The following is a 65584-nucleotide window of genomic DNA, read 5'->3' on the forward strand; positions in this document are numbered from 1 at the left end:
CTTCACCGGCATACTGGTGAACTCCATATGTGTGAAAAATTCTCGAAAGGTACGTTAAACAACATACAATCAATCATTCAGTCACACTCGAAATTTGTTTAAAAGTTTAAAACAAAGTACCTTTAGAAAACTATTAATATCAGAATGCCATTTTTGTATAAATTGATCTTGTAATCTTTGTTTAAGGTATTCAATGTATAATTACCATATTTTGTACCTAATAAATGAATTATCCACTATGTTTAATCAAGGTAGTATTTTGAATATGTTAGTAAATCAAATAAATTATTTAACGCAGAAATTTTGAGAAATCAAAAATTTTCTTCTTTATATCAAGGGCAGATATTTCTGGAAAGTTTGGGTCGATTTAAAGTCGATAAAAATTCATAAAGTGATCCTCATTCATCATCAAAATTAATGTCTCCATCAATAGAATTAGAGCAAACTATACCATTACCCACAACTCATGATACAAACAATACCATGTCGTTTACAATTGAAACGTTTGCATTCACAATTTAATTTGCAGTTAGGAGGGGGGATGTTTTCGTTGGAACCAGAATCCCACTTTCCAACTTCCATCCTCAGTCTTTTGGCTCCAGGTTATTACCTATCTATTGTTGTACTTAATGGTATTCTCGGCAAATGTGATATATTGTAGCTGCATATGTCGATGGGAGACCGCATACTTCTATCTGTTTTTCAACACGGGGTGCTTTGGTGACAAATTTCCGAAATCTCAGTAGGTCTAGTCCTTCGCAAGGCTGAGCGCCAAACAAACCAGCTATATTTTTATAGCCTCTTCCCCTTGAGATGCACGCATTTCTTAAGATTACATCGGCGAATTTGTTAGAAAGTAAGAAGAAACCTCCTTCCAATAAGCTGAATTAGCTTTTACTTTCTTTAACATTTGTCCCTTACTCAAATCATATATTCTAGAGGTAGTGTCACAACCTGTCAATGCCGGTAAAAAAAATACACTCGCAAACTTCGTCTGTCAAATGTATCTTTGTCTTTTTAATGTCCCATAATTTTCCAGTTTTGTTATCTCTATCAGAGAGAAAATAAACTTCTTTGCTTTCCGCAAGATCCAAAAGATGCAATAAAAGCACCCAAAGGTCTGTGTCTTCTCCAATAAGAGCGAAATTATTTTCTTTTCCTTGCGATAACATCGTTTGAACAATCAGAAGGTCTGCATCACAGTCTGCATTTATTGTGCAACATCCTTACTTTCGTAGGTCAATTTGTAAGAGCTTAATAAATTTCTGTTTGTTTGATTGATTAGACAGAAACACTTATTTTTTTTTAACGAAACGGTGTATTTTCGTTGAAGAAAACATCACGTCCTGTCAGCCCCTTGGAGCGTCTGATGTGAGCAACATCTTTGGTTGTGGGGCCGTTTGAGTGACCATCAAAAGCAACTGTGCAGTTTGAAAATTTGGAAGCAACGTATCTTGAATAAAATTTGGGCATATCACCAAATGTTGATTTGGAAGTCCATGGTAATTTTGCAATAAAGACCCACCATCCAGTACATATTTAGTATCTACTGGTAAGGCATCAATCCTGCATTCACGCGACGTCCAAATTGCATCATTCTACAAGGGTGTTTTTTTGCGTCTCTCGTAATCAAACAGAGAAGAAGGATGACTTGACAGTTCAAATTTAAAACGTTCACTCATTTCGGGAAATGCGTCTCGGGCTACAGTTGTTATCCTCTGAAATAAAAGTTGGGAATCTACTTTGGGCAGTTTCATTATCAATTGATAAGGCTTGTTTAGCGTGCATGGTTATGGCTTTGTTCTTTTTCTTGAAAGAGAAGGTCGTTGCATCATTTCCATTCCATGGAAAGTATTCAGACCATCAATAGTACAGGCATTGTGATCAACATTGTCTGCGACAAACTGCGAACAAAACTCCTCTCCAACATCAACCTGGAGTGAATTGCCTTGTACCACAGCAGCGGATGATTGGAACTTTTTTTAAATTTCAAAGTAGGATGTGCAGAAGCCAAGATTATGCAAGGTTTTAGTAAGTAAACGAGAGGCAAAGTGTTGATGCAGAAGAACACCCAGACTGATTTGTAATGGTGAAATAATGACCATTGGCCTTGCCGCCTGAATCATCTCTTAACCAATTGCTGCTTTCTTCAGATTAGGATTTTTCAATGAAAATGCTATCTAAAAATTTTTTAAGTGACAGTGGTAAGAAATTTAAATGAAAATTCTTCGATCCTACTTCTGTTGGGGATGGATAAGATTGCTTTGAAATGGACATGCATTTAATGTTACTGCGTATGATCTTGGATGCAGCGGTTATCAGAGCAAACTTGTCTGACTCAGAATTTTTTTCCGTTGCATGTAGAAGTCAAAGAATTGATTTAGCTGTGTAGCAAAAATGACAACATCCAATTTGCCATTGACATCGGTGAAGACAATGTCTTTGTCATATTTTTGTCGAAGCTTGTTTCATGTACACATCACTGTAAGGAATTTCACAAAATTCTTCCATTTTTTTAAAAACAAGATCCACTATGGTAATTTGCTCATCGTTATTTGCTTCAAAATAATCAGTTATTTTCATGAATGCTTTCTGTTGTATGAGCTCTACTGGTCTACCTGAGGTACATTCCTTTTTTTGTTTCGCTGGTGTTGGAGAAAATGTACCAGGAATGTTTTTTTTCTGGTACGGAAATTGACACTACAGGTTTTGCGATATACAGCATCAGCTGCGTGTTAGTCATTTATATCTCCCGGAGCAAGTCTAGCACAATACCTGATAAAGGTATATAGCTTGATAAAGCTATATAGCTTTGTCAAGGTATTACAAATACCTTGATCAAGGTTTTTATGTAATGAAAATTCAAAAACATTCTTTTAAAATTAAATATTGAAAGTCGAATTCTGAGTTGTTGTCAGTTTGTCCACTCGTGCATGAAAAGCACTCTGGTATAAAAAATATAGCATAAAAGAACGTTTCCTCACACGACATGCGGTTATACTGATTTCTTTGTGTTTGAGTACTTTACATGCATGGGTGAATTTACTAACGATAGCACCAAAGTGTAAATGTGTTTGTTTACCTGTGAATAGAATGAAGATGATTTGTGCTTTCGCTGCATTAAAATTAGCCTTTTATTACTTATAAATCTGTTTAAAGCTTATTTATATTTATCTTTATGAAATATAATGACAAAATCAGTTTCTTATTTTACCACTTTATCACTAAAATCACGTAGGGAGGTTCGTGTCGTGAAACAGCCAAGATTGGCTTTAGAAACCTACATTTTATAGCTTCTTTCTGCAATATATAGTGTTTAAATTGCACTAGACGAACCACCAATGTGGTCTAAATAAGTATTTCATTCTTAAATCAAATGTACATTTCAACTGCACAGGTTTGATACGTGTTTCTGATCTGATCATGTTTTGATGACGTGAGAATAATGTCCGGGGCTTTTCTTTGATCTCGGCAATAATCGAAGTAGAATGAAATATAAATCCGTTGCTTTAAATTAACCCTCAAAGCAAATTTACAATAAGATGCTCTTGACAAAAACAGCCGAGATATGAATAGAGAAAATGCAAGTAGACGGACGGTTTTATATGCCATTTTCATAAATATTAGTGGTTTTATCCAAATTCTTATTCGAGGAGGCAGTTCAATTTCTGGAGGAGTCTACAAAGCAAAAGTTTGCAAAAAAAAAAAAAAAAAAAATCGACATGTTTAAGAAAAGACCAAACCAGAATCAGGAATCCACTACATTAAATTTCATAATGGCAGCGTCCCAACCCATACTTCCTGAAGAGTAAATGTGTTTTGGGGATAAACAGAAAGATAATGTTTTGTAATAGCAACAATATTTGCCGTATATGTCACCCTTTGACTTGATTTTTTTTCAAACGTGAAAAAACACCTTTCAGAAAGAATAAACAAGTCCAGGAAATCGTAGGATCTGCCATATTCCAGTATATGAAGGGCCATACTCAAAAAAGAGTTTAAAAAACAATCAGAAATTGGATTAAATGTTACGAACATTTGTTTCAATCAAAAGAGAATATTTAAGTTAAATCATCAAGACAAAATCATTTAAAAGCGTCTTTTGCTTCTTTCAGAGCACCGAGGACATTATTTATTTAACAGCACCTAGCCAAGATCTGACCCCATAAAATAATTTTCAAAAAAGGGAAAAAATATATATTCCGTGTTTCTAAGAAGAATAAGTAGATCCGCAATATAATATAAAATACGTTTAGATATGGTAAACCATGTATATTTATTTTTTCATCATTGAGAGAATAAGGTATTTGTATGTTCTTAATAACAAACAGAGCATGTTTCAATATAATCGATGTCTCAGATAAGATGACTATTTATGCCGGTAATTCATTAAACTAATATATCATTCAATGGAACAGGTTTTTTTTTTTTTTACTAATTATTAATTGTATATCTTTTGAATTCTAGATTCTCTATGGATCCAAACAACAGTGCCCAAGATGTCATTCGTTGTGACCTTTGCGAGGTCGCTATAGTGCAGATGCACTGTGATTTCTGTCATGTCAACCTGTGCATCTCTTGTATAGGAAAACATATTTCTAATGGCTATGACAAACATAAAGTTGTTCCATTCGAGCTGAGAAGATTAACGTTGATTTATCCTAGATGCAAAACACATGAAAAAAAGAGCTGTGAATTTCATTGCCAAGAATGCAACATCTCTGTATGCTCTTTGTGCACAACTATGTCTGATACACATAAGGGGCATACTATTTCAACTCTTGAGGATATCTATCGTTCAAGGAAAGAAGGAATTAGTAAAGATACAGAAGAACTTGAAAATATTATTTCCCCTTGCTATGAGGAAATAGCAACTGACTTAGAAACCCGGATAGATGACTTGGATAAAGATTATGAAAAACTTGTAACAGCATTGTCAGATCATGAAGAAGACTGGCACAGAAAAATTACCAGTATTGCCAATAAAGTGAAAGACGGAATTAAGGAGATCAAAGTCAAGCACATTAGTATCCTGAAAGAACATTTGGATGAAATCAAACAAATACTAATTCAAATTAAACAAACACGACTTAACCTCCTTACAATTGATGATTCAAACAAAGTAATATTGACCATGGAGTACAGATCTAAAAACGAAGAATTCAGAAAACTCCCTCAAAAATTTCATGTATCACCACCAAACTTCAATCCAAAAACAATTGATACAGAACAACTTTCTGAGTTGTTTGGATCTTTGACACCGCTATCCATAATAAGGGAAGCGATACGCTATAAAGCAAGGAAACCACATACATCAACTGAACATTTTCTTAGAGATCCAAAGGTAATTACCTCTATAAATACTGGGAATGAAAATCTTTGCTCTGTTACATGTCTCAGTGATGAAAACATTTGGATAAATGCATTCGACACCAGATCTACCGATATGAAATGCTTCAACATTCAAGGCACAGTTATGAATACAATCAAAACGAAGACAGGAAACTGGTCAAATGATATCGCAGTTACTGGAGATGGGGATCTTTTGTACTCCTCTGGGACATCAAGGACTGTAAATAGAGTTAAAAGTGGACAGACAGAGGAACTGTTCAGACTACTGGGCTGGATACCTAACAATCTCTGCGTGACATCCTCTGGTGATCTTCTGGTTACCATGTACAGCAACGACAAAACACAATCCAGAGTTGCCCGTTACTCTGGCTCACGTGAGAAACAAACAATCCGGTTTGACGATGATGGTAAAGCCCTATACTCAGGAACAGACTCCATAAAGTGTATCACTGAAAACAGAAATCTAGATATCTGTGTGGCTGACTTTAATGCGTGTGCCGTAGTTGTGGTCAACCACACTGGAAATCTCCGCTTTAGATACACTGGTTTTTGTTTTTCATCCAAACCCCAACTTTTTAAACCTTTTGGGATAACGACAGATAGTCAGAGTCAGATCCTTACGTCAAATTATCATAACGACTCTATCTACATCTTGGACAGTGATGGAGAATTCCTCACTTTAATAGATTGCTGTGATCTGAAGACCCCGACTGGATTATGTGTAGATAGTAACGACTTTCTCTTTGTTGCCGAGTATGATAGTGGGCTTGTTAAGAAGATTCAATATCTGAAGCAAAAATAACAAAGCCAAATAACAGTACTTGACTGTACTTCATAAAGTATATCTATAGCATGCAATATTCAAACAAACATTTACATTTCAAAAATACTGTTATGAATTAATCAAGAGAAATGTATTATATTATAAAGACAGAAATGTTTGGTATATTACCAATACAAACAACATTTATGTCAATTCAACGAAGCAAATAGAATATAAAATCATTGCGCCCCAAATAATCTTTCTTTTTCTCCATCAAGTATTTCGCGCCAGAAGATCACGATCACTTGCTTTTGAAGTTTTGCAGTATCCATGGATTTAGTTTATTCTGCAACAAATCCAATTCAAGCTATTTCAACCCGTAATCCATGTTGATTAAGGTTGACGTAAACCATGCTGATAAAGGTAGATGTAAGCCATGTTGATAAAGGTTGATACAAACATGTTGATCAAAATCTATGTAAACCACTCTGATGAAGGTCGATGTATTGTCATGTTAAATTATAAAGGATAATGTAGACCATGTTGAAAAAGGTTTATAAAGCCTTGATTATAAAGATTGATGTAGACGTTGTTGATAACAATTTATATATGTCACGCTGAAAACGATTTATGTATTGTCATGTTGATAAAAATTGTTGAAAGGCATATTAAGAAGTTGTAGTAATGAATGTTGATAAGGGTTGGAGTAAGCGATGTTGATTTGGAAATTGGTTGATATCATTGACGCATGCACTGTTAGAGAGGGTGCAAACAATTTTTAAAATAAAAGTAGAAAAAAGCGAACATTTATCAAAATCATTAAGATAGGTATACTATATACAGGTACTTTAGAATTTCACACTGCTACTTTGATCTTGACCCTGGTATCAGACTAAGCGGTTGGATTTTTTTTCATTTGATGTTAATAAAGTATGAGCTTGACGAAGATTATTGATCAAGTATAAAAATATTTACCTGCTTTAGGCATTAAAAAAATTATTCCTTTTTTAGCTCACCAACTGTAAACTTTTCACATTTTCAAAACCTTCTCAAGAACCACTCGGCCAATTATAACCAAGTTTGGTACAAAGCATCCTTGGGTAAATTAGAGTGTAATTTATTAAAAAAAAAAGGGCCAAGTCTGCTCAGAAAGGAAGAAAATCAAGAAAAGACAAGACAAAAATAGAGTGATTGGGTCAATAAAAAATCTTCTCAAGAACCACAGGACCAGAAAAGCTGAAACTTATTTGGAAGCCTCCTGGGGTAGTGTAAATTCTAAAATGTTCAAATTTTGCCCCCAGTAGTTGAGCGGGGTCGCACAATAGGGAATCAAACTATTACATAGCAATATATAGGGAAAAAACTTTAAAAATCTTCTTCTCAAGAACTACGGGGCCAGAAAAGTTGAAACTTATGTGGAAGCCTCCTGGGGTCGTGTAGTTTCTAAATTGTTTACATCAGTATCCCCGGGGATTGGACGGGGCAACAGTATGGAATCAAGGTTTTACATAGAATTACAAATCGAAACAAAAACTTTAAAAAATTCAAACGTATAGGAAAAATATAGGCGCTTCATAGTTGCTTATCCTGTGAAAGCAGAATTAAGTAATAAATGAAATTAAAACCCAAACAAAAAAAAATTATTTAACGACAGCATGAAATTCTTAAAAATAGTATTTGTAAGGGATTCTTGACGCTATGTTTTGTTTATTGCCGCTGAGTGTGCTCCGCGGGAACAGAACATGTTGATTATAAAATGAAGTAAATTGATTTCTATTAAGTCGAATGAAATGAAACTTCAAACATTCACAAAACAAAACATTTTTACACATTGATATTGTGCTTATTTTAACTTTTTAATGAGTCCATGAACAACTCGAACATTTCGAAGAACCCTCGGGGGTTCTTTAAAAATCTTTAAAAATCTTCTGCTCAAGAAACACCGGGCTTTAAAAATTGAAACATATGTAGAAGCATCCTAGGAGAGTGTAGATCCTAATTGTTCACATCATGACCCCCGGGAGTTGGGCGGGACCACACTAAGGAATCAAAGTTTTACATAGAAATTAAATAGAAGTTTTACATAGGCCAAAATAAAGAATCAAATATTGGCATATATATATATATATTAAAAAAAGCTTCAAAAATCTTCTCAAGAAACAGTCGTCTATTAAAACTGAAACTTATGTGGAAACATTCAAGTGTAATGTAGATTCTAAGTTGTTCATATCATGACCACCGGGTGTTGGGCGGGGTCACAGTAGGGAATCAATTTTTTACATAGAAATATATAGGAAAAATACTTCAAACGTATGTGAAAGCACCCTGGGATAGTGTCGATTAGTGACCCACTGGCTTCCTGTTTGAAACTGTATAACTTTCCAAAGCAAATTTAAATAAAAATCAAACCACTAAATTCTCAAACAGATCAGACTTAGCACCGAGGGCAACACAGCGCTAGTGTCTAGACGTTGTCCGAAATTCTTTTAAACGTCTTTACCAAGGCTGAAACTCTAGCTATATGATATGTTTACAAAGAACAAGAGCCATCTTATGCATAAAATGGCTCTGTACTTATATCAATTAATTAACCTCTTTCCCATTTCATATATCAAATAAAGTAGACATTTGGTGCTTTCATATTCTATAATAAAATTTCGTGTTGAGAGTCCCTATATTACAAAACCGGTTTGGGAAATTGCAATGTTCTTGAAATTTTCAGAAAAAATACGCATTTAAATACCTTCAGCAAAAAGATAAGATATGAGCACAGCCCACGATCTTCAGAAACAGAGCTTTCATTATGTATTTGCATATTTTGGATCAGGGGTTGTGCTCTATATGAAATATTGAAAAAAAGCTTCAACTTTAAGTCATTTTCAAAAGAATTTAGATGATATGAAGAAAATGACGCATTTTATGACATCATAATGCACTGACTAGAGGGAAAATTACGTCATGATAAATAAATAAGTGGTCAGCAACACTCCAAGTGATAAATACTGCATTTGCAACCTAAACTGATCTGTTTTGATTTTTCAAAAAAAAAAAAAAAAAAAAAAAAAAAAAAAAAAAAAAAAAAAAAAAAAAAAAATATCAGGGCCAAATAAGGCCCAAAGCGGCTCTTGCTCTTATAATGTCATATTCTTGGCAACGAAGGCGTACTGTTCCAGTCTATATGCATGTATAAAATGACATTAAATCGGGCGCAAAAATAAAAAAAAAAACACTTTAAAATAACAAATCAAGAGAATACATGTATGTATAAATTTATTATTATTATTAAATTATGATGAAAAACACTATTTAATGTACGATTAACAATTATTCGTAAATACTTAAGTGTAAACATCCACAAAGTAATTAAAAACAGTCTCAAATAAGATATCGAGTGAATTCAAATTTGTTTCTTTATTATAAGAAAATCAAATCTGCCTCTGGACATGAATTAACAAAGTAATCAATTCAGAATCAATTTTTACATGTGTGTGATGTACACCAATTAAAACAATAAACTTAGCAAACAAAGAATTACAGTAAAACTTGTTTAGTACGAACATGTATATAATGAATTCACGGATACAGCGAATTTAATCGGTCCCCGGCAAAATTTTTAACAAATCTTTGTAAAATTTTACGGTTATAACGAACTCTGAATAATCGAAATTACGGATATAGCGAACTGATTTTGAGTCCCGTTGAGGTTAAAATAATGAAAATATACAGCTTTTATAACGAGCTTTCAAAGACCTGAAAATATGATAAATTGAACTGACTGTATGTTTTAGCATTTGAAAATAAAAATTCAATTCATAATAAAACCTTAGTTTTCGAAGGTATATTTTGTAATATTTATAAGCTTCCTTAACATATTTGGTAGAAACACTTGAAGAAAAACATGCATATTGCGAATTCGCCATAATGGTTATACGAATTCGTTATACAGATATAACGAATTACGGATATAGCGAATTAAATTCACCGGTCCCGAGGACTTCGCTATAAGCGAGTTTTACTGTAATACACACAGAAAGAAAAATGAACACAGTCAATGGATACAACACGATGTCCCTTGTTTGCACATTCCAAAATTATGCACACGTGTATGCTAATGATATTTGCCAAATAAACATATTTTAACTTATTGCGATATGATGAATATTGAAAAATATTACATCCATTACAGCTTAAAAAACTAAAGAAATATTACATGAAAAGTACTATACATTGTAGACATTTGTAGACATTGCGCCATGTACTGTCTTTACTGCAAAAAAGGACAATTACTGGCCTTTTGACTGTTAGTACTTGCTGATAAGGTGCCGATAAACGTAAAAAATTACTGTTCCGTTTTACCAACCCAACAAAAAAGTAGACAAGGACGCAAATGTACACAAAAATTTCCTACAGATTGTGCAATGGTGTGATAATGCATGTGCGTTTAGAAAATTAGCATTTTATATTTTAGAAAAAAATATCTGTTATATATTTCCTGACCTGCAATTAATATATATGTGATAACGCGTTTATTAAGTTTTGATAAACATGATAAATGGGTATAATGTTTTGACAAAACTTGAAGTAGAAATTTTCGGCATGGCAAAACCCTAGTGAAAATACTTTTGTACTTGTGTGCAATTTTTTTAAATTACAGAGAAAAGTTTTTTGTTTGTTTGTTGTAATAGTAATAGTGTATGGAACATAAGAGAAATAACTCTAAATGACGTAACAGCAGGAAGTGTACTTGTTTATTGACCTCGCAACCGAGTCCACCATTATCAGAATTATTCTTGCAGAGATACAGAAATGAAACTGATTTTTTATATAGAGAACTGAATGAAGAAAATTTAATCACAGACGTAAGTACATGTGTAACTATTTTAACAGGACAAAGAAAAGAATTATGAACTATTTGAGATAAATTCATAGATAATAGAAAGGTGATCTGTCCCTTTAAGCATAGGTTGAAATTAAAGTTTATTTTGAAGTATAAAGGTTGTTTTTCCGCAATAATACAAGTATGTAAAAACACAGCAGTTAATAATAGAAGGGAAAAATGTCGTGCTAAATGAATTTTGATTTACCAATTTACTTTCGTTTTCACATTAAACCAATAAGTTTCTTAGTACATATCAAAGTTGTAGGATTATGCACGCTTTTACATAAAGTAAGTAAATAGAGACTGAAAATATGTTTCAATATTTTTTCCTTTGCATATACCTAGTGGTAGAGCGTTCGCTTCGTGATCGGGAGGCCCGGGTTCGATTCTCGATCGCGGCGCCGCGTCATACCTAAGACGTAAACAAAGGTAGTGACTGTTCCTTCGCCAAGCGCTCGGCACTAGAAGTGAAAGTCACGGGTCTTTCGGATATGACCTTAAAAACGTAGGTCCCGTGTCACGGTAGGCGTTGGCACGATAAAGAACCCTCACTGCTCAATGGCCCTGAGTGCCGAGTATAGGTCTAAATTTGAAGCCCTTCACCGGCATCGGTGACGTCTCCATATGAGTGAAAAATTCTCAAGAGGGACGTTAAACAATATACAATCAATCAATCAATCCTTTGCATATATAATGAATTATGTACTGATCGAGGACTTAATTTATTTTTTATCTATATATCTATAGACATAATTTAGATTTAAAAAATAAAACTTACTTTTTATTACTATAATGATGATAGATCATATTTTAGATTCAACATGGATTCCGTTAACAGTGCGCAAGATGCCCGATGTGATATTTGCAAGGACGCTATGGTACAAATGCACTGCGACTTCTGTCATGTTAATTTGTGCATTACTTGTATAGGAAAACACGTTTCAGATGACTATGATAAACATAGAGTCGTTGCATATGAACAGAGAAACACGATGTCGATTTATCCTACATGTACAACACATGAAACAAAATGCTGTGAATTTCATTGCAAAAAATGTAACATATCTCTTTGCTCTTTTTGTACAACAATGACTGCTGAACACAAGGAGCATCCAATTTCAACTCTTTCTGATATTTATAACTTAAAAAGAGAAGTTATTGAAAAAGATATTGAAGAACTAAAAAACATAATCTCGCCAACTTATGAAGAGATATCAACTGCCTTAGAATCCGAAATAGATAATCTGGATGGAAAATATCAACAACTTTCAGCGGTTTTGTCTAAACATGGAGAGGAATGGCACAGAGAAATTAATAACCTTGTAGATAAAATGAAAGCGAAAATTGAAGAAAATAAAGTAAAACACACAAATATTTTAAAAACACACTTGGATGAAATCAAACAGAAGCAAAGTCTTATTCGAGAATCTTTGCTAAACCTAAATAGAATCGAAGAATCAAATTATGTGTCCATGTTCATCGAATACAGCTCTGAAAATAAAGAATTAAGTAAATTCCCTCCGAAAGTTCGAGTGACACTGCCAACATTCAGTCCTCAAACAATTAATGCAAAACAACTGAATGAGTTGTTTGGATCTCTGACGCCATTATCGACAACAAAGGTAGAAAATGGCTACACACTCAAGGAATTAAGTTCAAAAGAACTGCTGAAGGAGCCAAAATTCATTACTTCTATAGATACTGGATTTGAAAATCTCCAAAGCGTTACCTGTCATAATGAAGGAGAAATCTGGACAAATGCACGCAACAACAGTGATATGAAATGCTTTAACTCTGAAGGCTCACTTATGAAAACTGTGAAAACGAAGTCAGGTGCCTCACCAAATGATATAGCCTTAACAAGAGATGGTGACCTGTTGTACTCCGATGGGGAAGCTAGGACATTGAATAAAACGAGAAATGAACAAATTGAAGAAGTGATAAAGCTACAAGGTTGGGTCCCCAATCAACTCGAAGTCACTTCCTCTGGTGATCTCCTGGTTGTCATGTACAGTGATGACTTCACACAGTCAAAAGTTGTCCGTTTTTCAGGATGCACAATGAAACAAACAATCCAGTTTGATAACGAAGGTAAACCTTTATATTCAGGAAATAACAAAATGAAGTACATTACTGAGAACAGAAACCTAAATATCTGTTTGGCTGACTGTGGTGCTAGTGCTGTTGTAGTGGTTAACAAAGCTGGAAAACTCCGATTTCGATATACTGGACATCCATGTACCAACAAAAATAAACCATTTCAACCCATTGGGATAACAACAGACAGTCAAGGTCAGATCCTAACAGCAGATGGTGAGAACAACTGTATTCACATCATAGACAAAGATGGACAATTCCTCGGTTTTATAGACAATGGTAACCTGAAGAACCCCTATGGAATATGTGTGAACAAAAATGATGACCTATATATTGCTGAGCATACTAGTGGAAAAGTAAAGAAAATTCAATACTTGAAGTAATATTACCCCTCAGACACATAAATTAAGCTTGTGCCTTGACTAAATGATAGACCATTTCAGGTTTTCGGAAAGCTGTCGTATACTCTTTCTTTAATACATGTACTTCAATGGTTCAGTATCTTATATTTGAACAAAAAATCGTTTCCTGTACAATTTATATGGAAGTACATATAAATTTGAAATGTCTATGCAAAAGGAGAACAAAATGGGGTTGCAGACACCTATGGTTGATTGTTGTGCTAGTGCTGTAAAATAATTTTAACTATACATGCAGTATATGCAAAGTTACAGAGTTGAAAGTGGCTATGTGTACTAGTAAGGCAAGGCTCCTACTAGCACTATCTAGTGGTTTAACCCTTTAGCTCAGTAGGTAGAGCGTTGTATTTTAAATCTGAGGGTTGTAGGTTCGAGCCATAGTGTGGACACCCCCTATTTAATCGGTCATATTGGCGCCCAACTACAAAACCTACATGGTGTGTGGAGTTAATAGAGTCTCGTGTGTGAGATTTCTCAAGGGTAAGAAATCATAAGAAAAAAAAGGGGGAAGTGTAACAGAGTTTAAAGTGGCCCTGTATTGTAAATAGTGAGGCCACGCTCCTACTAGCACTTTAGCTCGGTCAATAGACATTGGATCTTAAATCTGAGGGTTGTAGTTCGAGCCAAAGTGTGGACACCCCTAGCTAATCGGTCATACAATAAACACAGATTTTGAGTTTGTTTAAGGAATGTTTTTAAGTTTTGTGTTAGATATTGGTGTGTAAGTCACACAGACTTGTCTCATAGAGATATGTTATGAAGCGCTCTAGTTTTCGAATTAAAAAGAGTGCTTAAAAATGACCCATGATTAAAATTTGTTCAAGTTCATTTAAATTTTCGAATAGAGTACGGTCAATCATAAAAGGACTCTAGCGTAAAAATTTTAATGACGAGTAAAAATGGGATAAACACCTCATGGACGAGAGGCAACTTTGTAAGCATAAAAACAATCACAGACAGTTCAAGCGTGACTTGGGAATGTAAGATTTCGGGTAATTTCGGATTGAAACTAATTACCGACCTCGTCCCAATTGTGCCCTCGGTAATCATACTATTGTTAATGAAATTAAACAACAATTGATAAAACATAAGTTGTTGTTTTATAGTCCATTATCTTGGAAGGTATATCATGTAACTTTTACTCTATATTTCCACAGAAAGAGTTAGTCATATGGTATTTTACCTAAAGGTCTACTCCCTATATAAACAGAAAAAAATATCACACTTAATTAAGGGGCCCCTTTAAGGGGCACAGGTAGCGTTTACCTGTGTAACCTGTGTTTTAAATGTAAATATTTCACAAAAAATCCTATTGAAAATGGCACAAATAATCCAGAGAATTGAATGTCTCAGATTCATTATTGTAGACGCATCCGTGGCTCCGATCATAAAGTACCTAAATTCTCCGTTCATTGCTATATAATAGCTTTATTTCACAATGATTGATCCATGGAACATACGAGGGTTGTCCCGTAAAATCGTAGACAAGCTGTCTTGTGTGAAAAATAAACATCACTGCGTTCTGAAATTTTCACTTTTGTTTAGGACATATTTTAGTAATATACACAGCAAATTTCAGATAAATGTATGCATAAATGAACAAATTATGAAATTTTATGCCATGTATTGTATCACCTTACGGCGCATGGATTATAACGTCAAAGTGTCTAAAACAGCGTCACGTTTTATCTTCGCTGAAAATGAAGTTGGATGAGTCCGACTTAAAGTTTAGGAAATTCATTGATACACATTTTTTAGACTCCATAAACAGTCGAAGAACCAATTGGCACCCTCATGCGATCTTCTGAAAATTTATAAGTAAGTTACGGACAATATTCTCACCATCATTCAACTAATAGAAAAACTCATATCGGCGGTCTACTGTGACAGCGTCTTTTGCTATTACATTAGGAGTTTGTCCGTATGTTTTGTACTCCCCAGGGACTCGATCAAAAAGACTTCGCTAAGAAAAAATCTTATTTCATTTGTTTACTTAAAAGATATGGTGATATTTTCATAATCTTTTTTCTTCTATGGTCATTTCATGTCTCTAAAGATGTCATTACAACATCGAAATAAAACTGAACTGCTCTCCGGTACGCCGTAACGTCATAAAACGTAGCCATTTTTTGTGTGTTGTGTTAAACACTTTCCCATTTCGAATGCTCGAGAAACTGCCAAAAATTAACCAAATGCCTTAAAATTTTTACAAAGACTACAAAATTGACTGTGGAATTGAATTACGATAATTTTAATCCAAATCTTATGTATTTAAAACTTTTATTTTGAATTCAAACTTGTGTTTTCTTTAATAAAACCTTGGTTTTTTTACCGTGCGCCGTAGGACAATACGCCGGGCGCATTCAAGCATAATAAAATCTTTATTTTTGCCTATATTTTATCAAAAAAAATTATCATGCACTTAAATATGATAAATAAACATTTACTGAAATTTTCAGCTTAGTGTGCCCATTACTTTTCTAGAAAAACGCTTTTTCCAGGATTTTACGGGACAACCCTCGTATACAGAATCAAACAGACACAAAAGATGAATGAGAAGCATGTACTTTCTTATACAAAACCTTCGGCTTTTTGTTTATTGTAATATCCATTTTCCCGCATTTAGCATAAACTTAAGCTCACAACATTCCAACGGAATCTGTAATTTCGTCCGGTGATTTATGACAATTTGTCAACCTAGTCCTGCATCGTTTGAGCGAGTATCTGTCCTTCTGAGTTCGAAACCTGCACACAACAGAGAAAGTGTTGCATTTTTTAAAAAATACATCAGAAATAATCATAATCATTTTCATAGAAAATGCTTAAACAGTTGTTTGAGTAAAATCCTTCAAATCCTATTGCTTTACAAAAATTACCTGTTAACGGGAAACTGTTTCTTGCAAATTCCAACACATAAGAATGTATATCCGGATTTCACAATAAATACTTGAATTCACTGAGGCATCTTAGTGTTATCGATAAATGGCATCGTCAAATCACCCGCTTCTTAAGGTCTTTTTTTTTCAAAATTAAAATGTATGACGTCATACGTGGATGTTGCGTTGTAAAATGAATGAATTTTAAAGAATTTAGTAGAACTGACTTTTACGCATGCGTAGTATATATAAAAAATGTCGCAATGCGGATAAATAAGACTAAACAAAGTTAATGTTTATATTTATCGATATAAAACACCTCTTGATGATTCCTACTATTAATAAAGATAGAAGAAAAACCAAAACTGGTTTTCTTTGGCCTTACTTGATGAACAGTGCCAGGTAGTCATCCAAGCAGAACGAGACCTTAACTGTGGCTGTTCAATAAGTTAACAATGGAAGTGTTCGACAGTGGTGAAACGTTTTAAGTAAGTTATAAGCCTCAAACTGACCAATATGTCAAATATTAGACTCTCCTCGGCGCTAACGCGCCTCGGGTCGTCTAATATCTGACATAATGGACAGTTTTCGGCTTATACCCATTACTGAATTTTGAATATAATTTCAACCAACAACATAAATTATGAATAATTGGTAATAAGGTTGGATAAAACAAGTTCACTTTGAACGTAAGATGAGAGAAAATTACTGTCAAGGATGCTTTGAATTCGTCCAAGCCACGGTCCAAGTTGTGAATTAAAAAACACAAGCTACAAAACGGTATATATACTGGAATGAAATTCACCAAAGCTGTGCATTTACCATTGTTCTTTGTGTAGATGAAGATCTACACAAAGAGCAATGGCAAATGCACAGCTGAACGTTACGTACATCACAAACAGAAAAGGTGGTCACGACTTAGCTTTGCATGGATACATCTATACTGATTTCATTGCAAAATAGAGACAAAGCTCTTCTGGAAATGCATCGTCCCAGTTTATCAACTGAGAACAACATCCCCGTAGGATTCGCAAGACCTGGGCAAAGTTCTCGCCAAACAAATAATGAATTCTATCACAAAGCGATGCGCAGAAGAAGTTAGACATATCCCTTCTATCTTCACAGAAGAGCTCAGCTCCCTGCAAGATGCCCAGTGGGACGACATCAGCAAAGAAGTCATCGAGAACTTGCTAACCTACAACACTGCAAAATCATCGCTGTAAAGAGCTCACCGGAAACAGACACCCAACTCCCAAAGACACTTACAGACATCAGACTGGATGGAAAATGGACAGAGACAGAGACTGGTCAACAATTCCTACTTCTAGTCGCTACATTCCACAACACCAGAATCATTACCTATGCAACTACTGAAAACCTTAGAGATCTTACAGTATCCGAGACCCTTTTCTATGATGGTACATTTTACACCTGTCCCAGCCTCTTCTAACAAATCTTAAGTATCCATGCGCGGATTGACGACGTGATGACACCAGTTGTTTAAGCCCTCTTACCAAGCAATTGTCAAGCGATCTACACCAGATTCTTCTCAACTCTGCAAAAAAAAAATCAACGACCTTGGGTTATAGTTTTGTTCTATACCAATGCCCTAGCTGACTTTGAGACAGCTTTCCACAATTTCGTTCCACAAGTGTTTCCTGGAATCAACACAAAAAGGGCTCCTTCTTCAACTTCATTCAGGCGGTATGGCGAAGAGCGACACAGACTAGATTATAGGTTCCGTACAAAAAATAACGACGTCAAGACATTGGTTCGAAGAGCGGCTGACCTGCCTCTAGTTCCCCTCAACTGCATACACGTTGTATAGATTACAGCCCCGGAAGACCGATAAGAAGCTGACCTCACAGAGTTGACACAACTTTACAGACTATGTGATAGAGCAGTGGGTGAATGGTGACAAACTTTTGTAGAACCACTTTGGTGCAAGACCAAGAACAAACAACAGTCTGGAAGGATGGTACAGCAAGATAAAGAGAATGATTCGACACCCTCACCCCAACATATTTACAGTGATCAAGCTGTTCAAAGAAATTTAGAATGCCAATGAAATCTTATAAATACAGAGACAAGTCGGCGGAACTACCATACCACTAGCCAAGAAATATGCAACAATCGGGAGAACACTTTAACTGCTGTGAGAACGCCTCCAAAACGGGACAATCGATCTAATGACATACAAAGACTCCTCATCAGAGCTGTTGCACCTGGGATAGTGATCATGAAGAAAAATCTGTGCTTGTGAGATGAGAGATTAAACCCAGTTAATATGAAAAAAATTAAATGCTAATTAATGTATAGAACTGAACAGATATAAACTCTGTTTTCCATTTTAATAATGGATAGGTAAAGTATATTAATAGCCATTCTCTGTAACCACTTAAACTTCGTTGCCACGCATGGTCACCGATTTTGATGAAACTTCACCCATGCTTAGTACTTGACAAATATCAAACAAGGTTTCGTTGCTATGTGTCTCGGTTGCTATGGCAACAGCTGGAAAAGTTTGAAAAATCGAGATTTTCAGTCATTTTAAATCTTGACAGTGGCTTAATAAAAACTAGAAAAAGCAAACAAACCATTCTAACAAAAACATGACACCCTGATGTCACTTATACTGTAAAGAAACTGTTTAGAATATATCTCTAAGTAAGTGGTAACCAAGGGTACATTTGGAATACATTTAAGATGCTGAAATATGCTGAAAAACACTCCGTATTCACTAATGGTAGGTGTTACTTGCTCAAACTCAATCAACGACTTCAGAAAAACAATGAAATTGTTTGACCTTAAGTATATAAGTATAAGCAATATTATTCTATAAATAACTTTTATGGTTGCCATGGTAACACAGTGTAACCATGCAAAATCAGTAACTAAGATTGGGTTAATGCTACTGTCTTGGGGAAAAACATGAAAATTCAAGACTGGCAAATATGCATCCTTAGGACCTTGCAACACCAAAACCATAAGAGAAATTGGGTATAATTGCTACTTTGCAGTGTTACCATGGCAACAAAGCACCAGTGCTTAAAAGTGAATTATTTTTCGCTGCATTAAGAATTAAATTGCTGTTTAATCAAGAAACAAATTAAAGGACTTAGCTTGAATAGTACTTATCTGTTAGAACTGAAGTTGAATATCATATATTGATAAAAATTTGATGAAGAAATCAACACTGTTGCTATGGTTACCAAGAAGGGAAAATGTTCGATTTTGTGAACTTTATATCAATATTAAACCCTGTGTGCCAACTTCTTGCATCCACTTAGAGATATGATGATAGTCAAAATTAAAAGGCAGGTTAGCTGTTAATAAATATCAATCATAAAAGTTTTGGGAATCTACATTTGAGGGTACGTATCCAAGGAAAGAAAATATTTTTCAGGTTTTTAAGCATATATTTTCTGCTTATTTCCATAGCAACGCTCTTTTTAAAGAATCTAATCTGAATTTTCTCAAATGGGAAAAATAGGAGCACACCAATACCTTTAAAAATTGATCATTAGTTATGAGGAAATGTGCTTTTTTAAAAGATAGGATCAGATTTAAACATACAGAGTGTTACTTTGAAGGCTCTCTGTGGTATAAAAACCTTGGCAACCATTGCCAACCAAAATGAAATATCATATTTTGTTCTTGGTATATGTTTCAAGGCTCTTTTTCTATTATTTAGTCACATTTCATCCTATAATTGCTTTTTATTTTTACGTGTATGACTTTATAAAATTCAATAAATATTTTTTTTACTCTTGAATACTTTGTTACCATAGTAACGTATGTAATAGTTGATTTACCAAACATGTTTATCATGCATTTGAGACATCTGACCTTCAACTTTTGGAAACAGTCATTGCCAATTGTTTGCTTTGCCGCAAATGTTAACTATGGGGCTCTAAACATGTTTAAAAATGCCATTTTTCGAACTTTAAGACATGTTGCCATGGTAACTATAAAACATAGCAACCAATTTTTGCCTGATTTCAGTTTAGGGTATCAATGACTTTTATCATAGAGAGTTTGGAGAAATTCTGAGACTATGCGTGCCACAGCTCCTATATAAAATTTCAAATCATTACAGAGAATGGCTCTTAAATAGTACTTAAAATGTTATGTTAATAAAGAGTGCTCAACGTGTTTCATGTTTTTAAAAAATTAAATATTTATAAACAATAGTGCTTGTAATAAAATGTACTGAAATAAAAATAAAAAAAATATTTATATGAAAAAAAACCCCCACTTGTTTAGTTTCTTGAAATATAGTTATTTAATCATATTATTTTCAGAAAAAAAATAATTGATTTAGACTATTTGACAAGATAACACAGGTAAACGGTACCTGTGCCCCTCAGAGGCCCTCTGAATTGTGTGTGATAATTATACAGTTTGTATAGGTAGTAGACGTTCGAGGAATTAACCACTCAAAGTAACGGGAAAAAAATAGTGGGACCCATAACATATTTACAGGAAAGATGTTTTAAAGGTGTTTTACAAATATTATTGTTTACAAAATAAAGAGAGATAACTCAAAATGACATAAGACCAGGAAGTGTGCCTGTATTGTTTACCTAACAACCAGATTTTGATAACGTCCCGCATTTTTTACAGATAGAAATTTGAAACTGATTTTTTTTCGATTTCAATGAACTGTTTGAAGTGATTCATCTGAAAGCGTAAGTGCATTTCATTTATATCACGGCAAAGTCAAGAGCTTTATCATTTTTAATTTGATAAAATTTTAATTGACGTGCTCCTCAAACAGACGATGGGCTAAGAAAATAATCTAAAGCTGTACATCAGACATAAAATTGATATTATATGCAGTCTATAATTCAATAAACAATTTTATTCTGAAAATGATCATTATATCTTACTCAAACTGAGTACGTTTGAAAAGACTTTCGTTTTCACAGAAACCCAATTGCATAAATTATGTACATTAAATATTCCTTGTAGCAGTTGTTTACATCTGTTTCATACTTGGTTTTACTAGAAAAAGACGTTTATGGTAATCTAACAACCAAGCTTTATGATAAACATGATGACGTTAACTTTTCTATCGTCAACTTTCCTTACTTATGCAGAAATATACCTTCATCACCTGCATACGGAGTGTATATATCGCAGTTTATTCGATACGTAAGAGCTCTATGTATGGACAATTTCTAAAACGAGGTAAATTATTGACAAGCAAGTTAATGAAACAAGAATATCAGCTGTTTCGTTTGAAGTCATTATTGCGTAAGTTCAATGGTCGATACAATGACCTTGTCAGCAAATACATTTTATCATTAAGTCAAATGCTGACTGACGTTTTTCATACTCATTGTTTGGCAATTGTTTATCCATTGAATTGACGACGGATTTTTCCGATAATTACCTATCATGACAAGGGGCATACGGCGGGTGTGGCCAGTCAGCAGGGGATGCTCAGTCCTACATGGCACCTGATCGCACCTCTGATATTTTGGGGGCACATGTTTGCTCTGCTCTACTTTGTATTGTTTTATTGATTTTAAAATTGAATACTGTTCCTTATTTTCATATCCTTCTTGTAATAGTATCTTTCAAAATTTACTAAATTAAATTTTTGTTAAAAAGAAAGAAAAAATGAGAAAATATGTTTTTCTGATGTTTTGAATAAGAGGTACTAGTATAATTCAAAGTGAAAAAAAATAATTAGAACCAATACTTTTTTTTACAGAAAAATTATTACAATTTATAACATTTATTTTAACAAATGAAATTTATATCAAAATTTATGATAAACTACTATCGCTAATATTAGTATTTTCTATAAATTTTAGATTGACATGGATCCAAACAAAAGTGCTCAAGATATCGTCCGTTGTGATCTTTGCGAGAAAGATATAGCGAAAATGCATTGTGATTTCTGTTATGTTAATCTATGTTTCTCGTGTGTAGGAAAACATATTTCTGGTGACTACTATAAACATAAAGTGGTCCCATTTGAACGAAGAAAATCAACCTTGATCTATCCTGAATGCAAAACGCATGAAACAAAATGCTGCGAATTTCATTGCAAAGAATGCAATATCTCTCTTTGCTCTATATGCACAACAATGTCTGATACACATAAAGTGCACACAGTAACAACCCTTTTTGATTTCTATAAAGCAAAGGGAAAACTCATTACTAAGGATACTGAAGAATTAGAAAACATTATTTCCCCAGCCTATGAAAATAGAAAAACTGAATTAAAAACTCAGATAGCCAACTTAGATGATAAATATGAAAATCTAATAAAAGGAGTTTTAAATCAAGGTGACGAATGGCATAGAGAAGTTAACATTATTATCGACAAAATGAAAGCAGAAATTGAAGACATAAAAGTGAAACACACGAGTATCGTCAAAGCACATTTGGAGGAAATTGAAAGTATACTAAATCTTATTGAAGAGACACAGTTTGAACTGAAAGATATTGAAGAATCAAATGAAGTGTTCAAGACAACAGAATACAGTTCAAAAATCAAAGAATTCAGGAAACTTCCTCAAAAAGTTCAGATATCAATGGAAACGTTCAGCCCAAAGCCAATAGATACTGAACACGTCTACAAGTTGATTGGATCTTTATCAGCATTATTAACAACTAAAGATGAAAATGGCTGCAGATCTAAGAAATCAGAGACATCAATGAAGGAACTGCTAACGGAACCAAAACTTTTAAGTACTATAAATACTGGTTATAACTATCTCCGTAGTGTTTCTTGTTCAAATCTGGACAAGTGGAAGATACGATAAAGAAATGAAATGCTTTTATATACAAGGGTTGTACATGAGATCAGAAAAAGCAAAATCAGACCCGTGGTTCCGTGATATTGCAGTGACCATTGATGGGGATCTACTGTACACTGATCTTGATGGGACGGCTAAGACGGTGAATAAAATAAATAATGGGCAGACAGAGGAAGTGATCAGATTACAGAACTGGACACCTGCCAATCTCTGTGTCACTTCCTCTGATGAACTCTTGGTTACCATGTACAGTGATGATAAAACACAATCCAAAGTTGTCCGTTACTCAGGCTCCACAGACAAACAAACAATCCAATTTGATGATAAGGGTAAACCTTTATATTCAGGAAATAGCACTACTAAGTACATTACTGAGAACAAAACCCTGGATATCTGTGTAGCTGACTATAAGGCTGGTGCTGTAGTAGTGGTCAACCAATCTGGAAAGCTCCGATTTAGATACACTGGGCGTTCTTCTGTTACCAAGAAAAAGTCATATATACCTACCGCTACAACCAAGGACGCGTCATTTAAACCTTATGGGATAACAACAGACAGTGAAAGTCGAATCCTAATAGCAGACTGTAACAACCACTGTATTCACATCCTAGATCAGGACGGACAATTCCTCAGTTTTATCGACAACTGTGATCTGGAAAATCCCTTTGGAATATGCGTGGACAAAAATGATGACTTATTTATCGCTGAGTATTATACTGGGATTGTAAAGTGCATTAAGTATATAAAATAACACGCATATCTAATATTATGTATGCCGACAGCTTGCTGATTTTGACAAAAAAAAAAAAAACATTGCATTTGAACTGGTACATAAATTAACGCAATGAAATGTAATTCTTCGGGCGGAAATTTACTCAGTGTAAATAAGATGTAACTTTGCAATGTCCTTGTTATAGTTTACAATATATTGTTTCTGCTTTAAAAGAAAGACTATTTTCATTCCCAGGTAATCTACTATGAATTAGCTGCTGTTATCAAAAAAATTGCAGAAATGCCTCACCTAAATCTCAATATTTATTCCTACTGTCTATCGACTTGTTTAATATTTTAGTAGATTATTGTCCCTTGTATAGGAATCCTAGGAACGACATAATTTCCGTCTTAAATAAAATGGATAATGATTTCAGCTTGTGATAAATATACTTTACTTACTCGAGTTTATTTATAAAATTTTAATACGACATAAATTTTCTTGCAGAAGGAGTGTTCTTAATTTGGCGAACTTTAATGTAATTTTAAGAAATAAATTACAATAAAAGAAGCATTTAATGGGGGTAGTTGGACTAATTAATTAATATTTTCTGTATACTATTGTATATTTTTTTCCATTATTTTTCTTTTAAAAAGTACAAAAAAATTAATCTGTTGAATTTAAAAAAAAAAAGAAGATAGTTTCAATAAAACAATTAACATTAAACACAGTTGGCAATCCCTTTAACCAGGGAATTATATCTTTTTTACGGTCGTATGGACAGATCACTTAAGTGTAAAGTCTATACAGATATTTTTAAAAGATATCATATCGACCCAACGTTTGCAAATCAGGGATTGGTTTTAAATACCGTTGGTTTACCTTTATGCATTTTTTAAAAACTGTGTGGCCTGTTTTGTCACAATATCGTCCTTCTATTTATAAGATTCCTACTCTGTGATCCTTTCCAAAGCTGTTCATAGCATTATTGATCAATTTGCATGATATTATATACATTGTACTACATATATTTCAAAGGATTCCACATTACAATGTGCATAAGTGCTTAGATCCTTAATTTGTGTGTGTGTGTGTGTGTGTGTGTGTGTGTGTGTGTTATGAAAAAATTGTACCTTTTAGTCAATTTTAATTACGGGGCATTCATTTACAAAAATTAATATTTTATGTATACATGTATTTTTTCTAAAAGACAAATGATGAAATAATCATACATGAGATCGTAGCTTTATCAGTTGATTAAAAATTTATTTTATTTTAGATAGTATAAATTCAGAAGATCTATAATTATTCCTCCTAACATCATTTGATAGTTTCCCAGAAAGAAAAAAAACCCCACAGTTTGTGTAAAAAAAAGAAGATGAGAAATCACGATACATATCCTGATGAAACTTTGTGTATAACATTGAATTCTTAAACATTTCAGCCATATCTGAACACATACTACTACGCATAAAAATAAATAGTACACTCAAGAGATAGTGCTTGACCTAGCCTGTACATATGTGATCTTGGTGACAGAAATATAATTATATTGATTGATTTTTATTTTAAAAAATTGTTTATTTTTCTACATTCATGTTTTTTTTAAAATAGTAAGATTATATTCGTTATTTTTTTTTCCGAGGGATTTACCAAAGAGGATGAATAAGAGAAAGAAGAAAGCAGATATACATGTATCATCATAGTTTAAACAGAATTTGATTGATTGATTGTATACTGTTTAACGTCCCTCTCCAGAATATTTCACTGATATGGAGACGTCACCATTGCCGGTGAAGGGCTGCAAATTTAGGCCTATGCTCGGCACTCAGGGCCATTGAGCAGGGACGGATCTTTATCGTGCCACACCTGCTGTGACACGGGGCCTCGGTTTATACGGTCTCATCCGAAGGACCGCCCTATTTAGTCGCCTTTTACGACAAGCAAGGGGTACTGAGGACCTATTCTAACCCGGATCCCCACAGAATTTGAATGGAACCTTCGAATTAATTTTGGAAAAGACAACTTCAAGAAATTGGGACAGCCTAGATGCATTTCTTTCCAAACCAATTCAAAAAAAGAAAAATAAAACTAGAAAAAACTCAGTACTAGTATATGGTCTGTTTATTTCTCTTTTATTTATCAAAATTATTTTGATATATGCATGTAACAAGGAAAACCGTGTGTAACTTGTTTCTTTATTTTTAGGGTTTGCTTTGCATTAATGTGGAAATTTAATTCAGTTATATCTGTCTTCATTTGAAGGATTTTGCAAATTTTATTTATTTCTGCAGGCAGAAAAAAAGAAGGGTGGGGGATTGGGGGTGCTGAAAGAAAAATGTGTTGTTTGGGGGCAATTTATGTTAATTTTTCGTTTAATATATATTAGACAACTTGCACCATTTGCGTTCATTGAATGTAATACAAATAGTGCATTGGAAACAAAAGGAAATTACAGAATATCGCTCGGCAAATAATCAATAATCAAAAGGGAATTTCAAACAAATAAAATCTGAGCATGTTTGATACCTTGAATATATATGTCCACGTATATTTAATATTTTGACAAATGAAATCTAATGTTCTTTGAAAATCATTTTGCCACACTCCTAAAACGTTGAAAATTATATAAGGTTTTGTTCTTGACTATTGAGTTTTCTATTGTTGACTTGGATGTACATGTAGTTAAATAAGTAAATTCAAGGTTCTGTGATGCTTTGTAGTGTTTTTTTGATAAGGTGAAATGAGTAATAGCAGATGGTAAAGTTATAATCTTCCATCAATTTAAAGTAAGATATATTCTTTAGAAGTCATATTTTTATCACTAAAAGTAAGGACTTTAAATATTTTGTTGTTTGAAAAGTAAAAAAAAAATCTCTGAATTAAAAAAGATCCGAAAAACTTTTGACAATGTCAAACTATTAACGTCCAGTCTCGTTTATGGCAGAAGTTTGAACCAAAGTCGGATGTTTTGATTACATGTAAGTCACTGAGCGCCTGAGATAAAATATCAAATGATGTAAATATTGAAGTTCTTTTACAGCTAAGGACACACCTTAAGTTTAAATTTTTAAAACATAATGCACACAGAATGGACTGTCACTAGGAAAACATGTTAAAAGTATTAATGCACTTTTTCTTCAGGGGCTAAGCCTTAGGTTTCTTAACCTGTTTTTTTAAAAAGTAGGTTCGCTCTTCGTTGACAACCCAATCAGACCTGATAATCTGAGATAAATAAAAAAAAAAACATTTATATTAATTGTCAATATTAATTTTTCCATCAACTTAGACCTTCGGAAATATGGAAACTAAATATCATATCATAGTTCTCGTGGTACATGTACCCATGAATCCTCGATTAAGGGTGCATGAAAAGGATGGACATTACAAAGAGTAATTGATCTGAAAAAAAAAAATGTTAACAAATCCGTGGCAATGCCACAAAACATGAATTCCTTCCAGAGTGGAAGCTGTCTAAAAGGAGTAAGCATACCTTGTTGACAAGTAAAGTATTGACTTCTCTTATGCCCAATCATTTCAGATTAAAATTGTATACATTACATTTATGTATTTGTTTTAATTGAAAATCCTTTTATCGGTCATCCACATAAATCAAAGGACGTTTTTGGAATTGTTCTAGGGTACTAAAATTTATTTTTTGCTTATTTTTCTGATTTCTTTCTGTTTGAAAGATTTTTTAAGAATTCAAAATCTTCGAACAATTAATCAAATTTTCGTACAAGGATTCTTTATCCTGCAAAAATAAACGTAGATCTTTATAAAAGACAGGAAATAAAAAACTATTAGTACATGTCATGTTAAGATGTATTTATAACTGATCTTTTTTTTCAATTGCATAACATGAAGAAATTATCTTCTATGAAATAAAATAAATAAGTTTCACACAGACCTTCAATGAAAAGTTAATGCATAACGTTTATGAATGTATGCACTCTAGCGCATCATTTAAAGTCAAAGAGTTCATTTAATCGGAAATCACTTTGATAAAGTCAGTGACAATACTGAAAAAGTAAGTTTGTAAAATATTAACAGCTAGATTATAATGTTTCAACTTACGTTTTTTTTTTCTTTATGACGTTTTTTTTTATCTAATGAATAAGATAGATTGATTGTTGATTGTACATTGTTTAACGTCCCATTTCAGAATTTTTTAACTCATATAGAGAAGTCACCGTATACCAGTGATGGGCTTCAAATTTGTCCTATACTCGGCACTCAGAGCCATTGAGCATGGAGGGATCTTTCTCGTGACAGCACCTACTACGACACAGGACCTCTGTTTATGCGGTCTCATTCGAAGGTCCGGTCTCCACGTCCCACAGTGGTATTGGAACCCGCGACGTAAGTATCAACTCCATACTTGGCGACCCTAGAGCAGACGCTTTAACCATTGCACTACGCGGACGACTATAAAAATTGAAGATAAATATAAGCCAATTACACTATGCCTTTTATATATATATATATATATAGAGAGAGAGAGAGAGCACATTTGTTATAAAATGAAAATTGGGCCCATGATTAAGATTTATTTCAATTTTCAGAATAAGTAAAATCACTCATACGACTGGAATATAAAAAAATTTCTGATGTAATTAGGAAAAAATATTTTTACAATAACTAAGAGATAGAAAAGGATCCTTAGTATTTTCACATGGAAAGAAATATAAGAAGAAATACGTTCGAAAAAGTTTTTTTCACATTTCCAGATTCTTAAAGGTAATTTTCATACAATATGTTATTTTCAGTATAAAGAGAGATAACTCTAAATGAACAGAGAGCAAGAAGTGCACCTGTATATTTACCTGAAGATGATCTCGTGATAAGGTCCGCCATTACCGAATCCTCCCTTCACACATACAGAAATTAAACTGAAATGCTAGTGGTATATTTTTCTGTCAAAGGAACCTTTCTATCAGTTTGAAGTACCTCAGCTGACGTAAGTGTAAATGTCACTTTTTAGCTCTGCATATTAAAGAATTGGCTACTTTATTTTGATATATTGCTTAGAAAATGGAAGGAAACGCATCACCAGGCACACAGAGACCGGAATGATGGACAGTATATATCTGTAATAATATTAAGATGCTTCTCAGAAATAAACAAACCAGTTTAATTTCGAAATAAGCATTAATGTAGTACATGTACTCAAATTGAGAATAAAATTACTTTCGTTTTCATTGAAAACCAATTATATTTGTACATCGTGTATACTGGAAAATTGTATAACTCAAGAACTCCTACATATATATTATATTTATTTAAAAAAAATAGAATAAATAGTGTTAAAATAAAGTTCCCCCTAAACAGAATCAATAATTGAAACAAAAAATTCCAAGTAATAAAACACTAGATGAACCATAATTAATTTTACATAATAGCTATTAACTAATTTAAGCAAAAAATGTACATAAACTTGGTCATCTCATTCTGTAATGCAAAAAATGATGTTCTATACATTTCAGTTGGACATGGATCCCAACACCAGTGCTCAAGATGTAATTCGATGTCACCTTTGCGATAAAGAGATAGCGACGATGTACTGTGATTTCTGTCATGTCCATCTGTGTATTTCTTGTATAGGAAAACATATTTCTGATGACTATGACAAACATAAAGTTGTTCCAATTGAACAAAGGAAATCCACCTTGATTTATCCGAAATGCACAATCCATCAAACAAAAATCTGCAAATTTCATTGCAAAGAATGTAAAGCCTCCGTTTGCTCGTTTTGTACTGCGATCTCTGATACACACAAAGAACATACCATAACAACCCTTATGGATCTCTATAGCTCAAATCTTGGCGTCATTGCAAAAGATTATGAAGAATTAAAAAACATTATCTCTCCAACCTATCAAGAAATAGCAGCTGAATTGGAAAGTCAGATAGCTAAATTAGATGGGGAATACGAAAAACTTGCGAAAGCAGTGTTGAATCAGGGTGAAGAATGGCATAGACAAATTAACATCATTATGGAGAGAATGAGAGCCGAAAATGGGGACATAAAATTGAAACACACAAGCATACTTAAATCACATTTGGATGAAATTAAAGGTATACAAAATCTTATTGAACAGACACAGCTAAATTTAAGTAAAATTGAAGAATCAAATGAAGTGTCCAAGACAACATTATACAGTTCTAAAAACAATGAATGCAGCAAACTTCCTCCCAAAGTTCAGATATCACTGCCAACCTTCAGCCCAAAACCAATAGATAAAGAGCAGCTACACAAGTTGATTGGGTCTTTGTCACCATTATCAACAACAAAAGATGAAAATGGCTACAGACTTAAGAAATCAGAGACATCAACCAAAGAACTACTGACGGAACCAAAACTTTTAAGTACTATAATTACTGGTGTTGGATGGCTCCAAAGTGTCACCTGTGTAAATGACGAAGAAATTTGGACATCTGCAATGTACACTGATGAAATGAAATGCTTTAATATCCATGGATTGCTCATGAAAACTGTAAAAATAAAACCACAGCTCTGGCCTCGTGACATAGCAGTGGGCAGTGACGGAGATCTAGTATACATTGATTTCGACAGGGCGTCAATGACTGTAAATAAGATAAATTACGGTGAGACAACGGAGGTGCTCAGACTACAGGGCTGGGAACCTTCCCTGTTTCTGTGTCACTCACTCTAGTGATATCTTGGTGGCCATGTACAGAGGATATGAAAAACAATCCAAAGTTGTCCGTTACTCAGGCTCCACAGAGAAACAAACAATCCAGTTTGATAATGAGAATAAACCTCTTTATTCAGGAAATGACGGAATTAAGTACATCACTGAGAACAAAAACCTAGATATCTGTGTGGCTGACTGGGAAGCTCAGGCCCTAGTAGTGGTCAATCAAACTGGAAATCTCCGATTTAGATATTCTGGTCATCCTTCTACTACGAAGGATAAACCATTCAGACCTTTTGGAATAAAATCTGACAGTCAGAGTCAAATACTGACAGCTGATAGTGATAACCACTGTATCCACATCTTAGATCAGGATGGACAATTCCTCCGTTTTATAGAAAACTGTGATCTGAAAGATCCCTATGGATTATATGTCGATAAAAATGACGATCTATTTGTAACTGAATTTTATAGTGGAAAAATTAAGAAAATAAAATACCTTAAATAAAAATATTACAAGACCTGACTTTTAAAAATATGTATACTTAGAGTGATGCTGGAGGTAATCATTAAACCTTCTTTTTGTTTTGACATAGAATAAAATTTTTTTTAAAGATTAAATAAAGTCTTGTCATGATTCTAAGTAATTAATGTAAGTCAATTAAAATTCATCAAAAACAATGTTGGCATCATCGGGGTAAATGTAATATAAGAATACATATATCTAGCTGGTATAACTTTGGACCTGACTCCTGTTTGTTAACTCTCTATTTTTTCAACTGATGTACTATTTCATAGATTTTTCATTTAGTTTTTAAATAGAAAATATCACATACTAAAATTCATATCATTTGTCATATCAGCCAGAGTGGTCTCATATCAGCCCGTTCAATTGGTTCATACATTAATTCAATGAAATGTAATGAAATAAACCGAAAATATTTGGCAATGCTCAGTGTAAGTACGGTGATAAAATTATTCAGCGCATTTGAAGAATGTTTATTTGCATACCATCCGATTGGGACATTCCCTAGGTGTCCCCATGTCCTTAAATCTTCTAATTGACATACAAATGCTCTCTCCTTTCATTCAAGGCAAATTATCTGCTATTAATGAACTTACATGTAGTGTCATATTTACAAGATCAATAAGAAGGGGACCTCATGTTTTGCATCAAGCCTGCTGTAAATGCAATTGTTAAGAGAAAGGCGAGTCACAGTTAATTAAAGGTCGTTTAATACGGTGCATATGATGAAATATCATAAAGTGAATTATTATAATTTATCTATAAATGTACCTATAATGAGTACTACAGTAGCCATTTCCCTTCAAAATTTTGCTGATATAAACTTACTAAAAACTTAGATGGAAAAAATATGTTGTATTATTATCATGTGTCACCCCAACCAATTATTTAAAATCAATATACCCAATATCAGCATTTAATCGTTCAACAATCTCTTTTTTGCTGATAACGACGTGGACGAAACTTAAATGACTGAGCTATTGATATCGTTACAATATTGGTAAAACATACAAGGGCTGTGTCAAGAGAAATGATACTTCAAAATCTAAAAGAACATTTCTTACTGCTGTATTTCAACAAACATATTAAAAGTTTCTGCAAATCCTGTTTCTAACTAATTGAAAAATAAATCAAGCATAAATTCTTTATACTTGTTCTATTCCTTTGTCCGTCACATCAGAACCGTTACAAGGTATTCTTTCTTTAACGTGCATCTTGTTACTGGCAAAAAAAACCCAAACAAACTTCTCTGACACTTGCTGCAAGTACATCTCTTTTTCATTGATAAAACTCGTCAACGGCCTTTGAAAATGATAAGAAGAGCGGCTATGGTGTGTAAGTCCTTATTTTTTTTATACAACACAAGTAATTTAATAAGGGGATGGAAAGCGGGGTATATCCTCTGACACATTTTGCACAGAGTTAAGGTATATATCAAAATTGAAAAAAAAAATTGTATGCAGGGAATAGTATGTATTCGTTATATTAAAACATCAAATGATAAGTAAATCTGCAAAAAAGAAAGTGCATGTAAGTATAAATTTGATAAAATGTGACATTGTTTTGTTTTTTACTGACCCCACTTAAATTATTTTTATTCATGCTTGTGATTGAAGTTTGATTCCCTCCTTTTTCAAAAGCAACTTTTAAAAATTCGACAATTTTCCTAAAGCGAGGTTGTTTTAATGATTGATATGTTGATTGATTATTGTTTTCGAAAATTGTTTAATTATTTAGAGATATCTAGATAGTTTTAGAGGTGAAATTATTTTAAAAATTATTTATTCCCTTAAAAAATGCCATGTGGCTTTTTGCCCCTCGGGTTAATAAGAGATAATAATTAGAGCTGCAGTTAGTGACACAGATTTTTGTTTTATGGCTGGAAGAATAAGAATGTGATAAAATCAAACAATGGAGCTCGCTGTAAGATGTGGATTAAGATAATAATGTATTTACTAAATCGAAAAGTCTCCAAAGTCCAATTTATTGTCAGTCTCTATTTACCTGAATCAAGTTTTTAAGAATTAGACCTAATTTTATGAGGCACATTATTTATGTCTAAAAAGTAGTGCTTAAGTGAAGTAACATCTTGTTAAAATTAATCATTTTAGTATTCTTAGTTTACACTATGAAGATAGATAACTCTTACTGACACCAGACCATGATATTTACACACAAACAGCTCGTGATAAGATCAGCCATTTTGCATTGCTATTTCCAGAAAAGAAATGAAAACTAAAGTTAATTGTATTTTATCATTATTAGGAGATAGCTTTGCCTGATTAAAATAGCTTGAATTTAGAGGTAAGTACATGATAGATGTGAAATTTGACGTACTATTTGACGTACTTTGAATAGCCTAACTGTGTCTGGGCTCTGTAGGGCAATATCAATTTAATAATAATACGCTCTTTTTACTTCTGACCCACTTAGGCTATCATTGATAAATAAAAGTGTTATACTCCGAAAAAAAAAGATTCGATCTGTTATGTAATGGAATGACCAACTTTTTCTGAAAAAGAAAAAAAAAATGATCTGATTAATTAATGCGTATATATTCAAACCCACTTTCGTTTTAAAAGAAAATCAATACGATTCAAAGTATCAGCAAATAATTCTTCGCTTATCATTTTTTAGGAAATAAATGAGAATAGGACTAATGGTATTAGGATTGGAAACAATATGACTCATTATAATTGAATAAATTATTAATGGATTTAATAAACAATTATATTTAATCTCTTTGGATGAGAAAGATTTACCGATGATTATATATCTTTCTTTAGAAAAAAAATATATAAAGAAAATCATCCTTCTGTAACACTAGTTTGTCATTCACATTTTAGATTCAATATGGATCCAAGGACCAGTGCCCAAGATGTAATCCGTTGTGACATTTGCGATAAAGAGATAGCGACGAATTACTGTGATTTCTGTCATGTCAATCTGTGCATCTCTTGTGTAGGAAAACATATTTCTGATGACTATGACAAACATAAAGTTGTTCCTATTGAACATAGAAAATCAACTTTGATTTATCCAAAATGCTCAAACCATCAAACAAAAGGATGTGAATTTCATTGCAAAGAATGCAACACATCTGTGTGTTCTTTATGTACAACACTATCTAATACACATAAGGGACATACATTAACAATTCTTTTTGATCTCTATAGCTCAAAAAGAGACGTAATTGCAAAAGATACTGAGGAATTAGAAAATATTATTTCTCCAACCTATGAAGAAATAGCTACTGAATTAGAAACTCAGATAGCTAACTTGGATGGAAAATATGAAAAACTACTGAAGGCAGTGTCGAATCAGGGTGAAGAATGGCAAAGAGAAATTAAAAGAATAGTTGACAATATGATAGCAGAAATTGATGACATTAAATTAAGACACAAGGGCATCCTGAAAGCACATTTAAATGAAATTAAAAGTATACAAAATCTTATTGAACAGACACAGTCTGAACTGAGAGAAATTGAAGAATCGAATAAAGTGTCCAAAGTAACGGAATACAGTTCTACAATCAAAGAATTCAGCAAACTTCCTTCCAAAATTCAGGTATCACTGCCAAGGTTCAGTCCGAATGCAATAAATATAGATCAGCTTTACAAGTTGATTGGATCTTTGTCACCATTATCAATCACAAAAGATAAAAATGGTTACAGACTCAAGAAATCGGAAGCATTTACTAAAGAACTGCTAAAAGAACCAATACTTATAACTACCATTAATACTGGGTATAAAACACTTCTCAGTGTTTACTGTCACAGTGAAGAAAAAATCTGGATAAGTGCAGGCGACACCAGGGATGTTTATTGCTTTAACATTCAGGGCTTACTTATAAATACAATCCAAACTAAATCAGACTCTTTTTTCTGTGATATAACATTGAACAGCGACGGAGATCTAATGTACGCTGATTCAGATGGGACGGTAAATAAAGTCAAAAATGGACAAACGGAGGAGGTGATCAGACTACAGGGCTGGATACCTCTCAATCTTTGTGTTACCCCCTCTAGTGATCTCCTTGTTACAATGTACAGTGATGATAAGACTCAATCCAAAGTCGTCCGTTATTCAGGCTCTATAGAAAAACAAACCATCCAGTTCGATGGTGAGGGTAAAACTCTATATTCAGGAAATGAAAACATTAAGTACATAACTGAGAACAGAAACCTGGATGTCTGTGTAGCTGACTATAAGGCCGGTGCTGTGATAGTGGTCAACCACAATGGAAATCTCCGATTTAGATACACTGGTCATCGTACTGCTACCAAAGATGAACCTTTTCTACCTTGTGGAATATCAACAGACAGTCAGAGTCAGATTCTGACAGCAGACAGTGATAACCACTGTATACACATTCTAGACCAGGATGGACAGTTTCTTAGTTATATAGATAATTGTAACCTGAAAGATCCATATGGGTTATGTGTGGATAAAAATGACGATCTCTTTGTTGATGAGTTTTATGGTGGAAAAGTTAAGAGAATACAATACATCTCATAAACGTATTGCAGGAGATGATTTAAGGACAGATGATACAAACAATATTTTTCTTTGAAAAAGATTTAATAACATGTCACAAGTTTAGAAAAGTGGATGGTTCTTAGAATTTTTCTCCGAAGAACTGGAAAATGAAATAGACTTGGGAAATATTAGTAACATTACAATGAAAAACAAATACAATGTGAAGACAAATCACATTCAGTAAAGGTTTACAGCTAGGTGAAAAAAAATTTCAGAATATGTCACCTTGGTGCTAAAAGTGTAATATAAATTTTAGAAAAATATACCAAGCCAGGTGAATTTTAAGAGGAAGATCAAAATGACAAAAAATTAGCAATATCACATAGGCTGATTTTTACCAAATAGCTTTTCCTAATACAATTTACCTGGCCTGGTATATTTTTCTTAAGTTAATATTACACTTTTAGCACCATGATAACATATTATGAAAATTGTTTTCATCTGTAAACCTTTACTGAATGTGATTTGTCTATATTTGTTTTTTTTTTCAAAGCAATATTACTAATATTTTCCAAGATGTTTTCATATTCCAGTTCTTAGGAGAAAAAATTCTAAGAACCCTCCATTTTTCTAAACTTGTGACATGATATTAATTCCGTTTCAAAGAAAAAATCTGTTTGCATCATCTGTCCTTAAAAAAATTATTTGTAGTGTTGATGGGAATCATTAACCCTAGTTTTGTTCTGAAATAGATTAAAAGTTGTATTAAGAAATAAATAAATTCTTCTCATGCTTCATTAATATAAATGTTGGCTAATTAAAAATTCTCAAAAATCACTGTTATTAACAGCGGTGTAAATAAAATATAAGAACACATATCTAGTTGGTATTATTTTGGACCTGACTCCTGTTCCTAAACTCAATATTCCTTTTCAACTGACTTACTATTACATACGTTTTTCATTTAGTTTTGAAAGGAGGTAAGATAAAAGGGTTAAAATTGAACTTTTATGTTATAATCTTGCTAAATGAATAGCAGCAGGTTATCGAAGAAATACCTTTTCACCAAGGGTCTTTAATCTAAAATGTTCGTTAAGAACCTACGCTTTAAAATTCTAAGTTTGTCTAAAATTGTTTCACGAAAGATTATTTTAAAAAAGTGAAATGGTGTTACATATATTCAGACAACTTCCTTTAAAAACATTATTTTCTCTTATATTAATATATTAATCTTATTAGTAACCATAAACTATCACTGGTTGTATCTTTCCTGGCATGTTTTATTTCATTTATTTATTTATTTAGCCTATATTTTGTACTGAATTCGCCTCCGTCTACTTGATCAATAAAAAGGGCTTACTGTGGTTGTAAGCAGCCAACAGTGGATTCTTACAATTCCTAGGCATCTGGTTTAGCTTCTAAAATTTTCTTATTTATACCCTATTCATATATTTCTATTGTTTGAATTTTTTTTTAAATCTTTGTTTTACCACAGTTTTCACTTGCTATTTTATAATTGTGCGTAAACAAGTTTTTTTTGAAAAAAAAAAAAAACAATTCATTTTTGTTCATGTAAGGAAATGTAAAAAAGTCCACTACGGTAAGAAAAATTAAAACCTCAAGTAAAATAACATATTATATCAGAAGAAAGCAAAAAAAAAAAAAAAAAAAAAAAAAAAAAAAAAAAAAAAAAATTATTAAAACGTATGATTGATATTAAACTTAATTGTGAATTATTTTATTTTGTTTACTAGTGTTAACATGCGTATTATTGTGCTGTTTAAATCTCATATTCAAGACAAAAAATTGTGGGGGCTCAATAAATAATTACACAGGGGTTTTAATATGGGCTCAAGTAAAATATAACTAGAAGACTTATTGTTCACAGAACAATGAGAGGTCTTTCCGCCTTCTTTGAATTTCAAATTTATTTTATATCTGACTCCTTAAAATTAGATTCCATGAAAAAGAAACCAAGATTGTCTTAAAGCATAGAAAAAATGAAAAATTTTAAAAAATTGGAATGACCTTCACCTTTGACCTAGAGAAAAAAAGTAAAGGTTAAGGGTCACAATGCAATTGATCCCATGCGTCTACGATTTATAGTTTTCATGTTATAAGGTTTAATATTAAGTACAAAGAAGTTAAAGGGCAATAACTCATATGAGGGGTCATCAGATCCTTTCGCACTTATACAGTGAAATTAGGGCTAAAAACTCTTAAGACATTAGTGAAGGTTTGGTGTCTCTGAGGTTTACAGTTTTGGAGGAGTAGCGATAACAAGGTTTTTCGCACAAGGGGCAATAACTTTTATAAGGGTTGATGTTATGGGACAAGAATGAAATCTCTGAAATAGTTTTAAGAGTACATATTAATGATGCATAGACATAAGACATATGTTGTAAGACAAATGAGTTGTAAAAAGAGCAAAATTTCTCATTTTTGGAATGACATTGACCTTTGACCTTTATATGAATTTTAAGGTCAAAGGTCAATAAATCTTATGCAGTTGGTTCCAAGTCTCTACGACTTGTCGTTTTGAACATTTTTAATTATTTGTAAAATTCAAAGACTTTCAGGGGCAATAACTCATTGAAGGGGTCTTTGAATAGTTTCGCAATGAATAGATTCCAGAGTCTTCTCAAGGAGTCGAAAACATTAGTGAAGGTTTCATGTCTGTGCGGTTTATGGTTTCTAATTAGTAGCAATAACAAGGTTTTTCGCACAATGGGTTAAAACTTTTAATAACGTCAATCTTCAGGGGTACGAATTAAATCTTTGAAACAGTTTTAAGAGTACATATTAATGATTCTAAGACAGTTTGTATATTTTAAAAGACATAAAAGATATAAAAAAGAGCTTAATTTCTCAATTTTGGAATGACCTTGAGCTTTGACCTTTGCATTAATTTCATGATCAAAGGTCAATGAATCTTGTGCAGTTGATACCATGTCTCTACGCTTCTCGTTTTGAAAATTTTTAATAATTTCTAATATTCAAAAAGTTTCTTGGGCTATAACTCATCGAAGGGGTCGCTGAATACTTTCACAATGAAAGATTCCAGAGTCTACTCAAAGAGTCGAAAACATTAGTGAAGGTTTCATGCCTCTACGGTTTACGATTTCTAAGTAGTAGCGATAACAAAGTTTTTCGCACAAAGGACAATAACTTTTAATAACGTCAATCTTAAGGGATATGAATTAAATCTTTAAAATAGTTTTAAGAGTACATATTAATGATGCTAAGACAGTTTGTATATGTTAAAAGACAAAAAAGATATAAAAAGAGCTTAATTTCTCAATTTTGGAATGACCTTGAAATTTGACCTTTGCATTAATTTCATGATCAAAGGTCAATGAATCTTATGCAGTTGGTCCCATGTCTCTATCACTTCTCGTTTTGACAATTTTTGATAATTTGATAATTTCTAAAATCAAAATAGTTTCAGGGGCAATAACTCATTAAACGGGTCTACGAATACTTTCCCAATGAATAGATTCCAGAGTCTACTATATTAGTTGAAGACTTCAGTGAAGGTTTCATCTCTCTACGGTTTACGGTTCCGAAGGAGAAGCGATAACAAGGTTTTACGTACAAAGGGCGAGAACTCCAAAAGGAGTCATAGGTCATATACGTTGGGTTGCTATTCGAAATAACCTTTGGTTTCAAGTATCATGAACACAAAAGTTTTTCGATCAGTCTTTCGGAAAAAAGTCCATAGCGGAAAAATAATAACTAGGAGACTTATTGTTCACAGAACAATAAGACGTCTTTCCACCTTCTTTAAATATCAATTTTGTTTTATATTAAAGTTTTTAAAATCAATTACAATGAAAAATAGCAAAAGTGATTTCAAGATAATAAATGAAAAATTCAAAAAATAAATTATATGACCTTGACCTTTGACCTTCATCTAATCTTCAAGGACAAAGGTCAAGGGTCACATTGCAATAAACTTCATGTCTCTTTGACATAAAGTGTTAAAGTTATAAGGTGTTATGATTAGCTCAAAGACGTTCAAGGGCAATAACACATGTAAGGAGTCATCATATCCTTTTGCATATAAAGTCTTCAGTTGTGACTAAGGACCCTTAAAATATTAGTGAAGGTTTCACGTCTCTATGACTAACGGTATCAAAAGAATAACGAAAACAAGGTTTTTTACGCAAGGGGCAATGAATAGATTCCAGAGTCCACTCAAGTAATAGAAGACATTGGTAAAGGTTTCATACCTCTATCGTTTACGGTTTCGGAGGAGTAGTGATAACAAGGTTTTTTGTACAAAGGGCAAGAACTCCGAAAGGAGTCAAAGGTCATATATGTTGGGCTGTTTTTCGAAATGACTTTTAATGTCCAGTATCATGAATTAAAAAAAATGATTTCCAAATTAATTTGTGCCCCCAGCCGGATTCGAACTCGGGACCTTCAGATTGACAGGCGAAATTAAAGCACATGGATTTAAACAAAAATAGACACACGTGCGTTGTTAAATAGTACAGAAACACGTGTATTTATCTGTTTTTTATGGAACATAGAGAGGAATAATGAATAGTGTATAACGCAAATGCCGATTTCCTATATAAAACATTAAAAAAATCATTTGAGTTTGATTATACTTTGAATAAATTGAGTTAATCATACAGAGCTTATGATACATTCCAACTTCCGTGTCGGCACTGTGTTTACAATTTATGAAAATATAGGTGCGTTCGTTTTGACAGACATGGTGAACTCATAGGTAAGATTAAATAATCATCTCTATTTGAATTTAATTAATAGTTATCAGCGTAAATTAAACTTGAAACATGCATTTCATAAGGAAAACTGTGTCACTGAGAGCGTGAAAATTTATTTGATAGGAAATTCGCTATTTTCCAGATTCATTCGATTAATATTAAATCTAAATAGAATTGAAATGAATTTGAGTTAGGATCAAGGTCAAAGGTCAAGGTCATTTTACCCCCCAAACCCCCCGTATATAAGTAATTTTAATACTTTCCCAATGACCTTGATTTTTGACCTTGACCTTTCCTCAAGGTCAAAGGCTGAAAGATCTCATGCATTGTCCACATGTCTTTACGACTTGTCATTAAGAAATTTTCAGTTCTTGGTAAACATGAGAAACTGTCTGTGTCAAAAACTGCTTAAAATGGTTTACGAATTCTTTTGCACTAATAGAATGAAAAGTGTACTAAATCAGTCGCAGACATTGTTGAAGGTTTCGTACCTCTACGGTTTACGGTTTCTGAGGAGTAGCGATAAGGGTTAACACTGAAAGGGGCACTAACTTTTAGTGGGGTTAATCTTAGGGGACAAGACTGAAATCTTTAAAATGGTTTTAAGAGTACATATTAAAGATACAAAGCTGTTTAGAATTTGGTGAAGAACAAAAGAGTTATAAAAAGAGCTTAATTTTTCATATTTTGAATGACCTTGACCTTTGACCTTGACCTAAATAATAAGATTAAAGGTCAACGAATCTTTTGCAGTTGGTCCCATGTCTCTACGACTTGTCGTTTAAGAAAAGATCTTGACATTCATAAACATTGCAAACATTCTGGGGCCATAGTTCATAATAGAAGTTTACGAATTCTTTCAAAAAGACAGATTAAAGCATCTACTAAATTAGCCGTAGACATAGGTTAACGTTTTGTGACTCTACGTTTTACAGTTTCAGAGAAGTAGCGATAACAAACTTTTATTGCGAAAGGGGTCGTAACTCCTTTAGGGGTCAAAGTTCATATAGGCAGGGTTAACTGCGAAAATCATTGATGAAGTACATTCTTTTGGTCTTTAAACCTTTTCGATAAATCTTGAAACTCAAAAACATGCGGCGGAAAAATAATAATAATAAAAAAAGAAAAATAACTAGTAGACTAATTGTTCACTGAACAATTACACGTCTTTCCAGCTTTTTAAGTGTTTCCGTGTCATTTGGGTTAAAAAAAAGAAGAAAAATGAAAAAAAAATACTCCTCAAGTAGGATTCGAACTCGGGACCCTCAGATCTACGCTACAGAAACACGTGTATTTGTTTTTGGCACAATGTCGGGAATAATGAATAGTTCTGAGAAACACGATTGGTGTATAATATAAATGCCGATTTCCTGTAAAAACAATTCATTTGAGTTGGTTTATACTTTGAATAAATTGAGTTAATCATACAGAGCTTATGATGCATTCGAACTTCCGTGTCGGCACTGTGTTTACAATAAAATGAAAAATAGGCGCATTTTGACCCATCTGGTGAACTCATGGGTAAGATTGAATATTCATCTCTATTTGGATTAGATTAATAGTTATCAGCATAAATTAAACTTGAAACATGCATTTCATGAAGAAAACTGTGTCACAGAGAGCGTGGAAATTTTTTGATAGGAAAAATTCGCTATTTTCCAGATTCATTCGATTTAATATAAATTCTAAATAAAATTGATATAAATCTGAGTTAGGGTTAAGGTCAAAGGTTAAGGTCATTTTACCCCCCCCCCCCACTGAAAAAAACCCGTTTATAAGCAATTTTATTTTCGCAATGACCTTGACCTTTGACTTTGACCTTATCCTCAAGGTCAAAGGTCTAAAGATCCCATGCTTTGTCCACATGTCTTTACAATTTGTCTTAAAGAAGTTTTCAGTTCTTCGTAAACATGAGAAAGTGTCGGGGTCAATATCAACTTAAAATGGTTTATGAATTCTTTCGCACTTATAGAATGGGAAGTGTACTAAATTAGTCGCAGACATTGTTGAAGGTTTTGCACCTCTATGGTTTATGGTTTCGGAGGAGTAGCGATAACAAGGGTTTACACTGAAAGGGGCACTAACTTTTAGAGGGGTCAATCTTTGGGGACAAGAATGAAATCTTTGAAATGGTTTTAAGAGTACATATCAAAGATGCAAAGATATTTACAATTTGGTAAAAAACAAAAGAGCTATAAAAAATGCTTAATTTTACATATTTTGAATGACCTTGACCTTTGAACTTGACCTAAATTTTAAGGTCAAAGGTCAATGAATCTTTTGCAGTTGGTCCCATGTCTCTACTACTTGTCGTTTAAGAAAATAACTTGATATTCGTAAACATTGCAAACATTCAGGGGCAGTAATTCATTATAAGAGTTTACGAATCCTTTTGCAATGTTTGATTGGAGAATCTACTAAATCAGTGGTAAACATTAATAAAGGTTTGGAATCTCTGCGGTTTATGGTTTCGGAGGAGTAGCGATAACAAGCTTTTATTGCGAAAGGGGTCGTAACTCCGAAAGGGGTCATAGGTCATACTCCTTGGGTAGTTTTTCAAAATAACTTTTGTTTTCCAGTGTCATGAAGCAAAAAGTTTTTCGATAAGTCTTTCGGTTCAAAAGTCGATAACGGAAAAATAATAATAATAAGAAACATAAACATTTCAAGAGGTCTTTCCAGAGGAAGCTGGAAAGACCTAATAAACATAAGCATTTCAAGAGTCTTTCCAGAGAAAGCTGGAAAGACCTAATAAAAAGAACAATTTCAATAGGTCTTTCCACAGAAAGGTGGAAAGACCTAATAATAATAATAAACAGAAGCATTTCAAGAGGTCTTTCCACAGAAAGGTGAAAAGACCTAATAATAATAATAACTAGATGAGATCTCGTTGCAAGCAACGAGTAGGTCTTCTGTTCGAATTTTAAGATCATAAAACAACTTAAAAAAAATATATCAATATCAAAGTCCTTAAAACAATACAAAATAGGAGCAGAGCAAACATGGACCTCCTAAACACCAGAGGCGGGAACAGGTGCCATGGAGGAGTGAGCATCCCCTGCTGACCAGTCACACCCGTCGTGTGCTCCTTGTCACGATCGGGAAATAACGATAAAATCTGTTCTCAGTTCAGTGTATAAATAATGGACTAACAATTGGTATGAAAAACGTCAGTCAGCATTTGACTCAATGATAAATTTTATTTGCTGACAAGGTCATTGTATCGACCATAGAACTTACGAAATGATGACTTTAGACGAGACTGTTGATATTCTTGTTTCATCAACTTGCTTGTCAATAATTTACCTCGTTTTAGAAATTGTTCATACGTAGCGGATGATCCTGCGTATCGAATCAACTGAGATTTATAAACTCCTTATGCAGGTGATAAAAGTATAATGCTTCATAAGTAAGAGAAGTTGATGATAGAAAAGTTAAAGTCATCACGTTTATCATATAGCTTGGTTGTTAAATTACCATTAATGGTTTTATCAAGTAAAATATCCAAGTATGAAACAGAAGTGTCAGACTCTGTAGTATCCTTTATCTCAAACTCCTCAGGATACATCGTATCGACGTAGGAATGGAAATTGCCATTGTTAATTGACAATACGTCGTCGATATATCAACATGTGGAGTTGAATGCCACAGCAAGTGTTTTCTTCTTTTCACGCATAAGATTTTGCACAAATTTTGTTTCATATGAATAGAAAAACAGGTCTGCTAATAAGGGAGCGCAATTGGAACCCATGGGAATTCCAATAGATTGTTGGAAAACCTGGTCTTCATATACCACATAGATATTGTCAATCAGAAACTCAAGCATCTTTTTGATGTTAACATCAGAGTACTTGTGTGTGCATGGAATCAGAATGTGTTTTAACAAAATAATTTTGCAAAGACCAATGACCAGGTAATATTAGTTACATAGTCTTTTAGTGACAGGGTATGGGATGATACCTGGTTAGTAAATTTCATACCTGGCGAGGCGAAACCGAGTCAGGTATGAAATTTACTAACCAGGTATCATCCCATACCCTGTCACTAAAAGACTAAGTAACGAATTCACCCCACCGATGAAACATTTACGTTTTATCTGTAGTTCATAAAATGGTTTTCTCTGCTAAATACTTCATCAGGCTTACACCGTGCCTATTATGACGTCATGTTTGTGTTTTTGACGTAATACATCGACCGGGTATAGAATTACAACTGACCGGGTATAAGTAATGCACCGCCTTCACGTGACAGACTTCAACCAATCGTAAGCCAGGATTTCACGGGAAAATCGACAGAGGTGGGGTAAGTAAATTTACGAGTTCAGCTATCAATGATATCAAAAAGCCTGGATTTTAATTTGTCGCTGGGAATGGTTGTGTATAAACTTGAAAAGTCGTAAGTTTTTAAGCTGTTGATTTTGGCAAAATCTTGTGATTCCAAATTGTCTAAAAGTTCTTTGGAATTTTTTAGTATCCACATCTGATTCACACCACTTCTTGAATATATTATTGCACAGTACTCTTGAAATTCTGCAAGCCAAAAATAAATCCATACCAGATACATTGATTGTGATGTTACTGTTGGACTTTTACGAGGAACGCTGACTTTTACAATTGACGCTTACTTTAACTCTAGGGCTATGTATGGTAGCTCTTTTATGTTAGAAATATTTTGCTCAACATTTAAATAAACGAAAATAACGGGTTATTTAAATGCACATATAAGTTGTCCTTAAAGAAAACGACAACCACCCTACCCTAACCTCCCGCTCTTCACATGTTAGTGCACCTAACACCATACCTAGAAAGGTTTTCTTATGCATTATCAATTTTGTACTTCCCTAAATGATACAAGTTTAAATGTCCAAGTAAACCGTCAACTGTAGAAGTCAGTGCTTTTCGTAAAAGTCCACTTTGATATGCAATCAAATATATGTTGGAAAGTTTTTAAGTACATAAAAAATTCACCCTACTTACATTTGAAAGTATTAGAAATATCAGGAGACACAGATATAAGGGTTTATAGTATAAAAAAGCAAGGGGTCAAATTTCTATGGGGGGCATTTTTCAACGTGTGTGCGGTCGTAGAATTAATGGTCTGGAATGTTTTTCTACAGTCGAAAAATGACATTACTTGTCGTAGAATATTGACCTAGGGTCATTTTTAACGTAGAAAAATGACCCCCTGGACAATATTCTACCGGGGTCACTTTTCGTCGTTACACCGGTCCAATAATATACTATCGGATGGTAGTGATAAAATTTAACAGAATTTAAAACATAGTATGTAGCTATAGAGTAAAAAAGTGTAATATGTGCAGAGAAAAGGTTGAAGAAAAAATTACAACAAAATAGTAAATTCTTTAAGAAGCAAGTTATTACCTTCCTTAAAAATAAATTTCCATACGGTTATTTTTGAATTGGTTTTAAAAGAGTAGCTGTAAGTTATCGGATATAAATCCATTTTTGATAAAAGAAATATGTAAATCTAGTCATAAAACGAGGTTGTTCGCCGATTGCTGCTCTTTTAAAACCTTATGATTTTCACTTTATCATCCAACTAAAAGTTTAGATAAAGTTTGCATTTTTACTCTCCGTAATAATGATATGATGCACTTAACAAAAAAATCAGAATAAAAGAATATTAATTCCTTTACTGCCTGAGCATTGTAAAAATTCCTGCTAAAATATACAATTGCACATGGAATTAATGAAAGAAACAAGTTCACTAGCTGCCTAAAACCCCCCACTCTCTTCATTTGTCAACTTATTACATGGTTTCAGGAGGAAAATTTTGATACCTGAACTAAAATAGTTTAATTTTAAAGATTTAAACAACAATGTTTTAAGTAAAATAGATGCCTCATACAATTCTATAATTATGTAAAATTATCAGTCCATTTGAGGCTGGTTGTAGAGCAGTATATAAGCAAACATCCATTACGTAATTACACAATATCATCATAAAACACCAGATATACCTAAATAACACCAGATCACCTATGTATGAACCTTATTATCTGCAGAATTTAGCATGTGACTGTGATCCGTCATTTCTAGACTGCCATTTCATATAGAAAGGAAAATGAAAGTTACGATCTGTCTTAAGGACAGATGATGCAAACAAAAAATGGATGCCTGGATTGGCATATATTTTTTTGGCCTAATTTCCTTGCAAATGATGCAAATAATAAATTTCTAGAATATAAAGAAATTGTTAACCTTCTGTGATGTTCAAAATTGTGCCCTTCTGAAATCATCCTTATTAATCTATACAAATATTTTTCACTTTAAATTCCATTTTTGTGCAAATCTGAATAAAAAATTAAAAACTACGCGGTGAAAGTTATTCATTTTATTCATTTAAACATGACCCAAGTTGTTATTTTCAAATTCTTCGACAAAAGTTTGTTTGTATCATCTGTCTTTAAGGAATATTATTGTTTTTTCCTGTTTGAAATAGATTTTATATATAAATTGACGTAAGTAACCACTTCCTCCTAATTACGGGATTTTTTTTTAAAAATGTTTTATCAAATAAGCTGAAAGCGGGTGTTTCCTCTTACACTCTTCTCAAGGTGGAATGCGAAAAAAATCAAATATCGATAATATGAAATTTAATGTTAAAGTTAAGAAACCAGTTTAATGTAGGAAATGAAACATAATCATTATGTGTATTCTGCGTACTGACCTAGGGTTATGGTAATGTGTAATAATATAACATTTTTCATGATATAATTATCATTTCACCGGTCACGGTAACCTAGTGTGAGAGTGTTTGCTTTGCGATCGGAAGGCCGGGGTTCTATTCTCGTTCGTGTCGCCGCGTCAAACCTTAGACGTAAACTTAGTTAGTGACTGATCCTTCTTGTTTAACTTATCTAAAATAAGTTGAAGTAATTAACTGATAGGATAATTTTGTATAATCTTACATTATTGAAATTAAACTATTTTCCTAGCAACTTAAAAAAAACTTAACAGGTGACGATAAAATGCTAAATATTTGTTTCCTTGGGAACGTTCTGATAAAACATTTTCAAAATAGCCAAAATTTACATTATGTCCAAACAAACTATAATCAGCTTTTTTTTTTATCAGTTTAATTCTAATAAAATGGACTTTGTAAACAGCATATAACTTAAGTAAGACACGAAATATAAGGCCAAATGTAGACCTAATACTTCATACATGTCCATGTACAGTATCATTATGACCCTTGATTGCCATTTTTAATGTCATACTTATAACAGGTTTATATTTATTAATCATGAATCAATACTTATACACTTAAAATATCATAGGGTGTTTAAACATCATAATTTGTAAATCGAATAAAATATTGAAATTTTTTGAAAGAGTGGGTCTATCATCAGAAACAAAACAACATGTACAACGTATTAAACATTTCAAACACGGTTACTTAGTCGGTTTTGAAAAGTAACCAAAATACTTGGTATCAAATTTCCGAATAAAATTAAATTTACGAATAAATTGTGGACATTAAATTAATTTAATGTTCGCAGAAAATGTGAAGTGTTACTAATATTAACTTTACTGATGAGAGTTATAGGAACGATTTAAGTTCCAAAGTAATTATTTACCCAGTCATCTACTAATTTACTATGATAATGTTTTTTTTTTTAACTTTTTATTTCTAAAGACAATTTATGAAATTGTTCAGATGTCACAAGATATTTTTTATACGTGCTCCTTATTCAATTTTAGATTCAACATGGATCCTAGCAACAGTACCCAAGATGTTACCCTTTGTTATCTTGTGAGATCGCTACAGGAGAGATGTACTGTGATTTCTGTCATGTCAACCTGTGCCGCATTTGTACAGGAAAACATATTTCTGATGACAAACATAAAGTTGTACCATTCGAACAACGAAATTCAACCTTGATTAATCCTAAATGCGCAAAACATCAATCAAAAATCTGTGAATTCTATTGCAAAGAATGCAACTACTCAATGTGTTCCTTATGTACAACATTATCTTATATATATGAGAGTCCTACAATTTCAACTCTCTTTGATCTCTTTTATTGAAAAAGAAGCATTATTAGAAAAGATTCCTAAGAATTAGAAAACCGTATTTTTCCAACCTATGATGAAATAGTTAGTGATTTAAAATCTCAGATTGCTATTTTAGATACTTACAACAGCAGTGTTGAATCATGGAGAAGAATGGCATAACACAATTAACAACATTGTCGATAAAAAACTAAAGGAGAAATTATGTAAAACAAAAAGCAACACAAAAAAATATTGGAAACACATTTGGATGAAATAAAATAAAAACAGTACTTTATTGAACAAACACGTCTAAACCTAATAACAATTGGAAAATCAAATGAAGTGTCAATGAGCATTGATTACAACACTAACAAAGAATTTTCCTACCAAAATTCAAGTATCATTGACAACATTTAGTCCAAAATCAATAAATAGTCAACAACTTTATGAATCATTTGGATCTTTGACACCAATATAAAAAACAATGGAAGAAAATGGCTACAAACTTAAGAAAATCAGAGAACATCTTACAGAACCAAAACTTATATCAACTATTAACACAGCGTATGAAAAACTAAACAGTGTTGCTTGTCTCAGTGATGAAGCAATTTGGACAACTGCCCGTGACTCCAGTAAAATGAAATGCTTTAAAATTCAGGGATCGTTGATAAAAACAATAGAAACAAAATCGGTTTTACTGCTACGTGACATATCAATGAGCAGTGATGGAAATCTGATGTATTTTGATATCGTTGGGACGACAAGGACTATAAATAAAATAAAGAATGGAAAAGCAAAAGAGGTGATCAGATTACAGGGCTGGGTCCTCTAAGTCTTTGTGTAACTTACTCTGATGATCTACTGATTACAATGCACAGTGAAAATTGTAAACAATCAAAAGTTGTCCGTTATTCAGGTTCCAGAGAGAAACAATCAATTCAGTTTGATAATGAGTGCCAACCTCTTTATTCAGAAAATGACAAAATCAAGTACATTACTGAGAATAGAAACCTGGATATTTGTGTGGCTGATTCTGGGGATCGTGCTATAATAGTCGTCACCGAAATTGGAAAATTCCGATTTAGATACACTGGACATCCTTCTACTAAAGGTAAACCATTTAAACCTTACGGGATAGCATCCGACAGTCAGAGTCAGATCCTGACAGCAGACAGTGATAACCACTGTATCCACATCCTAGACCAGGGTGGACAGTTCCTCAGTTTTATAGAAAACTGTAATCTGAAAGATCCATATGGATTATGTGTGGATAAAAATGACGATCTTTTTGTTGCTGAGTTTTATAGTGGTAAAGTTAAGAGAATACAATACCTCACATAAACATATTGCATGAACCGATTAAAAAAAATAATATGTAGTGACGATGGTAATCATTAACCCTCATATTTGCTCTGAAATAGATTAAAAATCTTATTACGAAATAAAGAAATTCTTCTCTGGCTTTTAGGTAATAAATGCATGTTCATTTATTTAATAATTCACAAAAACACTGTCATCAACAACGGGGTAAATGTAATATAAGAACATATATCTTGTTGGTATTATTTTGGACCTGACTCTTGTTCGTAATCGCAATATCTTTTTTCAACTGATGAACTATTGCACGCGATTCATATAGTTTTTAAAGAAAGTTAATTAAAATGGTTAAAATCGTACTTTTATGTCATAATCTTACGAAATAAATGGTGGCATATTATCAAAGAAATACTTTCTCAAGGGTCTTTATTATAAAATGATTGCTTAGAACATTTAAAATTTTCAGTTTGTCTTAAATCGTGTCACGAAAGATAATTTTTAAAACATAAACAATAATGTACGTTACCGATACAGGCAACTTCATGAGAGATCATGTGACATTGGATATTTTCGTATTTACACGTATTTCCAGTTAGGTGACCTAATGTGACCTTACTGCTGACCAGTGACTGACCGCTTTTATCTCATTAATATACATGTTTTAATTTCTGCACTCAGTTTATAAGCACAGCTGTACCCGCCAAATTCTTTACCCCTTGCCTTTACGGTAGAAGACTGTATATTTATTCTTTCTTCAAAGATTCACTTGGAGTTTATTAGCTGGATTCCTGGTAAGCTTTCTGTTTTCATTTATTATAATATTATGTAAAATTAATTTGACTGCCGTCACGAGAAAAGGGCCCTTAAGGTCAAATTTTCACAAATTGACTTTTTGGTTGATTTTGATAGCCGGACTCTTTCTGAATGCAAATATACATAAATTTTGAAAATATCTCACCTTTTCCCTATTTTATGAGCAGTTTAGTGAGGCGCTCCAAAATAACTTTGACGTTACTCAGTGAAAACGTAATGACGTCGCCTGCGTCTAATTCAATTTTCAAAAAAATCTTGAAATTACATGTTATTAACATCAATCATTTTGAGAGTTAGAAACTTGAGAAAGTATTTAATTTTTTTATTCCAAGCGACTAGTATTTAACTATTCTTAAGAGATTTCGTATGTTATTACTATTTTCGTGCTAATTTTAGAGCAGATCTGGTAATTTGGGAAAAAAGGGGGGGGGTCTAGATAGAATCTAGGAACGCTTTATAACATAATCAGTAGGAAAATAGTATTTGTTTATATTCATACAAATTATTATTTTAATATAAAATTATCTAATTTAATTTATAAAGATATATAAAGCACTTGTAACACTTAAAGATTTAAAGAAATATATATATATAGAGAGAGAAAATCCGATGCAGAAGGACACCGCGCGCACATCGGGGCGCTCCTCGCAAAAAGCACATCGATCCCGATATTTAAAAAAAAATCTTATTAGACAGCATTCACTCACCAACACACACGCACGTACCTTTATTCCCTAAAACTGTTACGATAAAAAAAAACACCGTGTATTTTCTGTATCACCGAAGAATTCAATTGAGAAATAATAAATTTAGATACGCCAAGATATGTAAACTTGTCTTTTAAAACGTTTATTCCTTTTATAAACATTCATGAAAAAAATATACGTTCTTTATTCCATGCAAGGAAGTAAGGAGTCAATCCTTACGTCGCGGGTTCGAATCCCACTGTGGGACGTGGAGACAGGTCCTTCGGATGAGACCGTATAAACCGAGGTCCCGTGTCGCAGTAGGTGCTGGCACGAAAAAGATCCCTCCCTGCTCAATGGCCCTAAGTGCCGAGTATAGGACAACATTTGCAGCTCTCCACCGGCAAGTGTTGGCGTCTCCATATGAGTGAAAAATTCTCGAGAGGGACGTTAAACAATATACAATCAATCGTTTTTGAATAGTTTATTTAAAACGTTTAAAGCTCTAAGTTTCCATTGATTATACAATTCATTTTCTTCGCCTGTCTTAGTTATGGAGTAGAAACATAGTAAATAGGCTACTAAAGGACAAATAAATCTGAATCATTTATATACCGTACCTTAAATTGAAACTTTCTTTGAATTTATACCTCAATTTGAAACCGTCTTTTAAGTTCTTATTTTTTTAAGAAGTAAATCACAATTAAGTCGGTTGAAAATATTTCTGCACATTAACTTTTTTTTTTAAATTTGTGGCACCTGTACCCTGTTTCACTTAAACACAAAATTTGTATTATTCTTACAAGGACAACTATGATCTAAAAAAAATGATTTATGTATAATATTGTATAACTTAATGAAAGAGATGAGAATTGTGCTGTTCTAAATTTTGATGAAATCTATTTGAAACTGAATGAATACTAATATATTTTTACGCAAGAACGGCAGGCCCTTAGGAAGCCATTTCAGTTGGGGGGGGGGGGGGGGGGTTAGCTATATTTTTTTCAGTTCTGGGCACTCACTACCACCAAATTTTCCTTGACAAGCAAAACATTTTTTTTACGACCACGAACGGTCATCTATTCATTTTCCTCCGTGACAAAGGCTAATTAACTTGATACCTTAGAAGTTTTTCACATTTAGATGCGATTGTCTTATCCAATAATGAACTATTACGTCCAACATTCGTTAATGCTTTTTGTATGAGGCGATGCTGTTAATTAAGTAATAGTATACCGCTCTAATTTGACTCTTTCGCTGAAAATATTTAGGCAAGCCATTTTCCCTAGTTATTACTTCAGAACATACCAAACATATCAAAATGAAAAAAAAAAAAACATTTGACTCGTACCTTCGCCAGTCCCCACTCAACTCGTTTGAAAAAGGGGGAGGGGGTTCAGATAGGAAAAAAATAAATCTACCTTTAAAAAACCTACTCAACCAAAAAAAAAAAAGTGTGTGTGTGTGTCGAAACTCGAATCCAATTTCGCCGTTGGGGAGGGGGGGGGGGTGGTTAGGTTCAGTCTTCTTTCAGTTTAAAATTTTCTTAGTCAACCATAATACAGTGCCTTATTCTTTTGCCCTATAAAGTGCACGAATTTGACTATGATGCAACAAAATGTGTGTATGTGTGGGGAGGTGGGGGGGGGGGGGCGACTTTCAATGTACACCCCAACATCCGTTGCTACTTGCGTGCGACTGTAATGGCCAATATTTTATTTAAAAGAAGAAAAATTAATGTTTGTTTATTAATTACTTTCCGCAGAGTCATATAAGGATTATGATATAAAGTCTTATCTCGGAACTTTAAGAATTGAATGTCGAGATATGCGGGGTTTTTTTATACATGTATTGATGATCAGAATTGAAGATTTCAACGCAAAATGTGACATATTTATTTCATATCATGAATATTCAGTGATATCTATTTCACGCTCATTAAAATTTTTAAAGATTTTAAGCATTTTCATAACTTTTGGAAATTACACCCATAACAATTTGTCAAATACTTTTTGCTCTTTCAGTGATGTATTTGATGTTATCCAGAAATTCGTGCTTAGAAAACTTTGCTGAGCTATAGTTTTTTTCCCCTTTTGGTTTATAAAAATCCTCATCCATAATATCACTGTCGATGTAATATATTGTTAATTTCTTCAACACTGGGTATAATGCTTTTGGGAAAAGTCTACAATAGCTGTATTCAATTTCTTAATATATTGCAATATAGGTTCCAGTGGGATTTCATTCATTCATTTCATCTGAACAATTTCAGAAATTTGAAACAATGGTAATTTCTACCATACAATTCCTTTGAATGTATTTATTTGATCATTTTAAATTAGTTTTTGAAACAAAATTTATTTTGGCAAAATTTTCGTGGCATCCCTATCATCCAAATTTTTTCCCTTGGCATATTCTATTACTGTTAATTTAGCAAAAAAATTATATTGTTTATGTAAAAGGTTTGGATCTCCCATGTTACCAGTATCTTTATTCAATCAAAGAGGGATTATGTTTTAACTTTTACCGGTCTTTTTGTTCGGAGATTTTTTGGCTCGCCTCCCTCTCCCCCTTTTTTTACACACATTTTAAAATCGACATTTCACCGAAGGCTGGTTATCGGGGCATATCAGTATGATAAACTATGGATTGAAATTAAAATGGCCGAATACGTTTTAAATTATGGTATATATTTTTCAGAAAAAAAGTAGTGCTTATAAGAACGGTAATTACTATATATGCATAGATCTCTCTCTCTCTGAAAAAAAAATATAAATGTATATGAAATATACCTTTTAATATTAAGACTTCTTAACATGAATTCAAAATTCAATTAAGCATTTGTAAATTGCTTAGAAAACAAATATGCAGCATCTTTAATTTAGTCATGCATAGACATCGTTTTGATCACTGTTTCATAGCAAGCAACATGCATGTCCAATGCCCCGTATATCTACTTCAAGGTAAATACTTTAACAAAATTATGAATGAATTTACGTACTAAATTGTAAATATATCATATACCAATTAAAAACGGTCCATTCAAGTTTCAAATTTTTCTTACGCTTTGAAATTTAATTTTATTTCTTGTTTACAAAATGCAGTCAACAAAAATTACATCCGTGTTTACAATACCGCGACTTTGACGTCGTTTTCTGAGCATTGTGACGTCAAAAGATAAGGGCCCTTTTCTCATGACGGCAGTCATTTATTTTTTACTTTTACTAATTAATCCCAACAAGAACAATCATATAATGTATCTATGTGTTGTTAATGTCTGACCTTAAATGTAAAGTATTTGTCTTTTGTGTATTGTGTTGTGAGAGTGTGTTTGATTTATACTTTGTAGGTTTATTGTTATAAGCTTGTAAATAAATACTTTTTGTGCCGAATCCAGTGTTGGAGTTATATTTATATCCTACAAAAGACCCAGTGACACTTATTTATGCCCTGTTCATATATTTGTATTGTTTGAAGTTTTTTTCTTGCTCTAGAATCGCGAAGTAAGGAGTTGATCCTTACGTCATGGGTTCGAATCCCACTGAGGAACAAGAGACTGGTCCTTCGGATAAGACAGTATAAACCGCGTCCAGTGTCATAGTATATGCTGGCACGAAAAAGATCCCTATCTGCTCAATGGTCGCATGTAACGAGTAAAGGACAAAATTTGTAGCCCTCCACCGGCACGTGATGGCGTCTCCATATGAGTGAAAAATTATCGAGGGGAACGTTAATCAACATACAAAGAAACTCCTCACTTCTGCATTACCAGAAATGCACATGTTCAAATTACAAAATTTGAAAATGATTATTAACATTTGAAATTAATGAAAAGCTGTCCTAGATGGATGTCAAGAAATCCCTGTAGATGTACGTGTTCACTACGGAGCAACATTCTGACAATTTCATTCAGGAAGAACTCTTGCCAGTTTCCCAATTCTGAAACCCAATCTTTTTTGAAATTGACTTTATGTTTGTGTTGATGACTTTTCCAAGAGATAAATGAGAAAAAAAAAAGAAACAAAGGCCCTGAAACACTAAAAGCAAACATATTATGTAAGACATATTTTGTTAGATACACTGCAAATAAGAAATCGCCAAAGTTCTAAGTAATATACATAAACAAAACACATGTTTTTAACAAGTGCATGGTATTATTTATAAAGGAATTGATATTATTCTTCAAACAGAACTAAAACCAAATTTACTTGGTTAAAATTATGAAAGTGTGTGTGAGGTGATATTATAATTGATTGTCGTACATAATATGTATTTTTGTTATAGTAAAAATAGCATTTTGATAAAAAAAATGGTCAGAATAATAAAATAAACATTTATGTATCTATAAAAGTAAACAAAAAAGAACATACTGAATGCATCGAAAACTTAAATAAACATTTCAAGGTTATGCCTATGCTTGTTGTCATAGTACAATTTGAACTAATTTACAATATATCTTAAAGAGTTAGGCTCGTGCATAAAATTCTTGCATACTATAGCATAACAATAAATCAGGAATTTCTTATTAAATTTCTTATGAAACAACAATTTCATATATTGACTCATTTCATAAAACTCATTTTTTTTTACATGGAAAGAAATGTGAAAAGGCCACTACTATTGTAAAGATCTAAAAACTCAAGTAAAAATACATACCTATCTAAAAGACAGTTTAGTACATGCTATCAAGTGTAATTATGCCTGTTATCTATGCATTATTATTATCTTAAAATATTTTTTGCTAAATACGTGATTACTACAGAATAATTATGGGATTATTTAGGGGTGCTGTCAGATCAACAAATCTGGTCAAATGATGTGATAATCAATGCATTGATCGATTAATCTAAAGTAGCATTGAACACATTGAAAATTCCTTTAACGGGATGTATAATTGTTCCCTTACACAGTTTTGTCATTAAATGTTTTAACGGTATTGGGGAGTGGGTGTTATTATTACCAATTTTTTCATATTGATTATAATCGGGATTTGGGATTTTTTGCGATAGGTGGGAAAAGAATTGTATCATTGGAGCACTGTAGTTCTAAATAATTTCAGTATTATATAGATAAATAATTTTTTTTAATTTACAATATCAAAGAAAGATAATTTTAAATGGCACGTGACCAGGAAGTTTAACTCTGTGTTTACTTGACAACCAGGTTGGGCATTGAACGCCAGTTTGGACTGTTCTTTTAAAGGTATTTAATATGATATATAATTTATTGATTGTGATGACAAAATGTTTAGTCTGTTTGAAAATAATTTAATTTCAGAGGTATATTCATGGTAGAAGGTGAAATGGATGCATCTTCTGATAATCAGACTGAAAGTTAAGCTGTTTATATCGAGAAAAAGTTCTTTCATGCATGTATAATAAGTTTATTTGGGATAGGATACATTATTAAAGTATTAACTCGATCAATAAATAAGAACTTTCATTTTTTTCTTTTTATTATATCATTTTTTTCTTTTTATTATTAAGTATCACTTAAGTAATTTTTAATTTTAAACTTTAGAAAAAATAGTAATGTATGTTTTTCGCGACAAGCAGTATTAATATTTCGAACAAGAATTTGCAATGGAATTCAAAGTAATAATTAATGTGACCACTCATTAAATATTTTGCATAGTCAATGCCGTGAAAAAGGAAAACTAATTAACGTCCATTTTTCTAAACAATTTACACACAGATGCATTACATTTCATGAAGAAATCTTCTCCTCTGGAAAGCTAATAATTCATTTAAATTTCAGATTTGACATGGATCCAAGCAGCAGTGCCAAAGATGTCATCCGATGTGACCTTTGCAAGGACGCTTTAGTACAGAAGTACTGTGACGTGTGCCATGTTCATCTATGCATCCCTTGTGTAGGAAAACATATTTCTGATGACTACGATAAACATAAAGTCGTCCCATTTCAAAAGAAGAAATCAAGGTTGATTTATCCTAAATGTGCAAAGCATCCAACAGAGAGCTGTGAAATTTATTGTAAAGATTGCAAAATCTCTGTTTGTTCCTTATGTACAACAACGTCTGATACACATAAAGGGCATGCCATTTCAACTCTTTCTGATGTCTGCAGCTCAAAAAAAGATGACATTGCAAAAGACGCCGGCAAAGTAGAAATGATGGACGTTCCGAAACTGATTACCACTATTATTACTGGGTAAAAATACCTCCGTAGTGTTAATTGTAACGGTGACAAAGAAATCTGGACATGTGCATATGATATCAGAGAATTGAAATGCTTCTGTATTCATTGGTCAGTAATCAAAACAATCAAAACTAAATCTGTGCCATACGATATAGCATTCAGCAGAAATGGAGACCTTCTGTATTCTGGCAGGAAAGCAAAAACAGTAAATAAAGTAAAGAATGAAGAGATAGAAGAAATAGTCAAATTTCAGGGATGGAAACCTTTTAGTCTGTGTGTCACCTGCTCTGGTGATCTCCTTGTTACCATGTCCAGTGATGACGAAACACAATCTAAGGTTGTCCGATATTCAGGATCCACAGAAAAACAGACGATCCAGTTCGATGACGAGGGTAAACCTTTATATTCAGGAAGGTACAAAGTTAAGTACATCATTGAGAACAGAAACCTGGACATCTGTGTGGCTGACTGGGAAGCTCAGGCCGTAGTAGTGGTTAATCAAACTGGAAAACTGCGATTTAGATACACTGGACATGCTTCTACTTCGAAAGATAAACCGTTCCAACCACAAGGAATAGCAACAGACAGTCAGAGTCAAATCTTAACAGCAGATCTCTCAAATCATTGCATCCATATCCTTGACCGGGATGGACAGTTCCTTCGTTTCATAGACAACTGTGATGTGAAGACTCCGTGTGGAATATTTGTGGACAAAAATGACATGTTGTTTGTTGCTGAGTATGATAGTGGGAGCATTAAGAAAATTCAGTATCTAAAGTAAAAAAAGAACAAACGTTCACATCGCAGGATTATTAAAGAAATGTCCAGATTACATGTATATGGTATTGAAAAATTTAAGAAACGCCCTGTTTTAATTTTCACTGATTAGATTGAAAATTTGACGACATTTTTTTTCCTTTCATTGAAAATTTCTGTAATTTTAAAATCAGTGGATCAGCACTATACGTGTACTGTGACTACTGTGACGAGTTACTTCAAACATGAAACAATATATACCCAGCATTCATGGCCATTGAGCTATGAAGGATCTTTTTCATGTCTACTGCTACAAGGCACCCCTGTTTATAGGGTGGAGTGACTAAACCATCCAAAATTTTAATTTAGTGCACCACCCTACCCTACGGTTGATTTGTACTTTATTGGTTGAATATTGTATTTTTTAAAAGCAATAAATTTTCTCTGGTCGTAGAAAATTCTAGGACTAAAATTTAAGATAGTGGGAGATTAAAGACTGAAATCTGACCATAATAACAATAATATACATATGTTTTCATGAAAGAGCTAAATCCACGAATGTGCTAAATCGGCCTAATGATTTTAGGAAAAATAAAGTGAGGGGAAGAAGAAAATTGTTTACGGAAATATTATCCTTAGGTATCAAACTTGAATAGTTTACGCCAAAATTTTCATTTGATGACGTCATATTTGTGCAGAAAACGTCTAAACACGTGAACTTTGCCACTTTTTATCAAAATTTAGCATTTTTTCGTCTTTGATTCAAATTTTTGCTGTGGCCACACCTTCTGAACAAAATAATATTCAAACCATTAAAAAGAAAATTAAAAAATGCACAAATAGAGTGTTATTTTATTTTGTTCGAGGGGTGTGGCCACATCGAAATATTTAATTTTCGTTCGATTCAAATCTCTTCGCAACGACCACCAAAGTGGAAATAATGGGGGTTTACCCAAATTAATTAAAAAGAAACAAGATTATATGTTGCTTTTGTAAATTTTAATTAGTTTTTAAATGCAAAAATACCATTTATTATAAGTTATTTTCTGTTGTGGTGCAAAAAAAGTACGAAAATCTCTCGGAGTCTCTATAAGCATGACTGCCTGAATATGCAATAATGGTGACTCATTCCTAACCCAAGACTTTTTAGTCAAGCACTGCTGATCTAGGTTTACATTATCATTGATTCTGCTGAAATATTTTTAAAAAATGGATACTGTTTCCCCAAAATCTTATTTATTTTACAAACAATGTATTGATGTTTTATCTCCCGATCTCGTCTCCATGATCACTATGTAATCAAAGGGAGATCACCCGAGAAACTTTATTGTCACCAAGTCGGAAATAGTCCTAGAATATATTTTTAACATAATTAATTGCATCGGTAGCAACTACCAGGATGTATATATAAACTGAAAAATTATTGCTTTACCCCTTTACAAAACACAAATTGTGTATGTCGAGAAGTCTGCATCGACTGGCTTCATAAATGATAAAAAAAAATGATTTACGTTTGGCTGAGTCAAGATACAAGCGCACAAAGCAACAGGCCCTATCCGAAACCAACATGCATTTCAGAAACTGCTGTTTGCATTTCAAGAAGACTGCTTAATTTTAAAAAGTTTATTATTAAAAATATTTTCCGATCCGAGAGTTTATAACATATGTAACAAAGTCTTGAACCTAGAAAATTCGAGTTGAAAAATCAAATTGATCTATTGAAATAAACAATTTGCGAAAAATTAAATATATTGATTTTTGATCGTGTGTAATTTTTGTGATGGGCCTTTATTAGACTAATACAATGTACATTGTAAAAACGAATAACTTACTACATGTACCGAGATAGTGACAGCTCATTATGGTTGCAGGTAATTCCAGTCTCGCCTTCATGCCACATGAAAAAAAAGTCAAGGGGAGGATACTTGTTTATCTCTTTTTATTTTGAGTTATTCCTCTCAAATGTAACCTGTTCAACTTCAGGTCTAAGAGTAAGAGGGCAGCCGAGATTAGCAAGTCAGTATATAGTAGAGTACATTCTTATAGGAGATTGAGCCTGGACATAAAATTATCTAGAAGCTAAGAGAGAGTGAGGTCTTCTAACAAAAAAATTAGCCTGAAGGTAATGGGGGGGGGGGGGGGTGTTTGGATCCCCACAATATCACTGTATTAAATGACGTATGACAAATCATTACTGATGTGTGACAAATAACAATGCAGATAACTTTAGTACTTGTTTATAAGACAATGATATATGCAATGAATATGCCAATAAAGATACTACAGGGATACAGTAATATTTAAAAAGATATTAATAATTGAATTGCATTTTCATTTATTTTTAAAAATCGGTATTATAAAAAATTAAGAACATTACTGATGTTTCGTGACTTGGTCATTGGATTAATTCATTATACTGGTATGTACCAATTGTATTACATGTATCATAAACGGATTAAACTGGAAATTTTACCTGTCTGTCATTTTTGTTTTCTTGAAATAACGTATAGAATATAACATCATAGATAAGGCGTTTGTCTCTGATTCATTCAACATGGTATCCGGGGGGTGGGGTGGGGGGGGGGGGTATGCTAAGGTAATATGTTGCTTGACATGTTGTCAGGATATGAATTACAGTGCCGAAATGTCTCATATACTGTAATAGGTTTTCTGAAAAGAAGTCCTAGATAAATTAGTTTCAAAAGACACAACGATTTTTTTTCACCCCGCATATATTTTGAAAGAACATCGGCTTTGTCACATGACAAAGATTCATCATATTAGCACGTGAAGTTAGTTTCGTTTATTATACCTCTACTGAATTTCCCCTATATAATATTAAGTGATTAGATCTGAACAATTCCATAGAAATCGCTGTGAATCAGCTAATCCTCGTGCGTTAGTTTTTGAGCTAATCTCTTCGTCGATAGCTAGTCATCCTAATCCTCGTGCGTTAGTTTTTTTTTTAGCTAATCCCTTTGTCGAAAGCTAGGCATGCTAAGTAAAATGCTAAAATCCTCTAGTTTTTCAATAAATATAAATTTTGATTTTATTCAGTTATGAGAATATTGATAAGTTATATTATCAGTAAATATTGAAATATTATTTTTTTTAAAAAAGCCCCCCCCCATTTCAACACGCACATGTTGCAGTGTATTCAAAGAAGATGAAGTGTAGATTTTTAAAATAAAAAGTGGTACTGAGAGAAGTTTGATAGAATTTTTCATTTTGATTATATAACATTTTTATCGTTCAATGGTGGATTTATTTCAATTAAGTAATTTACAATAAATGATTGGTTTACGTGCTATGTCCGTTTAACCATCTTCTCAAACCCGTAGCTAGCGAATATGGTGGTTATCTTGTTTTTTAACTCTTATAATTTTAATACTTTGGAAATCTTGTGTTTTCGTTTTGTTCTTTTTTTTTAACGAAAAAGCTAATTTTTGCGGCCAATTTGATGCTTTGCAGGCACGTAGCAATAAAGGGGTGGGGGCACTTTTTTGCCAACATTACCTTTGCTATTGAAAATGTTTATTGAAAGGTGCCCCCCCCCCCCCCTCACTTCTTACCATAGTAAAATGATATCAGGGAAATGTAGTATTGTTTGAAAAACAATTGGTAGTGAAAGAAAGTTGACATTGAAAAAAGTTGCCCCACCCCTCCCCCACGAAATAGGATTTTCGAGTTTTAGTACTTTTTTTTCTTTTTCTTTTTTTTATTTGCTTGTCAACTTTAATTTACAGGTAAGTGAAAAAAATTCTCTGGCCTCCCCCCCCCCCCCCCTCTTTCAAAGACGATGCTACGTGCGCCGGCTTTGCATCAATTTTGTTTAAAAGTCTACAATATTGTGGTTTCTTTCCTAAATATACAGATGTATATGTATATATACTGCTCTGTGTGCGTAAGATAACCGTCAATTGTCACTATTTTTCGTGTATTACATGTAAAAACTGGGTACGTATCAAATGTTCAGGAAATGTCATAAATTAAGGAATGCAGCGAAATCTTTAAATGACAATATAATAAATGATGATTTAACAACAAACATATTCATTTTTAATTAAGCATTTTTTTTATGCTTTCGTTATTAAAGAACACTTGTCTATTCTTTGTCAAAATCTCTATTTTTAAAGTGTGTGTGCCGTAGGACCATATAATAACTAATTTAAGAATATTAAAATCCGTTTCCTCCATGACTACCATAGTATATATTTTACTACAAAAAATTCAGTTTTACTCAGATATGATAGATTAACACTTTGTGTTGGTGTTCAACTTAATCTGCCCCTTTTTTTCATTTAAAAGGTGTTGCATGTATCCACGTTTTTTCCACTCAATCATTATTTATAAATATATAACAAATAGTTCTCATTTCTTTGAATTACAGATAACTTTAAAAAAAAAAAATTCAGAACTTCTTTAAAAAAATCATAGAAAGATTGTCCTGAAATTTTAAAATTTTGAAGGATGGCCTATATTGTTGAATTTTATTCCACAAACGTTTATGTGTTATTTTTATACAAAACGTCAACGTCACGGTGTTGAAGCATATAACGTCAACGTAATGACGTGACAGCATTGATTAAGAAAACAATGCTAAATTGAAACGGCTGTAAAAAGAAAACCAGAAAAGATATTCTTAAAAATTAAAATGTATTACAACATACAAATCTTCGAGTATAATTTCAGCAAGTTTCGCTTATATTGCTGACTAGGCGGATTTTTGCACTTCGTGAACTTAGCTTTTTCCCTAAGATTTGAAAATACATCTAAATGGGAATTTCATTTATTCTGTGAATATATTGTTTGTGACGAAGAAACGAAAATTAAAAAAAATTATATCTCTTTGTTTGTCTGTGAAATTTAAGATTTGTTTGAATGTGATTCTTCTAACTTAAAAGGTTTGATGTACTTTTTATTCCTTACCAACAATCAGGTAATATTAAGTATATATAGTAAAGAAAAATAAAAACAAGGACAACATCCTTTATCCCCACTTCGAAAAAATCAAATGTTTGTGTTCAGATGTAATATTTTTATAACTCAGCATTTTACACCTGGTTCATTATATTTATTGAATTGTTGAACGCTTCTCTTTTGGAACACTTTGAGTATGATTTCTTTTATAGGTCACGCTTGCTCCGAAACTGGATTTCAGTATTTTGGTCTCATCCAAAGTACAGGCAACAGGATATTAAAGTCTTGATATTTTTCATTTCTCTGTATTAACACTGTGCATTAATACTGTGTATTAACTTTAAAATTCAGCAAGTTTTTCTGTATGTGTATTCAAAAGAAAATTATAAGTACAATAAGTATAAACAGCATTGAGCTCACAAAATGAGACTCCCGCTCTACGAAATGATTATAATGGCAAAGTTAATTTTTCGGCTGTAAATGAAGTTCTGTGAAAGTTATATCGAATTTAATCATGTAAATAGGAAGAGTTGCTTAACCAAAAAGTTTAACCTAAATCCTTTTTCTGATGTGGAAATGCGACATATCTTTCAAATGGAAACAAAAAAATTCTATCAAATGTTATTTAAAAAAAAAAAGAAAGGCCACAGATGATGCATGAAACCTTTCTTCTCTTTCTGATTCATACAAATAAGTATTGTTTTTATTTGTATTGTTTATGATGCAGAAAGGCAACATATCATCATACAAGCTACATGTACCTCGTTCAATCACTCGTAAAAAGTACTTTTTACATTCCATGATAAATTTGTGAAAAAGAATAACATCGGAAAGCAAAATAAACGAATTATTACCATCGCCCTGTTTTCATTTTTATCGAAATTTTAAAATAAAGCTTGTCTTAAAAAAATCGACAGTCGAACGAAAATGCATTACATGTAGTGGGTGTCTCTCTTTTATAAGATTTAATTTTTAGCCGTATGCTTTGTTGGTCCGTTAGACCTTTCTTATGGCCGAATACCTTTAAATTTGTATTGGATGTTTAAAAAGTATTATCTTAGATCAAAATGAACTGTATTTGTACGAAAGAACATGTCATATCAGATGAACCAGAAATTCAGTGCCCCTATTTTACAACCCAATAGTGCCAAATTTTAACATTTAAACGTTGATCATTGTAAACCTGTAGGGTTTGAGACAATTATTTTAATCATAAAAATGAGCTAATTAAAATGTACTAATGATAGAGTGCACTGACCTATAATCCAATCGGGATATGAAAGTGCAATACTTTTCCGTAAGAATAAACAAACCTGGAAATCGGATTAAGGACAGTGTTCCTACCAGGATGTTTATCTATCTTCGGACATCGATACAGGAACAGTAACAGAACATTGCTAAATCTTTCTTTAACATTATATTAACTTTTGCACAATACCAGGACACTGAAATAAAGCTTATGTTTAAATTATGATTCATTTATAAAGTTCCAGGATTTAGTCCCTATTTATTGTATAACTTGTTTACTTGAATCTGATTTGTTTGTTTCATATGTAAATGAATATTATGCATTGTGCATTATAAAAATGACAGTCTAACTTGCTCTCATCTGGGCCGCACTTCTCAGAGCGGGGCTCTTCGGAGCAACATTCTAGGAGGGAGAGACACTATACGATCACGAGCCACTTTGCGATCGGTGTCCACTGTCTTTCTAACCACTTTACGATCATCATTTGTAATCTCTACTAAATTCCCTACTTTGAAATAAACTCTTAGAAAAAACTTTTCCTTGTCATTGGTTCATATCATTCGGTCTGGTAAAGACGTGGACAGCTCTCAATTACAATTTAGCGTGGCATTAAATATAATAGTACAATCTGCGTACGTATTATTACGACTTTGCGAAAAAATATCGTCTTTCAATCAAAAACTATATTTTCAATCTCTTTATTGTGACCAAAGAGCTCTTTTGTTTTAATATCTCATGGCTTTTATATCAAAGAGGGCATCGACTCTATACACCATTTATATGTCTTTGTCTATTACATGTGGACCTTCCCTGTTGATTTTTCTTAAAGTACTTCTTGAAATCGATAGCATGCACAATATCTCTCTTGTTTAATGTAAGTTGTTGAGAGCACCTAGGGTTGAATCTGCATACTGATAATCAGGATGGAGGGAGAAAGAAGACCTTAAAAGTAAAGATGGTTGTTTGGGGGTAATCAATGTTGAATGTTGTGATTCCTTTAAGGACAGATGATACAAACAAAAAATGGATGGCTGGATTGGTAAACTAGTATATTTTTTTGGCATAATTTAATTGCAAATGATGCAAATAATAAATTTATAGAATATAAAGAGATTGTAAACCTTCTGTGGTGTTCAAAAGTCTGCCCTTATGAACCATCCTTATTAATCTATACAAATATTTTTCACTTTAAATTCCATTTTTGTGCAAATTTGAATAAAAAAATTAAAAACTACGTGGTGACAGTTATTCCTTTTACTCATTTAAACATGGCACATGTTGTTATTTTCAAATTCTTTGACAAAAGTTTGTTTGTATCATCTGTCATTAGGTATAGGCCTAGTGCTTAATTTTTCCTTTTAAATTTATAACGTTAAGAAAAAGATTCAGAGC

At 32.8% G+C, this 65584-nt stretch overlaps 4 protein-coding genes and 1 pseudogene across 4 annotated transcripts; all 5 read left to right on the forward strand.

The window, feature by feature from the left end:
• Positions 1 to 4744: 4744 nt before the first annotated feature.
• Positions 4745 to 6154, forward strand: LOC134248189 (uncharacterized). The gene has a single exon (XM_062730613.1). It carries the CDS (start codon positions 4745 to 4747, stop codon positions 6152 to 6154), a length of 1410 nt encoding a protein of 469 aa, XP_062586597.1.
• A 4718-nt stretch (positions 6155 to 10872) lies between these two features.
• LOC134248185 (tripartite motif-containing protein 3-like) lies at positions 10873 to 23913 on the forward strand. Its single transcript, XM_062730611.1, has 4 exons — positions 10873 to 10974; positions 11809 to 13439; positions 23302 to 23304; positions 23510 to 23913. Exons 2-4 carry the CDS (start codon positions 11816 to 11818, stop codon positions 23911 to 23913), a joined length of 2031 nt encoding a protein of 676 aa, XP_062586595.1. The 5' UTR covers positions 10873 to 10974; positions 11809 to 11815.
• A 4824-nt stretch (positions 23914 to 28737) lies between these two features.
• Positions 28738 to 35670, forward strand: LOC134248188 (uncharacterized; annotated as a pseudogene).
• Positions 35671 to 48776: 13106 nt separating this feature from the next.
• LOC134248184 (tripartite motif-containing protein 3-like) lies at positions 48777 to 49633 on the forward strand. The gene is made up of 2 exons (XM_062730610.1): positions 48777 to 48924; positions 49209 to 49633. Exons 1-2 carry the CDS (start codon positions 48777 to 48779, stop codon positions 49631 to 49633), a joined length of 573 nt encoding a protein of 190 aa, XP_062586594.1.
• A 7281-nt stretch (positions 49634 to 56914) lies between these two features.
• Positions 56915 to 58093, forward strand: LOC134248187 (uncharacterized). Its single transcript, XM_062730612.1, has one exon. It carries the CDS (start codon positions 57575 to 57577, stop codon positions 58046 to 58048), a length of 474 nt encoding a protein of 157 aa, XP_062586596.1. The 5' UTR covers positions 56915 to 57574; the 3' UTR covers positions 58049 to 58093.
• Positions 58094 to 65584: the final 7491 nt, after the last annotated feature.

This window comes from Saccostrea cucullata, unplaced genomic scaffold (genome assembly GCF_032062105.1).
Source record: "Saccostrea cucullata isolate Sc308-1 unplaced genomic scaffold, CSIRO_AGI_Scuc_v1 ctg1947, whole genome shotgun sequence".
In the NCBI taxonomy this organism is placed as follows: Eukaryota; Metazoa; Mollusca; class Bivalvia; order Ostreida; family Ostreidae; genus Saccostrea; species Saccostrea cuccullata.

Coding starts and splice junctions, on each gene's coding strand:
- LOC134248184 (XM_062730610.1), top strand. CDS start 48,777: ATGGAAGAAAATGGCTACAAACTTAAGAAAATCAGAGAACATCTTACA. Junction 48,925..49,208: donor GACAACTGCCCGTGACTCCA/GTAAAATGAAAT, acceptor TCCGTTATTCAG/GTTCCAGAGAGAAACAATCA.
- LOC134248187 (XM_062730612.1), top strand. CDS start 57,575: ATGTCCAGTGATGACGAAACACAATCTAAGGTTGTCCGATATTCAGGA.
- LOC134248189 (XM_062730613.1), top strand. CDS start 4,745: ATGTCTGATACACATAAGGGGCATACTATTTCAACTCTTGAGGATATC.
- LOC134248185 (XM_062730611.1), top strand. CDS start 11,816: ATGGATTCCGTTAACAGTGCGCAAGATGCCCGATGTGATATTTGCAAG.